The sequence below is a fragment of the Nomascus leucogenys genome, chromosome 5, assembly GCF_006542625.1.
Source record: "Nomascus leucogenys isolate Asia chromosome 5, Asia_NLE_v1, whole genome shotgun sequence".
In the NCBI taxonomy this organism is placed as follows: Eukaryota; Metazoa; Chordata; class Mammalia; order Primates; family Hylobatidae; genus Nomascus; species Nomascus leucogenys.
Genome location: NC_044385.1, coordinates 132,074,341 through 132,146,429, shown reverse-complemented (window position 1 = coordinate 132,146,429; position 72,089 = coordinate 132,074,341).

Here is a 72,089-nt window from a genome sequence, read left to right as displayed (position 1 = left end):
AAGAAGCATCAGCTTTCCTATTTTGTTATTGTTCACATGTGTCTATATTAGTAGTATTACTTTTGAACTGCAGGGTTATTTCGTTTTGATTTTGGAGATTTTTTTGGGGGGGAAATGTGATGGTGAAGGCATCACTTAATTTGTAAAGATTAACTTAGTTAATTCTAGATACGGGATCTCTAAAACTGATCAGCAGATATGGATTGAGCAAGGCTACTTGTGCTGATTACACTTTTGGGAAAGATTATTTTCTGCTTTTATAGATTCAACAGCATAAAGAGTGGGTCTGACATTTGTTTCCTCACTCTGATGGATCCAGATCCTGTGCCCTAAGATGCCTCTACCTCACATTGAGGACTGTAGGAGTAGAAGACCTAGGAGGCAACATTTTCGCAGGAGCCTCGGTGGGAATAGGGAGATGCAGGATTGATCCCAAGTGCTTGAAATTTTGCTTCATTTCAGTGTACACTGTGGCCCCAGTTCTTTCTGGAACCTGAGAAGCTTGAGTCAAAACTTCATAGCACGTTTCAATGTTTTTGAAGTCAGTTCTCAAATTTTCAGATATTCACTTTTAGATGTAAGGAAGGTGGTGGCGAGGCCTGTATTATCGTGGTTGTTGGAAATCAGAATTGCCCTGATGGAAATGAAACCAAATAGGCTTTGTGATTTTTTAAGTTTTTTGCAAGGTTCCTTCAATGCATAGAAATGCCAATTTTCAGCTTTTGTAGTTTTTCAAACAAATTATAAAACAAAACATAAAATTCCTTTTTGGATTATGTATTTGAATAATTCATTTTGTATTGTCTTCAAATGCATTTTCATTCTCTCTATTAATACAAATTATCCATATAAATGTTGATATGTTTGATTAATTTCAGTGTGAGAAACATACAATGTTCTTTCATATATATTAACTTGAATTGTAATTTCATCTGTCTTTCGACTAATAAACACAATTCATGTATTCTGTGTAGGGGAGCAATTGTCTGATTTAAAAGAAAATACTGAGTAATCATTTGATTGTAGTTTAGGTTTTATGCTAAGTCTCAGCTGTGCTAATACAACTAACGCGGACAAGCAGCTGGAATGATAATTGGACTAAAAGTATTTCTCCTAACCCTCTTACTAATGACAGATTGGCAAGAGATGGTGGCATTATCGTAGTTAACTTTTTCACAGATGACAATATCCCAGGGCAAGCAATTGGTATTAGCCATCCAAGCTTCCTGGCTTTACAACAGACACTCCTTTGTCAGTATTAGAATTGCTTCTTACGTAAGAACAAATGAAATTTTAACAAATGGTATTTTATTATGACAATGCTGAGGGCCATGCAAATGTACAGGCTCAGTCAGTGGAGGAAACACTTTTGTTCTTAAATTATGTTGACACGTGCTTAAGTACATTACTTTCCGGTTTAAACTTTCAGAGTTTAATAACCCTAAAACAGACTCATTGATGTTCCTCATTTCAGAGGCATCTCTATTTGACATTCTTTTCACAAAAATACCAAAACATTTTTAATTAGGGTACAAATAAGTGCTAAGCATGGAAAGATGTGAAGATAACATTCTCCTCTGCCACTTCAGTTCTTTCTTCCCTTTTATTTTTCATTCATCTTGTCTGCTTTGCTTCCAGCGCGGCCCCTCTCCCATCCGTCTCTGAGAGCACTCAGACCCTCATAGAACAGTTATTGGTTTCCACGTCCCTTGCTGGGTTATGAGTTCCACTAAAGCAGGGATTGGAGAAACCCACTTGTCCTGGAATGATTTGGGAGCCAGGTGTTGAATTTGCTGGCTGCAGGACGGGGGCAGTGGGGACTCAAAGAGAGAGCAGAGGAGAGGAGGGTGCAGCTGGAATGCCTGTCCCTGTATCAGCCTCACATTCTTTATTTGTAGGCAAGAGATAATAAGACCTACCTCCTAGTTTTGTTGCAAGGATTAAATAAATGACTCTTGGAAGAGTTTTGTTCCTTGGAATTGCTAGGTAAATATAAGTTACTCTGAGAGCCTAGCAGTAGAGTAGATATGGAAATAGAGTATATGGACCTGCTTTTTCTCCTCTCAGGAGCTGATGAATATTAACTAGCATAAAAATAAGGAAAAACCCACAATTTTACAAGTTTAGAACATTTTTCTTTGAGCACTTCTAAGCACAGTTCAGCAAATAGTGCAAATACAATTTTAGACAGTGTGAATCAAACATTCTATCCAGATGCTTGCAGGATAGCAAGTCCTAGAAGACCGCATTAGGAGGATTTTAATCCATTTTCACTGCCACCTTTAAGGGGAGTATCAACCTGTTAGTATGTGTTCATAGATTATTCTTGTATGTTTCTGAAATTAAGGTAGAAAAATGATGAAGATTCTCAAAAATGACTTCACTCAAGTAATAAGTGAAGGGACCTAGGTGTACCTGCTAAAGATGACTGTCCCAGAGGAGGTGCAAGTAGGGATGGGCTCAGTGGGCTAAGAATGCTTCTTATATCTTTAGTCATTGAAAATACTCAAAAGAATAATATTTTGTGATATGTGAAAATTGTATGAAATTCAAATTTTAGTATCCACGAATACAGTGTAGACGAATACATACAGCCAAGCCCTTTTTTTTTCTGTATTTTCTATGGCTACTTTCATTCTCCAACAGGAGAGTTGAATACTTCTGGCAGAGACCTACTGGCATACAAAACTGAAAATATTTACCATCTGGACCTTTGCAGAAATACTTTGTCACTCTCCTTTTAGGGATCCCTGGCTGAGGACTATTGATGAACAAGCATTTGGAAGAAAGAGCCTCCAGCCTCCCAGCCTTCATCACGAGCAAGTGGCCTGCCCATAAACACGTATAACTGGGTTACAGGACTGCCGCCGGGGGCATGGGAGAAATGCAGATGGAGCTAAATGTCATGGCAAGTAGAGTCTTAGCAAGACAGTGGTCTTAACCTTTCGAAAATTGTGGTGTTACAGAGAATGGAACTGATTTTTCATCCTCCCATTTATTTCACCAGGCCTTATGATCAGCAAAGAGAATCACCCTGCTCTCCTGGACACACAGAGCTTTTTGTTGTTGAGTTCCTTAGAATGACATTTCCTCTCTAAGGACTGTCCCTCCGCGTTCCCATCACTGGCCTTCCTTAATGGAGCTTGTGCAATGATAGGATTCATGGTCCTTTTTGTCTGGGTTTGTGTCCTTGCTTCCCCCACCTCTGTTTATGTGCAAAGGATGTTACCTCGCCAAGCCTCAACCTCCTCATCTTCAAAACGAGGGTCCTGTCACATTGTAGGGTTATTGGGAAGACTCCACTTCAAATCCAGCTCCCAGATCACCTCCCATTCCACCGGCTAGTCAGTTGTTTCCATCACGGTGTTTCCACGTATATTTTGATCTTGTTCCTCTTCCTTAATTTTCTTTCCTTTTTTTTTTTTTTGGAGTTTCATCTATATGTGAGATCATCCCTTCCATGTGACAGAGAACTCTTTGAAAGCAGGAAATTTGTCTTATTTTTTTATTGCCCTCCAGAACACAGCACACTACCCAGTGTCAAATAGGCCCAAAGTACATTTTTTTGAATGAATGCATTAATTTTTTTTCTTTACTATTTATCTGTAGAGTGCTATACTTTGTCTTCAGAGAATGTCGATTACATGCAAAAGTTACATAGCTTATCTGATGTGGAATAAAATCTATAAATCCATAATTCAACATCCCAAAAACTTATTCTGAGGTTGTGAAAAATATGAAAATAATTTCCGATCCACTTGGAAAGCTAAATTGTATTCAGCACGACTGCAAAAATGAATAAAGCTGATAATTTTTGGCTTAAAAATTAGCCATACATTCTATAGTTGCATTGCCCAATTAGAAACAATATGAGCCATGAATAAGAGCCACACGTGTAATTTAAATTTTTCTAGTAGTCACATTAAAAAATGCAAATTGGCAAAATTAATTTCAATAATGTATCTTGTATAATCCAAGACATCCAAGCATTTTAACATATATTCAACATAAAATTATTAATGGCACAACTTACATCCTTTTTCACACTAATTCTTTAAAATCCCATATGTATTTTATATGCAGAGTACATCTCAGTTTTGACCAGCCCCATTTACATTGCTCAAAAGCCACCTGTGGCTAGTGGTTACCCCACTGGACTGCACAATTCTGTAGCATTTGTGGTAACTCTGAGAGAACATGGCTATATGTTCATCAAAATGCTTCACTCACCAGCTGGAATTCAGCAGAGAAAATGCCACTGTAGACCATCATTATCTGAATATGATTCTGTTATTCATATATCACTACCTGTGTGTGAAAGCACCTGACAGATAAAATTGGTGGTTGAACCATCATTGTCTTCACTAACTAGGCACTGTTAAAATCATTGTTGATACGTTCGACCTTGCATCCATCCCTGCTGAAACACCTGAGCGTTTTGCTCAGAAGCGACTCCATGCTGGTAAGACGATGCTGGGAGCTTCAGCCCATGCTACCGTTGTTTCCTGGGAGCTGTTGACGCTGCCAAATTAGATGAAGTTGTGCTCAGGCATGCTCCTGTTTGTGATGAATGTGTCTCGGTGCAAGTCCCAATTTGTGCTGTTTGGCATCTGTGCAGACAGGCTGGCAGCTTCTGGCTAGAATGAACTGAATTGTACAGACCCAGCTGACTTTCATTGCCTCAGGTAGACAAGACCGTAAGACATGCTTTTCTACAGACATATTTATGTTCATGCTTTTAAATGGAAGACAAAGTCCAAGGCAATATCAAAATATGGGTCTTGATTTATGTTGAAAAAGACAAATATCAGTGATCCAAGTTACCTGTTTGTTCACAAACACCTTATTAGTTGCCAATGAGTTTTTTTTTTTTCTTTTCTTTTGAAACCTCATCCACAAAATGTATGCAGCTGTTATGTCTACACTTTAAAATAAACAATAAAAGCTTTTATATATTCTATAATGCAGACTTTGGAAACCCATTTTGTTCTTGATAACTGTTTGGAAGGTTTTTATGGGCTGACAGCCAAACCTAAACCTGGCTTTCTGGGAAAGCAAAAGAAGGATGAAAAAGGCCCTTGCAGCTCTGGCCGTCTGATTCCATGACTCTGAGATAAACCTTTCGGAATATGATGACTTCCTAATGCCTGAAGTGTGAGTGGCTTTAGCGCACAATAAAGGGAAAAGATCCAGCTGCAATTTATTACAGTCAGGTCAATTAAATATATTCAGAGCACCATCATCTTGTTTATATCTATCATGGATCATAAGAGAGGAAAAAAATATCTCTGCGGTCGCGGGCTCCTGCCTCCCTCTTTCAGATAAAGAGCCGTGGAGACCCGTAAATAACTGTTGGGATACATTTCAGCAGCAGCGTCTCCACATGGGCAAGCTATTACATTTAAATTGGTTAATATTCCATTGTTAATGGTCTGCCTTTTATATATAAAGACATTCAGGAAAAAGATTGGATCACTACATAAATAACAGCTCTCAGTCTTGGCTTTGTCCTATGGAGTTCCTGCCAAAGACTACTGGAGTCTTCATGTTTGTTCAATAGGTAAAAAAAGCTTTTGCTTGTCACAAACGGTGTCTCATTTATTTACCTAGATCCCTTTCCTTCTGTTTTGCTGCATCCTGTTCTAAAAATAAAAGGCATATGGACTCTGACAGCTCTGGTTTCTGCCCCGACAGTATTCTGTTTATGCCACTTGTTTCCTTTAAAGAACATTAACTGCCTTCAATCCAGCCTCTCTTGAGACCACTTTTACAATCAAAATATAGTATTTAGATGGTCAAGTGATTAAACAGATAGGCCAGAAAAATAGTAGCAGCCTTTAGAATTTCACATTTTTCCTGTGCTGCAGGGGAAGCGTTTTGCAGCAGTAATTGAAAACAAATCCAAACATGGATGAAGAATAAATGGAAAGAAATGTGTAGTTCAGATTCCAAATGCCTGTCAATATTTTAACCTGCTGGTTTTTAATTTTGAATTGCTACCTGCAAAATTTGGGCTTATCTTCACAAGGAAAAGTCCTTGAGATGGTGCCTGACCTTGTAGTTCTGCTTTTTTGTTCTATTAAATTCATTATTGCAGAGTTTTCATGCCTGAAGGTAAACGTTAAAACTGTGAACTCCTATTGAGACAACTGAACCTGTTTTTTAGTTTAAGACAGATGCCAACTCAGAGCGGTTGTCATTAGCATCACTACTGACAGTTCTGATAATTCTTCCACATCCACTTTGGCCCAGGTACCTTTTCCTTCCTTCTGCTCACACTTGTGCAAGACTTTTTCATTTGTCTTGATCACATATCTTCTAATTCGTTTCATTGGCTAAGATATAAACAACTGGGAAAGCAAAATACAAAGCAAAACGAAAAAAAATCAAATTTCAAGATGGCAGGTAAACAACATGGTTTCAAGTAGCCGCAGTTAACCCCACACCAGATTGCTGCGTTGCATTGTGGGGTTGCTCAGATTGCTGGTGTTCCCGTTGGTGACAGCACTCCTGCTGGATGCCAACTTGGAAAGGCAAGTGTGGTGATCAGACCCAAGGGCCACAAGGCGATATTGTGGAGGAGAGGCTATGTTTACACCTGCACACAAGGGTTCTGATTATACCTGTGTAACCTTGAATGAAACAGTTGAATTACGCCTCTGTACAATCAGGAAAATCGTATTTTCTCTATTCCCCTTTCAGAATTACTGAAAGGATGAAATAAGCAAGTGAGTATAAAAACACTGTATGGACAGCAAATATGAGTTGTAAAGAAGTGGCTCACTCTCTTGATGCTAGTTTGTGTGTGTGTGTTGAAATGATGGCTTACTATTCTTGTTAGCTTCACTTTCCACTTTTCCTTCCAGACACTTCTACTGGCCTCCTGGTCCAAGAACATTCCCAACAGCAGGCCACGCGTTCATTCTTTTTATACACCTTGTTGAGGCACGGAGTAAGCTGGGGGAAGTATCGAGCCTCCTCCATGGCACCATGAGTCATTCATTGGCAAAGATTGGCTCTTGCTCCTTTTAGCACAAGGCTGGTGTTTGAAATATGGTAGGCACACAACAAAAAACATGCGCTGAAAATGACTTGTGTACTGCATGTACTTATTAGTAGTTGACAAATAGTTATCCCTTACTTCAAGTTAACTTGTTTTATATAATTTCACTAATTATACGGACTCAAATTAATTTGATTTTAAAAATCTGAAGCTTTGAAATGAAATATTCAAGACTTATTGAAAATGAAGGTTTTGCATTTTCAACTATTCTTTTCTTAAATGCTTCATGTTTAACAGGGACTCAGAGTTCATTTAAAAATTATAGGAGAAATTGTTTGAGCTAAGGACACGGATAAATTGTAGCCAACATTTTAATTTTTATATTTATCTTAGATATGGAAAGCAGTTTTTCCTGTTAAATGAACTAGATCATTTAATTTTTTTAAAGTCTATCATTCAACATTTATGGTGAATTTAGTCACTACCAAGCACAGTGCTGGGTTTTGAGAATGAAATAATAAGAAGGATCCAGTTCCTACCTTTCAACATTTGAGGTCTAGAAAGAAGGCAAAAATGATAAGTAATTATTATAAAGTGTTGCTGGATCCATGAAGGAGATATTAGTGAATGTTACAAAGGCCCTAAGGAGATAATACTCTTTCTGCTATTAAGGGTAGATGAATAGGTTTTAAAGAGGAGGCTTCCTTGTGGGAACCTGAAAGAGAGGTAAGAGTTTTATCACTATGAAAAACAGAGAAGAAAGTTTAGATTGAGTGAATGGTACTGAGGCCATATAATAGTATGATAAAAAGTTGTGCTTTGGAAAGATCTTTGTGTTGTAGTATGTAGAGTATAAACTAGTGAAATAAGACACTGGTCAGATAAAGAGATAATTACAAAGCTTTTCTGAATATTATGAGGACAAATATAAGAGCTTGGAAAGGCAGGCTGGCATAGTAGCTCATGCCTGTAATCCCAGCACTTTGGGAGGGCAAGGCAGGCAGATCACTGGAGGTCAGCAGTTTGAGACCAGCCTGGCCAACATAGTGAACACTCATCTCTACTAAAAAATACAAAAATTACCCAGGTGTGGTGGCATGTTCCTGTAATCCCAGTTACTCAGGAGGCTGAGGCATGAGAATTGCTTGAACCTGGGAAGCAGAGGTTGTGGTAAGATGAGATCATGCCATTGCACTCCAGCTTGGGTGAGTGAGTGAGACTCTGTCTCAAACAAACAAACAAACTAACAAAAATAGAGAATGGAGGGACAAATAAATTATGAAGAGTAGGGCATAAATCTAAGTGTGTCAGCATTTGTGTTTGCAGGGGTGGCCAACGCATAGGACTTGTCTGTAATGTGGAAGGAGTGGAGTGATGCTACGGAGAGATATGTATGTGATTAAGCTTATGGACAAATAATAATGCTGTTGTCTGGAAGATGGGGCACAGGATGGAAAACAAGTTTGGCGAAGAAGACAAAGAGCCCTTGGTGATTTTGCTGCTTATAGAGTGGTCCTCAAACCAGTGGTGTTGGCATCATCTGAGAGCTTGTCAGATTCGGAACCTCAGGCCCACTCCAGATCTACTGTATCAGAATTTGCATCTTACAAGATCTATAAGTGAATTTCAAATTAAGGTGTCTCTGAAAGCATGGTCGGCAAGACAGGATGAGTTGGAGATGCCTGTCTGTATGTTATTAAAGAATGACTACAATATCAACTTGTAAGCAAAGGAATATGAGAATTCCCTGGGTAATTAAATACATAAAAATATTACTTTTAAATTAAATTATCTTCAAAATAGCATCCCAGGCTTAAAAATTCTGAACATTATTTTCTAAAATTTTCTAGTATTCTGTTGAAACACTGAATTTCTGAGCTATGATTTCAGCTTGAAGAAGTTTAATTTGAAAAGCATTATTTAAAATCAAGACTTTCATATTTGGAGTCAAACTTGCTGCAGGCAACTTTTCTGATTGTCAGAATATCTTTGGTATTGTGTCTGTTCAGTCTTTAGTTACAATAATATACAATGCAAAGCAATGACAACATCACAAAAGACGTTTTAAATTAATGATTGCACTTTACCTTTTTGACAAAGTTTGCTTTTATCAAGCCTTTCCGCCCCTCCCCAACCGCCCCGCCTCCTTGTTCTATCCAATTCCCTTAGCATTGCCAACCCTGGAACTGAATCCCTTTATTAAACTAAACCAGGCAAAGCCAATCAAGGCCAGTCATATGCCAACTGGTTACAATAGCTGATTCTAATGATGAAATATAACCCAGTGTTAAAGTCAGCCCCAAAACAAACAAACAAACAAATTCCTCCAAATTGGATGCCACATGTGCTCACTTGAGCCACTGAATATCCAGGATAAATTTTCTAATGAATGGAATCAGATTGAGTGTAAGCATTGCTTTCAGGAACCATGTAATTTCTGTTCTCTGAAAATAATTTTAAAATATGCTTCAATGTCTTTAGACTCCCCCAGATTCCTGAGCTTGGCCTCTCTACAGTAGTTAATTATATTTATTGTAATGATGTGATGTTTGAAACTCTACTTGTTCTTGATGCTTGTGGTTTTGATCCAGGCAAAAGTCTGTGACCACAATAACCACATTAGCCTGGCTCATCACTCCCATGTTTTACAAAGTAACTCAGCACTATCGTCTCTTCCTAAAAAGCCTTCAAGATAATAATCTATTTTTTAAATATATAACATTTGAAAGCCCTTTGGTATCACCCCAGATTAAAAACAATAGAAAACATTCCATTTTGAAAACATATGATGTCAGCTAGAGACTGACTCTAGCAATGATTTTACTGTGAAGATAAACTTATCATCACTTAAATTTAAGAAATAGATATATACATACATATATACATATAATGCATATGCATATTTATGCATCAATAATATATGTATGTATTCAAGATATAGGTAGATAAATATACAAAACATATTTTAAGATATATATTTTTGAAAACTTTGCTGAATGTTAAATGTTTTAACACCATCATGTAAATAAAGACACTTTTTAAATATTCTATTTAAAGATCTCACTGGTTCCAACTGTTTGCCCACTTTGTCATACTGTTAGATTAAAACAGATATGTTCTGAAATACAAATTAAAACAAAATTTGCCTGAACCAAAATTTTGTTCCTCAAATCCCAACTGCCCCTCATGTGGATGTCAGGGGGATGCAGGAAACACAAGAAGATGAGCAGTTTAAAATTAGAGTTTATAGAATTAGCAAGCCATCTTTTTAACAAGTACAATATTTTTCTTTGTAGACTTGAGTCTTAGTAATTTAGTCTCTTTAGTCTGGTCTTGGGAGGATTTGTAGGTGAAACAAAAGCATTTTACAAAAAGGTACAAGTCTTGGCCTGAGCTGCTGAGAGAAATCTTGACTTTGAACATGGCCATATAAGAAGGTGATCTTGTAGAGAGTTTAAAAAATTCATGAAAACCCCTCCTGGTAGAATTTGCCCAGCATACTTTTTACATGATTAGTAAATACTTCTAAATGTAATACCCTCTTTGCTTCCTACACACTTTAAAATGCATCCCAATTAGCATACAGATGTAAAGATTGAGGAACAATAGCAGAATCAATGATTTAGACTTGTCTTAGGCCCGACACTGATTTTTGCGAGTCCCAGAAACAATATCCTGTCATCTTTTTCGTGTCATCAGTTTGTCTTCCTGAGCTATCTTAAAATGAGCTTAAATATTTTGGTTTTGTTGCATGTAGCTAACAAGTGTATCCGTAACTATCATTGTATCTAGAAATAATAGCACATTGAAGCGATCTTTACAAATAAAATAGGGTTTATCTTGCATATATTTTAAGATCTTTCAAAAGCACATTTTTAGCTCAAATCTCTCTTGATTCCAGACTCATTTGTCTGACTGCTATCATCAAATATATTCTTGAATGTCTCCCGAGCATCTCCAGTTTATTATGTCCAAAACTCACTTTTTTCAAAACATAAAAAATTATCATTTATTTAGTGCCTCCTAACTTCCAAGTACTGCATGCCAGGTGCCGGAGATATGCAAAACTCACTCTCGATCATCTCTCCAAACCTGCTCAGGCCCTGTTCTTTTTTTTCTTAGTATATGGCATTACAATCTATCCAGCTGCCCCTGTCAGAAACCAAGGAGCCATCTTTGACAGTTTTCTGTCCCTTATCTCCATGTCTAGCCTATTGCCAAATCCTGTTGTTTCTTTCTTCAAAATACGTGCCGGTCTCCTCCAGTGGATTCTTCACCTTGTGGCCTTTCATCCCCAGCGTGGCAGTAGCTTCTTTTCTCTACCACCATTCTTACTTCCAACCTAATTAGTTCCTTCCCAGCATCTAAAAACCCATTTAAAAATGCAAACTGCGGGGTGTTATTTCTTTATATAAGGGCTCTTTATTCACTTAGAATAAAATGCTAACTGCTCACCACAGGCTACAATGCCGTGGCCAACACCCATTCTCATCACCGCAAACCCAAACCCCTCTCCAAGTTGCTCACCAGCCCCTGCCTTGGGCGCCCCTGGATCATGGGTTGAATTGTTCCCTCCCCTGCTGCAAATATATGTTCAAGTCCTCGCCACTGGTACCTGTGAATGTGATATTATTTGGAAATAAGGTCTTTGTGGATGTAATTAGGATGAGGTCATTAGGGTGGGCCCTAATCCAATATGATCAGTGTCCTTATAGAAGGGGAAGATGGCTATGTGAAGACACAGACACATGGGAAGAATAGCACATGGCCTAGCAGCAGAATCAGCATGGTGCAGCGGCAGGCCAAGGACAACCAGGGATCCAAAGACCACCAGAAGCTAGGCAGTGGCAAGGGTAAACTCTACCCAAAATCAAAATGGCCCTGTTGATACCTTCATTTTGGACTTGGAGCCTCCAAATTGTGAAAGAATAAATTTCTGTCATTTTAAGGTACCAAGTTAGTGGTTCTTTATTATATCAACAGCAGGAAGCTAATGTATCGTCTTTCTGTTTTCCAGACACATGAAATTTTTCTCTACCCTAAGCTTCCACCCACAGGCTTCTCACCGCCTGGGGCACCTTCACGCTCATTTTGCAAACCTGAATCCATTCTTTCTGGTCTTTGCTTAAATGTTACTTCCTAAAAGATGCCTTTGGCCCGGCACGGTGGCGCATGCCTGTAATCCCAGCACTTTGGGAAGCTGAGGCAGGCAGATCACTTGAGCCCAGGAGTTCAAGACCAGCCTGAGCAACATAGGGAGACTCCGTCGCCACAGAATAAGTAAAAATAAATAAATAAATAAGCCAGGCATGGTGGTGAGCATCTGTACTTCCAGCTACTCAGGAGGCCGACATGGGAGGATCACTTGAGCCCAGGATATTGATGTTGCAGTGAGCTGAGGTTGCACCACTGCACTCCAGCCTTAGTGACAGAGTGAGACCCTGTCTCAAAAACAAAAAACAACAACAAAAAAAGATGCCTTCTTTGGCTACTGCCCAGGAAGATGCTGCCACCTATTTATCTTATCTTCTCATGGCAATCTCCCATCATTCTACCCTTAGGAACCATCCAAACTCACCAGCACAAACTGGTGTATGAGGTTCTTTCATGCTGGCTCCCTGGTGTGCACCTCTCAGACCCTCCTCTGGCTGTGTCCTCAGACCACACGCGCTTCCAGACTCCCTCACAGCTCCCTATCGTATTTTCCCAAAGAGCCTGTCAACTGCCAATTTGCTTGTTATCAGTCACCTCAAATGCTCACCCGTATGTGTAAGGGTCTTAAATACACGTATAATTTGCAACAACTGTTCCTTCATTTCTAGAATAGTGATTACAGGTATGTAGTAAGTATTCAATAAATAACTGTTTTCGGGACGAATGAATGAATGAGTGAATGAATGCTAATTAGTTCCTCCAGGATTTCTTTTAAGTCTTGCAAATTGGCCATGGCTTTTTTTTTTTTTTAAATAACTGAAAATGAATAATCATAGCATTTTCCTTCCCTTAAAGTACTTGGAAAGTGAAAAAGCCACCTAAGAAAAATCAGTTGTTTCCACAATGAATTGCAGTAACACGATACCCAGCAGAAAATGAGAAATCAAGAAATTTGCATTCTGATATTATACTTGAATAAGGGAAGCACCTTGTTTTGTCAATCAAAGCCGTTCACATTTTTGATGAATGATAAGTGTCTGGCTTGAATAGAATAATTACCCACGCTTTGAAGGAGTGACTGGCTTTGCTGAGGTAGGTGCTTCCTGGTTTTGTTTTTGTCAGAAACACGGCAGTCAGAAAAGGCTGTTTCTGCTCATTATAAATCTGTCATTTTAGTACAAACTTAAAATCCCCGGATATTTTTACAAGTGGGATTCTTGAATGTTTCCAAGTTTCAAAGAGTTCAGTTTAGCTCAAATTGTGTAAAACAGTATGAGATCATAGATCGCCTTAGCTAAATTGTCACATGCATAAAGCGTTCCTACAGTACAGTGCTAGTGGGGTTTTGTGAATGTTCATATAGTATTAACGCACTAGCACTGAAAGAATGCAAATGATACGTAAAGGGAAACAAGTACTTAGTTTCCAATATATGTCTGAACACACGATTCCATTTTTTGTTCAAATATGTGATGGGATATTTTACAGTGTACTTAAACTATTGGGTGAAAAATACATCAACACTCAGAAATATTAAGACAAAGATTTTATGTGTGTGTGTTTGTGTGTGTGTATAATAACTGTTTCCCAGTCTGCACAATAGTAACTACAGGCACCACTATGTGTGTGTGTGTGTCTGTGTGTATAATGCATTCGTGATCCAGTTAAAAGACTAAACTTTCCCACAGCTTAACTGAAACTTTCTCCTGAGAATCTTCAGTTAGCTGAGACCTAACTTTCCCAATTATGAGGCTGTGTTTTTCTATCAATACGCTACAGTTTGGGGTGGAGCTCAAATAAACCATTCAGATGCAGTTCAGAAAAAGAGAATTGGGTCTGGCCACGACTGAGTGTGTGTTTAACATGTGCAAACTGTCGTGTATTTAATAGGATGTGAAGGGTTGAATGTGTGGCACCTCTCTGTTGTTGGGGACGTTCCTCAGAGAAGCAATGTGTGCTGACTAAAGGGGCAGATTGGATTTCTGTTGGTGAATATCACTGTTGCTGCTCCCACTGCCGGGTGTGGGGAGCCGGAGCCCAGCAAGGGAGCTTTTATAGGGTGGCTGAGATCTAGGGTGATCACACTCGCTGGATGAATCTCCGAGCATTATTAGGGCCACTCCTACTGAGGGATGATGCTACGTCAACAGAGAGGGGGCCTGTGTTTTGTGCCTTTCTTCAGAGGACCAGTCGTTCATTCAAACGCACAGTCTGCCATTGCTGTGGCCACTGAGAAGGCACCATGAGATGCTGGTTTCCCTCTGAAGCTTGCTTCTAGGTGCCTGCCTCCAACTGTGAGTCACTGTGGAACTTCAAAAGGAAGACAAAACACAGCACACCTGCCAATGAAACCCAGAAAGGATACACATCCTTCGTTACTGGGTGCCTCAGTGCCAAATAGGATCCAGGCCTCCGTCACCTGTTCTTAGGCCTCCCCTCTCTGCTTTTAAAATGAAATTGAAACAAGAAAACAACAATAACAACAACAATAAAACTGGAGACTAAGGAGAGAAAGACCTTGAGCTAAGTGGCTTCCAGCTTCAACTCATCCTCTCACCCACTCTCTTTTACATGACTTTTTCACTTTTATTAGTCCCCATTTAGAAGCGCCTTCATAAGTCTTCCTAGGAAGTCAATATGGTAATCTATAACCTTTTATTTTTAGCATGATTGCTCAAAGCAATGATATTTTTCAGACTTATTTAAAGCTATTTTTAAAGCATTTGGTAGGGGGGGGTACTAAAAAGAAAATAAGATTTGAATAATCTGAATATTTCAAATAGCTCCTAATCAAATTCATGGAAATTTTGCCGTTTAAAGATGAAGCAATGTGGACTTGTTGATACAGTCCCAGGTAGAATTTCTCTTAGAAAATCCCAAAATGGAAGTCATGTTTCCAATCTGACCCCAGGCCTTTTGCTTACGATGAGTCTAGGGAACCTCTTCCCTGAAAACAATGATTGTTCTTTCTGAGGAATTGGAGGCACATGTATGCTTATGTCAAGCCATCGTTTTCAGCAGTTAATCTTGCCCCTGGCTTGGCTAGGGAAATTTAACATACAGCATTGGGGAATTAGGGATATCTAGTGGTACTCCAAGGAAGCGCTCACAGAGTTGTTGGAATGATGACAAAGACTTGGCCACAATGACTATACAGAACCCTATGATCATATTTAAAAGTGGGATAGGCCGGGAGCAGCGGCTCACGCCTGTAATCCCAGCACTTTGGGAGGCCAAGGCGGGCAAATCATGACGTCAGGAGTTTGAGACCACCCTGGCCAACATAGCGAAACCCCATCTCTACTAAAAATACGAAAAATTAGCTGGGCGCGGTGGTGGGCACTTGTAATTCCAGTTACTTAGGAGGCTGAGGCAGGAGAATTGCTTGAACCCAGGTGGCAGAGGATGCAATGAGCCGAGATCACACCACTGCACTTTAGCCCCAGCGACAGTGCAAGACTCCATCTCAAAAAAAAAAAAAAAAAAAAAAAAAAAAAAAAAAAAAAAGAAGCGGGATAAGTCAGCCACTTCTGAGTCCATTCTAGGACTCCACGTTCTTCTCCTGGCCTTGTGAAGCAGAAGCTTGAGCTTTGTGGGTGGAAACCGAAGCGGGTTTTGTGCTGCTCTTGAGAAGCTCACCCCATTTGTGTTCTGGGGTTGTTAATTCAGTTCATGCCTTGGCTCTCTGTGGTTGCACCTCCGAAAAAGAAACGGACACATACTTCTATCAAGCAGAAAAGAGAAGCAGGGCTGACTCGCTACATTACAGAAGTATGTAATCTTAGGAGATGGTACAAGTTCTCATTTGCTAGAGCTCTAAGGCTGCTGGAAGGGAGTAACATTTTATTTTAAATGACATGAAAACCGTCTTTTTTTCTTTTTCTGCAGGATTACATTTGTCACACATAAAAATACTATTCTTAGTCCCCAGCATGATCCATTCATTATTTTATAGACCCAAAGTCCTCTAGCAAGGATTACAAAACCACATCACAAAATGTTTGCAAGTGCTGCTTGTGTGTGAATCTGACAGCTGTGGAATCATCCACAACTAGGCCATGCACCAGTGAGTCCGCATGTGTGGATAGAAAGAGTGCACGTGAAAGTGGGATTGTTTATGTGCATTTTTCTCTCCTGATCTGCCTTTATTCTGCTAGAAAAATATAACTAATTGGGTAAGAAACAAGGTCTATTTAACAGATGCTCTTAGGAGAGGGAGACAAGAGGCCTCAGGTCCAGCCCCAGTTCTGCTGTTTCTTGTCGCTGTCATCTTTGGCAAGTCCCTGAACTTGTTCAGGTCTCAGTTGCATCCTTTCTGGAGTCTAGAAGCTTCCAGTGTGAACATTAATAATGTGTACTGTAATGCGTCTGTAAAGTGCTTGCAGGAGAATTATGAAGATTTTCTTCTAGAGAGTCAGATAATCCTTTTTGGTTGCTTTGGAGGGCTCCGGCCATTTCAGATTAAAACACACAGTGGTGAATTAGGTTGCCTCTATTAACCACATTACAGCAAAGCAAATGTACGCAAAGAAAGGCGGAGTTGTTGAGCCCCTACCGAGGGCTGGGCGTTTCTCAGCTCAGTAAAACATCACACGATTTTGAAAGTTAGGTGTTACTTTTTAGAGATAAGGAAAATGAGGCTCAAATAAGTTTGATAAGTTGCCCACACATCTCAGAACTGCTGCTGTTGGTCGATTTGAATCTAGATTTTCCCTCTGTGCCTGCTGCCGCAGTGACCAGCCAAGTTGCCTCTGACTTTCGTGTGTCAAAGGAGGATGCTTTCAGGAAACAAGACAAAACAGGTATGAAAATACCAAGATGTCCCATCACAGGAGGCCTAGTGGCCTTGATATTTTGATCTGAGCAAAGAGATCCTCTGGCTTCTGGAATTCTTCCCTTCAGCTCCCTAAGGACTAGCGTTGTTTGCTGTTTGTGGGGAGCATGTTTGATCATCTGAGAATGTGCTTTGCTGCATGCCTTGAAAGAGGAAGCCACTGTCATAATGTGGAAACAGAAGAGCCGGTTCCAGTGTCCAGCTTCCTCCAGTCTGACCCTGATTGTGTCTCCTTTGAAACAGCCAATCACCAAAATACTCCAGAAGGGAAGCAGCACTGAGAGAGGGGCTTACATTCTTTTAAGTGGATCTAACTGGGTCTTGTTAGGTGCCGACAAATACATACTGAACCCCAACAGCACAAATTCATTGATCCTTTTTTTTTTTTTTTTTTTTTTTTTGAGGAGGAGTCTCGCTCTGTCGCCCAGGCTGGAGTGCAGTGGTGCCATCTCGGCTCACTGCAAGCTCCACCTCCCCGGTTCACGCCATTCTCCCACCTCAGCCTCCCGAGTAGCTGGGACTACAGGCACCTGCCACCATGCCCGGCTAATTTTGTTTTTGTATTTTTAGTAGAGACAGGGTTTCACTGTGTTAGCCAGGATGGTCTCGATCTTCTGACCCCGTGATCTGCCTGCCTCAGCCTCCCAAAGTGCTGGGATTACAGGCGTGAGCCACTGCGCCTGGCCCATTGATTCTTTAACATAACCCAATATTCCCCTTTTTCCGCCCTGCACATGTAAGAGACTATTCTGGAATCAAAAACTTGCCCCAGTAAAAATCCATAACAGAGCAGCAGGTGTGAAAGGTGACTGCGAACTGGAAGGAAGGAATGACTCACACAAAGCATCTTGAGAATTATCAGTACGTGGGTTTCATTAGAGACAGTTACGACTGTTCTTAGAGACCCATTAGTTCCCCACTGAAGGCCTGTGAAGCTCCTTACATTTTGACAATTTCTTCACAGTAGAAAGATGTTGAGGAAAGATGTAGGAGCGGCTGGCTTTCACTGGAGAGCTTGCCTCACGTGTAGCAGAATATGAAGTTACCTAACTCTTTAGGTAAGCCAATAACAGCACCAAGTAAATTTAGTAGCATTTTAGACGTTAACAAATTATTCACTCCTGCATGTTTTAAACTATGAACGATCTCATTGTAATTCAAAGGATCTCAGATAATTAGATGTAATAGAAGCTGGTGAATACTTAGTAGCTTTCTAATTCATTGTATTTGGTTGCAATTTTGTGGGCAATTACATGTATTGAGGTTTTGGATGCCTGAAAGTCCAAGTATGTTTTTGGTATTGAAGCGGAATTAACATAAAGGGATTAAGTGGCATGAATAAATTTGCAAATAGATGATAGGTCATTGAGTAGAAAAGATATCAATGGAAGAAAAGAAAAATAGGAAAATAAGAAGGATGACAAGGGGGTAAAGGACGGTGGAAAGGCAACATCAAGCTATAAGATAACAGTTCCTGTTAATTCCCTGAGGCCTATGATTTTCTTATCAGTGTGACATAAAAGGAGTGACGATATCACGTTTCATTAATAGAAGAGAACGTTAAACATCAGGACAATGTAAGTTATGTTATTAAATTTTAAAATGAGAGTAATAAACAAGGGAACCTAAGGAAGAGCCAGTCTAATTTTCTGTAAGGTTTTCTGGGGAATTGGCTGGGTAGGAAGGAGAGCAGCCGATGTGCTGTGGACAAGTGGGGGCACTAGGGAAAGGAAGGGGCTGGCAGCGAGCAGTTTAGGTGGAAAATGTTGGATCTTCCTGAAACTTTGAGTAGTTTAAGTGACTTTGCCACCAGCTGCTCATATCAAACCCCCTGACCAGAATTTTTTAGTACTCACTTTGCAGCTAATTGTTGAGTAATAAGAAGCTATTTAAAGGGAAGGATGTGAAAAAACTTCATATAGTTAAAAAAAAAAAATCAAAAGTAAGACCAAAAATGACTACCACCAAAACCCATTTTCAGAATAAAGTCCTAAAGTTTTATTCCTGGAGATTTTACCTTCAAAGCTGTCAAAAGTATTTCACTACTTATAACTGAAGTAAACACAGCATTTTCTGCCTGGGTGCTACAGTAATACCTGTGAAATCAAGGTTGAATTGTGCTAGTTATAGATGAATGTGTGAAGAATACATAACTCCTAATGTAATTTTAGAAAGTTTGTGCACTGCCTCTTATAATTTCTTGTACCGTGTTCTGGGAAATGCCATATGTCTAGGGATACATACTTGGACCTCTTGCCTTTGTTAATCACCAGCTTCCTTCTGACCCTGCATGCTGAGCACATTCTATGGCAACTCTTCCTCCATCAATGAGTTCTGGGATCAAAGACTTGCTCCTCTGGCATTTGAGGGCAGAGGATGTTATTTTACCAGACTGTTTGAAACTCAGCACTCTTCAGTGGCAGCATCCCTTGAGAAATATCAGAACACAACAGTGATCCCAAATCACAGGATTAACTACATCCATGAGTTATCTTAGAAAACAGTATGTACACACTTGGAATAAAACTGTCCTTCCATTATTTCACCTTTTACAGTGAACATGTGGCTGTGGAATACAGAGGAAAGGAAGAGAAAAACTAACATACTTCTAACAGGCAAGAGTCTTAGAAAAACCATTTTGGTCTTCTAAAAAAGGGGAAAGATTACTTCATTCTTTCAATCAATACAGTAGGACTTTTATCTAGGAGAACCTCTAATCTTTTATCTAGGAGAGCCTCTTATCACTAATAAGCAACAGGCATTGCACCAGGCAAGCCAAAAGGTAAGGGAGACCACTCTTATCTTTGAGAGTTTTATAAAAAAGACACTCAGAGCAAGCACAGACAACTCCTTTCCAGCTCCATTGAGTAGATATCCCAAGAGCAATGGACTGTCCTCATCCCCACCCATACATACAGGGAGGAAGATGCAGCACGGCCTCTGGTCTTTGCCTCTGCAAGTACATCCCATATCATGTCATGGATCAGCCAAGGTTGTTCTAGCACCTCTCTGAACTCATGATGCAGTCTTATCAACCTGATTCCTATCTTTCCTTCCACTTTATACCTCTTTTCATGTAGAGTTCTGTCTTCCTTCTCTGCGCCTGGACATCACTTGATAGCCACCCTTGTCCTCCATTACATAAGGACGCTGACTTCCTCATGTTCATCTGTTGCTTGTCTCCTCTGGAACTAGAGGCCGAGCTTATACCACATGTTGGAGATGAGCCAGGACCCTCCTGTGATGACCGCTTGTTCCCTGGTAGGCTCTCTCTCTGCTGCTTGCTCCATGTCCATATCAAAGTGTTGAGTCTACCCCCAAAACAGCACCTTCTGTTTCTTCCCTGCCTACGTGTCTCTCAAGTTCTTCCCTGTCTTTTCTCAACACCTATTAGCATCATCTCCATCAAGTCCAGGCATACATTGTCTGGCTGGTGGGGCTGCCCCATCCCAGGTCACAGACCAGTGCTCCATGTTTGACTCAACCATCATTCACAGATTCCCAAGTCTCCCTTTGGCAAAAAACCTGGTAGATCTAATGATATTTGATCAATTTTAATAATCTGCTATGATTTTTTTCACATTTACAGAGAGATAACATTTTATTTATCTGGCAGAATATATAAATGCTTCTGTTTATTTTGCCTTATTGGGAAACTACTTTGAGAAACTATTTTGGTGCAGAAGACAGTGCTTGAGGGAGTTAACTGGAGCCAAGGCTATGGAAGAGGGATAAAGATAAGCTGTAGAGTGGGAAACAGCTCACCGGGACTCCACTCTGTCCGCTGCCCCCTTGCTTGCTGAATGGCCCTGGTAGAGTTATTTTATCCCGCTGTATCTTGATTTCCCAGTCACCAAACTTTTCTCATAGTGCTGTTGTAAATATTAAATTAGTTAATGATTATGAAACATATAGAGTCATGGTTTTATCACTAATTACAAAATAAATATATCCTTGATGCTGAATAGTTTTGAAATATAAAGAAACCCCAAAACATATTACCTAATACCTCTTCTCCAAGAACGTTAATATTTTGCCTACTTTTAATCTTATTAGCTATAGGGATTTATGTTATGTTCAGAGCAAAATGACATCAATATACCATGCATTATTTTGATTTTTAACTTTAAATTTTTTTCTTAGCAATTTACAAATTGTTATAGAATACAAAAAAATTAGCCGGACGTGGTGGCGGGTGCCTATAGTCTCAGCTACTCGAGAGGCTGACGCAGGAGAATCACTTGGACCTGGGAGGTGGAGGTTAAACTGAGCTGAGATCCCACCACTGCACTCCAGCCTGGGCGACAGAGCAAGGCTCCATCAAACAAACAAACAAACAAAAACAACAACAACAACAAAAAACACAAAAAAACTGATCATTTCTGATTAAGATAAAAGTTTGATTATTTTTCATACCTCATTGAAATAAAAATGTTCCATCAGTTAAGTAAAATGGCGACAAGTCTACCAGTCAGACAGGGCACAGAATCAAAGGGATGACACAGTGCCTGGGTTCTTCTGCTATCAATAAAATGCATGATCACTGTTATCTTTCTCTCTTGATTTTTTTATGCTCTTTGATTTATAGTTCTTAGTTTTAATTTTCCAATTTTTAGCATCCAAAAAAATCTAGTCCTTAAAAGAGTACAGTGACTTCTGTTGTGGTGGTTGTTGTCATTGCCAAAGGGAAGAGCACGGTTACAGTGCATTGGTTCCTTCACGTGAAAGGCCGCACGCACAAGCATTCTCAGCCTGCTCAAAACAACGCTGAAGGAAATAGGGGATTCCTGCTCCTAACAGCATACATTCAAGTTCCCTGCCTGAGTGGCATTAAGTGAAGCCACATATAACCTTTCAGATGAGACGGAGCAAAGGCAGCTGAACAAGAACATTTCAACAAACCATAAATCTTATCTTAATTGGAAATTCAAAGTACTCGAAGCAAGGGAAAAGTGACAGAAAAAGAAGTAAAACTAATATGATCAAGCTGAAAGTAACCCTGGTCACCAGCGAAGACACTTAACATTTTCAAGGGAAATGCTTCTGGATAATGTTTCCTGGAAACCAGATGGGAAGTTAGATTAGCTGTTTTCTCTCCAAAATAACTTGTGTTTTTGTCATTATAATGGAACATTTACAGAAAACCAACAATAGGCTGGCTTTCTTGTAGGCCATCCTATGTGAAATAGTTCTTTCTTGTAGGCGTGGGCCTATGTGACAATGACAAAGTGATTACAGGATTAATCCAAGTCTTTGGTCACATTAAAGGTTACGGATGGAAAGAAGGACAGGAAAGGACATGAGACAAACATGACATATTAAAGGCAAGCGAGCAATAAAATTCACCTAAAAGTACAGTCATGAGATAGGAGGAGAAATGATAGCTAAAGCTGAGCATATTACCATCACACTTCATTAATATAACAACTTCTGGGATTCATGTGTTCCACAGAAGTGAATTTCCAGGTCACTGAGACTAACAAAATTGCTAGATTAATTTTCTATTTAACAATTTTTGCTGGATCTGGCAAAAAATGCTCTTCATATTTCTCTAACATTCCCCCAAAAAGATGATTAATTGATTTTCATCCTTAATTAATTATTCAAAAGAAACTTTACCAGCATTTATTACAATTATCGTGAGTTTACATTTCCTAAAGAGGATACTTTTGGGAGTGTAAGGGGCACATTTAGTGACTGTGCAGAAACTCAGGTGTAATACGACTCTGTCCCAGAAGGTCAGGGTGTGGTCAGTCTATAATTCTCTACTGATATAAGTACTGTGTTCAATTTTGTTTTCCAGCATCTTTTACCCTTGAGAACCTGGGTAGTCATGTTGCTGGCATCAAACAGCCTTTATGTCCCAAGTTTCTTCTAGTTTATTGCTTCAAATATTGGGCATGCAAATGGGAAATCAGATGGCCATGCTGGTTTCAACATAATATTTTAAGGGTCAGGTCTCAGAGTCAGAGTAGAAAAATAGGAGAAATTACTCTATTACGTGAATAGCATCGGATTTGAATCCAGGGGAAGGATTATATATCTCTGCTTAAGTAGTAGTGTTAACCAAAGCTTGCATTTCTGAAATCAAATGCAAAAATCAGGTGTCACTGAATCCATAAATTATGTTTTATTTCACTAAAGTCAATTTTGTTCTTATGATTTAGTGTAAGGATAAAGAAAGCTGCTGTGGGTTCCTCTCCTGGGACATTTCAGTGGTCACAGGATGTGCACTAGTTGGCAGTAGCCCTTAGTCAATGTTTGCACACATCACTATAGTCCGCCTCTGAATAAGTGGGCATGACAGCCATAGAGAATTTCCAGGACATGCACCATGATTACAAGGTGTCAGACACCCTTCTAAGCACATTACACACAACAGCACACGTCAATATGGATGCATGTGTGTATTCTTGCACACACATGCATGTGTGTATTTTACTTGAAATGCAGTTTTAAATCCCAGATAATATTCATTAATCTTAATTAATATTATGAATAATTCTATAGTGAACACGCATCCCAGAATGGTGGGATTCGCTCAAGGCAACCGCCAATAACTGTATCCCAGTGAAATCCCCGTCAGTTGGAAAGCCTGGAAGTAAAACACGCTGGAGGTAATGGGGAATCCCCTTTTCAAGGAGTCCCTGACCCTGTTGGGAATGTCAGAACTCAAGCAGCCTGAGTAAATCCTGCTTCTGTCATCAACATTTCAGGACAGAGATACAAAGAATTCAACCCCTTAAGATGTTTATCATCAATTATTCTTACTTTACTACTACTATCAGTGGGTTATTAAGATAGGCACTTAATCACTCGCATGATCATGCGCTAGACAAGTGTTGGCAAGAGCCAGCTGACTTTACACCTGCTTTCTAAAAGCAAGGCAGGGGTGAATGAATTCTGCAGATGCTGTACTCATCTTTCCATTGCTTTGCATCATACAAAGGCATTCACTTTGTGTTTATACAAGATGTGGTTCTGCAACTTACCTCTCTTTCTTTTTTTTTTTTTTTTAATAAAAATCTGACTTCAGTAATCCATGTCTAGGTTAACAAATATATAGAGAGACTAGTGATTTTGCCACTCAGTAAACAATTATATTTTAATAAAATGGATTGTGTCAGGGTAAAATAATTTTCTGAACCCAAAGCTAAAATATTTAGGGAAATAACACATCATACATGGTATTGTACAATGTTCAACTCCTGTTTTCTCCAGTAAATCCATCACAGCACAAGAAGGAATCAAACACAGCATGTTCTTTTTGCACGGTAGAGCCAGGCAATTCTGGCAGCTAATTGGTCATCTAAAGTAAGTGACTACTTAATAAACACAATCTTTGCCCACTAGTACCTTTCAGTCCAAACAGAAATTAAAGACACAGAAGGCTGTGTATGGGAATGTGTAACCTCCAAGATGACTGGATATACTTCCTGCAGGTAAGCCACTGGATGGAGAAACAAGTTATTATTTACACCGAAAAGGGAAGCACTCATTTTGGGTTTTGCAACGAGTGACTTTTCCCATTCCCAAGCATGAGTCATGTCATGTCATGTCGCTATGTGAAGTGGCCAGGGAGTTGCCATCCAAGCTGGCAGTGGGAAGGCATTCCCAGGGTGGAAGACATGGACCTTCCTGAGTCTTTAAAGCAGGAGGGAGTGTGCTTCATAATCATGGAAAGAGGAACATTCCAAGAGGCAGGTGTGGTGTTAGGAGGGGAAGAAATTGCGGGAGGAGTGGTAAGGATGGTAGGTGGATCGTGGTCAAGGAGGAGCAGGGCTCTTGAGGATGCTTTTGTCAGTTCAAAGGTGTTTCTGGGTCATAATATCAACCTGTGATCTCATGTTCCAACATCAGCATTCCTATGTAAACTAAACTTATAATAATAGTTTTTATATTTTTGAGACAGAGTCTCGCTCTGTCACCCAGGCTGGAGTGCAATCTTGGCTCACTGTAACCTCCATCTCCCGGGTTCAAGTGATTCTTGTGCCTCAACTTCCCAAGTAGCTGGGATTACAGGTGCACACGACCATGCCTGGCTAATTTTGTATTTTCAGTAGAGATGGGGTTTCACCATGTTGGCCAGGCTGGTCTCAAACTCCTGACCTCATGTGATCCACCCACCTTGGCCTCCCAGAGTGCTGGGATTATAGGCATGAGCCACCACACCTGGCCCCTAAACTTAATTATTCTACATAGGTATACATCTTTTATTGATGTCAGAGAATAGGGTAAAAAAGCCATCATCTCTGAAAAAGAGCAAATAGAGCTAGAGAATGGTGTGTGGAGAGAATGGGAAAACAAAGGGAAAAACATGAACTGCTGAACAACAGGGTCTACACCCCGGATCCAGGAAAATAAGAATTTAAACCAGCAATACTTCATTCTTTATTTTTCTATTCATGATTTCATTAGCCATTCACTCACCTTAATAAACGTTATTGATTTCTTTTTCTATACAAGGTTACCTGGATAATTTCTGTTAAGACAAGAAGATTAATTAAAATCACTCTACAAGCCCACATTTGATAGGTGTTAAAAACAAAAAAAATTAGGTAGTTATGAAGTAATATGGAGAAGGAACAAAATATTTTGAAAGCATCAGGCAGAATTCTTGATTTTGCCTGTGAACTAGATGAAGGCTTTTCAGACATGGCACCGTCCTGGGCGTGGAAGGGTGAGGAGGAGTAGGCAGCTGTGGAGAAGGAGGCCGTGCAGGGTCGAATGTCCCGGTGCTCCTGACACACTGCAGGGCTTGGAATCTGGCCTCTGGTTCTTCCTGGTCCTGGGACCTGGGGGATTTACTTAATCTTTCTGTCTCAGGCTTTTCATCTGTGAGAACAGGAGGTGGTAATAGAAGGTACTCTGGAGGTTTATTGTCTAAATTAAGAAAGACAGTAAGTCAAGAAAATAGCAGAGTGTCCAATAAACAATCTGCAACATTATCATTAAGAAGACATCCTAGGACACTGATCTTGGTTTGCACAAAGGCAAGCTCCTGAAAGGTCGTGGTGGGTTTGAGAAACACTGGCACTTTGCAGAAGCCAGGGCTGAGCCAGGAGGACTAGGTGGTGACAGACGTGAAAGCGGAGCCGAGACCTTCCAGCATGGATGCTGTGGGAAGCCACTGGCTGAGTGAAAGCAGAAGGGGACGTGGCTGCAGGTACCTGTTGTGAGGACACCCTGGGGCATGGACGATGATGGGACTGGAACGTGAAGAACCCATAGCAGAAGGCCAGATTTCTAGGCCGAGATTCTATTGCAGTCCAGAGCTGGGATTATGAGAGTGGCAGAGGTGAGAAGAGGCAAGGTTATGGAGCCATGCCTGAATTAAAACCCAGAAAACTGGGTGACTTGAATGTGGGGTAATAGAAGAAAACTTTGATGAGGGTTTCTTGCTTCTGTGACAGAGTAGCTCATAGCACCATTAACAGAAAACAGAATTTGGAAGAGAAAATAATGAAGGAGGAAGGAGAAGGTGCTTTTGGGGTTGGGGGTCAAGTTAATAAGCTTGTGTTGCTACCTGGACATCAAAAGAGAGACACCCAGGGGTCAGTTAGAGGTAGCATCTATGAACCGGAGTCATCACCACCCAGATGGTGGTTAAAGTAGGGGGTGTGTGTCAGTGAATTCCCCGAGGACTAAATGCAGAGGAAGGCTCCTGGGGACACCAGGGTTGCACGGTCTTGCTTTAACCTACCAGAGCCAGCAACACTCTATCTGTCTTGTGGTGAGCTTTCTCATCTTCTCCTCGTGTTTGTGTCTTCTGACTTTGTAACGCTTTCCCTATCACCCCCCTCAGAGGGAATATTCTGGCCCTTCTCTTTCCCTTGGAGCACAGCGTGTATTTTCGTCCTCATGTGCTGCTGTTAGATACTTGGGGAAACCGGATCACCTGGTCCAGCAGTGCCAGTAGGATCCTTAGGCCATCGGGTAAGAGGTGGGGTCGGCAAAGAGGAAGCTAAGATGCCTGAGAAGGAGAGATAGAAATATAAAGCAATAGTTGAAGATGAGGTGTCTTGGCAACCAAGGAAGAAGAATGCTTATAAGGACGGGTCAAAAACAGCTTCAGTGAAGACACACTTTTCCTTCATCTAGATTCTCTGAGCTCTGACCTGAAGCTACAAATATTGTAATCTCTGTTTATTACATGGGATGAGAAAAAAGTAAAAGACTTCTCACCTTTTTAGAAAGGTTAGCTTCAGAAACCAGTACTAATTTATCTCAATTTATCCTCTCAGTAGTGGGTTGCCTCATGGTTTAGTTTTAGAGCTTGAGTTTCCTTGTGAGCAAGATCAAAACAAGACATATCCCACTGGATTGAGTATTAAATAATATAATTTATAAATATCAATATAGAATCTTGAACACAATAAGCACATAAAACACAATTTGTTTCATGTTTTCTTCCCACTTTTTTCCTCATCCTCCAACTATTTTTAATATACTTCTGGGTCTGAAGTTTTGACTATTCTTATAACGTGGTCTGAAATACTCACTGCCTCTGAAACATACTGTGAAGGCCCTAGCATTGCCCGCTTGCCAGGTCTTTTCTCTGATGCTAGGAGGTTCACTGGGGTTCTTACAGCAGAGTTCGGATCTCCTGGGTACATAAGTGCCCTTTGACAAGAGGTTCTTGGTGGTACATAGCACACAGAAATACTCTGTTATATTGGTTTGCAAAGTGGTTTGTTGACTGAGAATCTTAGACTTCAAAATTCTCTTACTTTTATAATTGAGCTATAAAATAATAAAGAACTCTGTGAAAACTACCACTAAGTGATGTTTAATACACATGACACTATTACACTCGGCATTACCCTAAGCTCTTTACACAAGTGATTTCACCTAGGTTTTGCAACAAACTTATAAGTAATGTCTCGCACATTTTATAAAGGGGAAACATAAGGATTTTAGAGTTTGTAAAGTAGTGAGTTCAAGGTCACACAGCTAAAAAGTACCAGGGACTAGATGAAAGGCCAGGTCTTTCTCACTCCCACGCTGATGTGGTTGTATCTCCCTGCTTGCCTGTGCTAAGGCAGGATTCTGGAGGCATCTCTTCACTATATAAAGAGCTCAAGAAACTGAATAGGTAGAACTTGATCCCCAGTTTATTTCCATCATTTAGTTCCAGTAGCCTCATTCATGGGTGAACATGATGGTTTTATTACATAGTGGAGGCCATGCAGGCAGTTACTCTGACTTCATTTCTGAATTGCTGCCATTGATTCGCTGTTTTGTGAGAGCTCCTGAATTTCTTAGGATGTTGTTTTCCTTATGCTCTCTGGTTTCAGATCACTGGAAAAAGGACACTTAGTGTCCTCCAAATTCAATTTCATACTGACTTAGCCCACAGAGTTTCTGTGAAACTTAAATGATATGCTGGTGAGGTGTCCTTTCAATTGCAAAACATCAGAGACATGGAAAAAAATTGAGTATTCAATCAATAATTTGATTATTCAATAATTTCAATAGTTTTGATTGCTGACTATGTCATATGTCAGCACTTTTCATGCTACCCAAAGTAAATCAATAAGGTAATAGTCATACTTAGCTAAATAGTGTTGAGCTCTAACCATGTGCTATGCACTATGCTAAGAACTTTACCTGAATGAGTTCAGATACTTTTCACGCCACCCTGTGAGATAGGTAATATACAAATCTCAGTGTCACAGATGGGGAAACTAGGCTCCAAGTGCTTAAGAAACAGGGCGAGATCATCTAGATACGAGTCCTGGATGTCCGCCTAAGATTTTTGTTTGTTTGTTTGTTTTCATCTATCCTTCTATTAGTGCTATGTCTTATTTGTTAGATGATGCTTATTTCACTTAAAAAGCAGAAGCAAAACTTTGCAAATCAGATGTCCAGGATTTCATTTTCTCATATGATATTTCAAACGTTCAGCTACATTCTATCCTGATCCAATTTTAGCGCGTATATATGTTTGTTTGAAGTTCAGCGGTGTTTTCTTCCTTTTTCCTTCTGACCAGGAACCCATGATACAGGTACTGTTTTGTTTGAGGCAGAAGCAGTTTTAGCAACAGTCACTAATGTCTCCTGACAGGCCAGGGAACTCTCAGACAAGTCATTGTCCTGGAGTAGAACATATATCTGAAATACATCACTCTGAATGAGAAAGAAATGGAACAGAAGGCAGAAATCTGAATTTGATTAGTGTAGTGATATCAACTCACTTTCTGGACAGATTGAATGCAATTAATTCCACGCTCCCTAATCAACCAGTATATTTGTATCAGAATTCTCTCTTCTGTGACAGTTTTTGGGTAAGATAATGTTTTTACGTAATTATATCTTTTATTTTTTATATTTGATCATTTAATAATTTATTCTTGCTTTAAAAACTCATGTGTACAGCACATTTACAAAACACAAAATAAGACTTTAAAATAAATCTTTAGTGGTCAAGGGCACTTCTGACCCATTTAAACACTCCAGCTAGGATTTTTAGACCAATGTCTGGAGATACAACCAAGGCTAAATGAAGCATTCCATGCTTTGAAGCAGATATTCTCTGGGCAAACTCAGTAGAAGAATACAGCTTCTGAGCTTTCAATACTTAGGGCTTCACAGATCCATTGTTAGCTACAGGAATATAGCAGGAATATTTTTCTCTGAGTAGGTAAAAGCCCTCTCACTCCCCACTGCAGTGAAAAAGAAGAAAACTCATTGTCTCTACATATACAAGTTTTATAAATAAGTGTATCTCATATTACACGTCGTGTTCAATAGGTGCTACACTAACAAATAAGCTCTAAGTAATCTTTTTAAAGGTCAGTCTAACAATAAACAGCTCAGGCCTGTAATCCCAGCACTTTGGGAGGCAGAGGTGGGCAGATTGCTTGAGCCTAGGAGTTTGACATCAGCCTGGGCGACATGGCGAAACCCTGTCTCTACAAAAATGCAAAAGTTAGCCAGGCATGATAGTGCATGCCTATAGTCCCAGCTACTTGGGAGATTGAGGTAGGAGGATCACTTGAGCCCAGGAGGTCCAGGTTGTAGTAAGCTGTGATTGCATCACTGCACTCCAGCATGAGAGACAGAGCAAGACCCTGTATAAATAATAATAATAATTATTAATATTATTAATAAAAGAAGAAGAAAAAATAACCTTTTGAAAGTTTCTGGAAGTGTGCTCATGTATTTGTGTATGTAGCAGGGAAGCAGGGCTTGGTTGTCTGTAGTTGACACAGACACTAAAACAATATTCAGTATTACAGGTTCAGGACTGTGAACCAGTAACTTCAACATCTGTACTTTTTCCACTAAAACGTGCATGCTATCTTACAACTCAAATTTTCTTGATAGCTTTGTATTGAAAATGATGCAAATTAATATTCTCATCTTATTGGGTCATAGATTTGAATTATATTTTACATGAATCTACATTTTAATTTAAAACCAGAAGTGATTGGACTTTTGGGGGGTGAGGTCTCCATGTTTATTAGTGACTTTAATGAGTTCCATAAATTACTGTGAGATTCCCAGGCGTTGTTCTGGTCTAGACCCCTCAGAGGTCTGGGTCACATTCGCACTCCGAAATCAATCCCAATTATAAGCAGACGTTGTAGCATAAACAACAGGAAATTGACTTAGTAAAAGTAAACTGGTATTTATTAAGAGCCTATAACATCGCAGGCATTATGCTAGTAGGCCCTCTACCTAGATTATTTCCCAGCCAATTAGGTATAATCCACGACATTTTAAAGAGGAAGGATACAGGCCAAAGGTTGGAGTTGATTTACTCAAGGAAACAGACTCAAGCGTGGTAGACCCGGAATGCGAGATCTGCCATCAGCCTGGCCTCGCATGTCATGACTCTGGTCTTGTCACCTCTGTTCTTACCCAGTCCTGCCCCCTCCGTCTTGTTTAAATACTTCTGAAGACTCTCATTGCAGGCTTCCCAGAAATCTTGTTCCTTAGTATCTGACTCTGCTTCTGTCCTTGCATAAGGTGGTTAAGTCTGTGTTGTGGCTCACCCAGCTGGACCTAATCCATACCTGTCCAGTCCAAAGGTGCCTGCCCACTTCTCCCTGGCCTTGCTTTAATTCTTGGGATGTTACATTTGGTCTGCCATATGAAGGCCTTCCCATTTACTTTTTGAATAATTTGTATTCTACTAACTCCATCCCCCAACCTGCGTGTGTGTGTGTGTGTGTGAGAGAGAGAGAGAGAGAGAGAGAGAGAGAGAGAGAGATCAGTGAAAAAATATCACCTAGATGAACTTTCTTATGAACCTGAGAGTGACTTTGGTTGGCCTCCTGGGCATCTATGTAAGCACTGGGCTTTATGACCTTCTCATGTAATGCCCACCCTACATGGCACACGTACCTCCTGGCCTTCTGCCTAGGTCTGGAGGTTGCTCTCATGAGCCAGATGGGGCCAATATTGCCTCTGGGCCTGGGCAAGGCTGAGCTTGCTGTAGAAGGTGATTCTTGCAAGCAATGGGTGTAGCAGAGGAAGGCAGCACCAAACCCAATACTCAGACCTCCAAATAGGATTCAATCCTGGACCCCCTACCCAGCCTTCCTTCTTCAATCGCTTCCCAAACTTCAGCAGGACAAAATAACCAAGAGCTCATCCTTTCTGACATTCTTCATTTCTGTCCCAGCGATCGACGTGTTTATAGAGGAATATGTCTGCATCAAATTAGAGTTTACGAAGGATCCTGCCTGTGCCTTTCACATACCGATGGGTATCGTCCTGAACTGCTGCAGGCGTCCTGCAGCCATTAGTGTTAACAGATGCTGTGATAATAATTCTTGAAACCATTGCTCCAGGAGTGTTCCTTTGAGTGATCTCACTCATCAAGATGAAGGTCATAAATTCTGAGGAATGTTAAACAATCAAATTCCTGACCTGTCTGTGACTATGGGAATTAAGTGCTGTTTACAGGTAGGGCCCTGAAGTTCAAAGAAAATCAGCCCTGCAGCTTTTGTTTTTCATTTGCCTGAGTTAAAGCTGAGCGAACCTACTGTGCTTAGTGAGGTGCAAAATGAGGTCTGAGGAGTCTTTCCAATCTCAGGCTGCCTGCTCGCCCAGTGACACCTATTTATTTCAGCTTGGGTCAGTACCAGAAGCCAAATTGCCATAATCCGTGAGGGAAGCCTTGCAGTTCTTGTGGAACTCAGAAGGACATAGGGAGTGGTGGGGACTCCAAAAGGGATCATGATCCAAGGAAGAAAAGAGTACAAGACAATGGAAAAAATAGTTGAGAGAGAAGGAAAGAGAGACACAGTGAGATGAACACCCTGATTTGAGCTCCTCTCCAGCTATCTCATACTCACACAAATTTACTTAATATCCAAGGAGCTGAGTGTCCTCTAGAATAAACACTAAGGATCAAGTGGCATGTATGTGATTTCACCTGTTTGTCTTGCTCTAATCCCCATATCAGTTCCTAATTGCCTTAAATTCAGGAATCATGAAAAAATATATCCACTATGGTTAAAAAAATCCTTAAGACTTAACACGCCCTTGATGTAGAAGAGTTAATTTTCTAACTAATTACTTGAGAAAGCTATATTTTGTGCCAATGCATAATGAAGAAAAATTAATTTCCTTAAACACTAAGTAAAAATTGCAAGACATCCATCTGTCTCCCATTTTCTTCTCTTGACACGTTGGGTACTGACAGTGCTAGCAAGTTACTTAAGGCCCTAAGGCCCTACATGAAATGAACAGATGTTTAGCCCTAGTTTTACAAAATTTGTTGTATGAGTTTTTAGGTATTATGTTTTCAAACCCTAGAGTCAGAGATCGGTAGGCTTATGATGTAACTATCTAAAGTTTTTATTGTATTTCCAAAAAGTTTCCATTTTCTCCCAAATAAAAAAACATTGTGAAGAAGTGTGAGTTTAAATTTGATGTAATTGAATCATTTTACATAGTTTTATTGTTAAAAATGTACATTACAAATTCTGTGCTTCCATACAACAGTTTATTGAGCACATACTATAAGTCACTGATTGCACCAGTGAATTGCTACAGGAATATAAAAACAAAAACAAAAATGATGGAGATGCGGCGCTGACATGAACAAGTTTACCAGCTTATCAAAAGCCATGATGAGAAAGGAGTTAACTGTAAATCAAGGCCAAGCATGATAATGTACCAGAGAAAGGCTTCAAGATCAGAGGGGGAAATACCTTTGTGTCCCACCAATTGCAAAACCCAGGCTTTCAATGGTCAGTGTGTTGGTAGTGCTTACTGAGCATCTGCTGTGGGCTGGTGCTTTATGTCGTTGTTTCACCTCTACCCTCATTTTACAGGTGAGAAAACTTAGGCCCAGAAAGATTTTATGAAATATCACAAAATCTCTGAAAGCTCACCAGTCTATGCAAGTCTAAAAACTCTCCAGTCCATGTCTCCCCGTAGGCCTACACCCAGCTCGGGCCATCTCCACTCCTCTGACTATACCGTAAAAGTGGCTTTTGTCAAGGTGACTGGGAAAGTAAGTATTGGAGAAGTTACGTATTTATCTCCTGGTGTTAATTATATCTTTAAGTTGATGCTATTTCTTGAAGATCATTTAATTACTTCAAATAACTTACCCCAGGATATATTCAGTCTTGATAATTTGCTATCTCAATTCCACCCCATTTATCTGGCCCAGTGTAGGTTATCTAGAGTGCAATACTAAAATTTATTTATCTATTTTTCTTTGCTCATTTTTTTCATTTTGTTTAATACAGAATTTTGAGAACTAAAGCAATTTTCCAATAACAATACAAATCAATGTTATTAAATATTTATATAATTTAATTTTTGTTCAAACCTCTAGATAATTTAAATGTTACTAAAATATCTAGATAACATGTTTTATTAAAATATCTAGATAATCAAGGTGACGTATCTCCATATGGAACTAAAGTATCTGTATATTACCTTACAGGTGAAGTACATGTTATCTAAGCAAGTTTAGAAAAGTTAAGGTATCTGAATCATGGGATCTAGTATTAGTCTGAGCTCCGACCCTGACTAGCTGAGGTCACTATGAACACTTTGCTAATCTCGATGTAGTACATCTGAGACACCCTGAAGGGCGTGATAGGGCAGGTAAGATAATGTATAAGAAAGGGATTGGGGTACTGCCAAGCACCATCGAGAATCAGTCCCCATTACTGGCCTCAACAACAGTCATCTCTGATGTACTATTTTACTGTCCCCCTCCTAAATCACAGCCCACTGGGTGACACATCCCTGATGGGTGCTGGACACACCTGCTGATGGCTCTGATCACCCTAGACATCTAATGAGCCAGATACTTGTCTGTGCCAACCCTCTTGTACACACTGCATTCAGCATCTGGATTTTTGGTGCCATGCCAATCTTAATGAAGTTGTCTTGCTGTTTTCTAAATTCCTTTGGACACCTAAAGGCATAATGACTGAGCCAGGGTGTGTGACAGTGATAACATGTGGCACAAGCTAGATGAGCTGTAGCATGAGGCAGGTTTGACATGAAATGATGAGATTTGTTGCAGTCTAATCTACTCCTTTTGCTCCTCTAAGAAAAGATGGGGCAATGGGAGACTGCTGGCTGTTTGGCATCGACTCACAAGAATTGCACGTCTGTAAGACAACATTAATTTGTATTGCATGACTCACATTGCATAAAAACAAGTTTGCATTCAAGAATCATGCATTCCCGGTTAATTAATCGCCCTTGTAAATGTTGGGGTGGATTATTGGTTAGTCACACACGTGTTTTGTTCCCAGAAAGAAGGCAGGTGTGCCTCTCTGGCTCACTGTATAATTTTTTATGCCTGAATCATCCTTGTGTGCTTCTGCCATTCTCTGCACCCCTTTCATTGAGCTCTGTCTAAATACTGAGCCGCCCAAGTGTGTTATTGTAAATCAAGACTATCCACAGGTATTTCAAGACTGACATTTCATGGCTTGAAAAGAATCTAATCCAATTCCCTTTATTTCAGAATACATGGAAGGAGAGACAGAGTGACTAAGGAAGTTGCCCCAGGTCACACAATTAATGACAGAGTCTGTGATATCTAATGAGATCAGCCCCTTAATGGAAAGCTTGGGGCATTTTGGGCCAAAAGAAAATAACAGATTTTTGTCCCTTATCTACATAAGATAAACCTATGTTTATGAGAAGAAAAGTTTCAACTCTTGAGAAAAACAGTTTTTGTGATATTTGTTGAATAATTAATAGGTGTGTAAATGAAAATTTTACAAAACAATATTCAAGTTCATGTCCAAAATGATTAAGAGATTTATTTCAAAATTTTAGCATTCATTCAAAGATACCCTTCTATTTATCTTTAAAAATAATTGGTGTGTTAAAATTACTCAAATTTATCTTGATGCTGCTTTGAAAAATAAAATAATTTATCATAATGCCATTTTCAGAGTGGGTAATTTTTCTGCCTCACAGACATTATTAAAAGCATTTTTTAAGATAGACAACTGAAGCAAAAGGAAGAATAGATAATAGAGTTTATCAGAAGAAAAATATCTAAGACTTGGATCACTTAATTTCTAATATATATTCAAATATTTAGTCCTACAGAAAAATATTTTGGTACTAGTGATTCTCAGCTGCAGTGTGGGTCCTTCATGGTGCCTCTCATTATTTCAAAGAAAAGGCATTATTGATATAATTTATTAAATGCAATTCAGCTTTTTTTCTATTTTACTTAAAAAATGAATACATAGGACCTTCTAAGCTGATGTGAGAGAATGACTAGGATTGACATTTCTCCCAATCCAGCAGATCCCAGAGAGAGTCTCTGTTGCAAATAGGTTAGAGGCCTTTTTTTTTAACCAAAAGGAAAAATGTCCTTAAATGCATTTTGAAATTCCTGATTGACTCCAAAGGCATAACTCAAAGCATCAAGGGATCAACTCTGAGGCACTCCATATTATTTTTTTTCAATTTCTTTACAATTTTTAATTTATTTTTATTTTTTATTTTAAGTTCCAGGATACATGTCCAGAACGTGCAGGTTGGTTACATAGGTATACATGTGCCATGGTGGTTTGCTGCACCTATCAACCCGTCTTCTAGGTTTTAAGCCACATTATTTTTATATTATGTTTATAAAGGAAATTACCTACAGAAGCTGCCATTCAGAGGACAGACTGCTAGGAGTTGAATTGTGTCACTCAAAAAGATATATTGAAGTCCTTATACCCAGTACCTGGGAATGTGACTTTATTTGGCAATAGCATCTTTGCAGATGTAATCAAGTTAAGATTAAAGTGGGCCCTAATTCAATATGATTGATGTCTTTACAGGAAGAGAAGAACCATAGACACCCAGGGAGAAGGCCATGCAGTGACGGAAGCAGAGATTAGAGTGATGCCGTTGCAAGCCAAGGAACACTGAAGACTGAAGACCACAACCAGAAGCTAGGACGAGTCAAAGAACCTGCTAAGAGGCTCAGAAGAAGGCTGGCCCAGCTGACAGCCTGATATTAAACTTCTAGACTTCAAAGTTGTGAGAGAACTCATTTATGTTACACTAAAGAACTCAAATTGTGATAGATTATTATAGCCACCCTAGGCAACTAGTACAACTAGTACAGATTTTGATGATTTTTAAATATATCACATACAGTAGCCACCTCAGAATGCACAGAGGAATAAGTATGTATACTTTTAACAATCACAAAGTAATTGACAGTTTACTTAAAACCCTTCTATTTCAGTAGAATTCTGAATAGTATATTCAATATATTAAATATTTCATTTTGAAATTATTAGCTTATTTTTACTTCTGTAAACTTTAGATTAATATTAAATTTTAAAGCTTCAAGTTCTTAGATTTGAAATAAATATCTGCCATTCACCAGAACACTCCTAAATTGGGTCATCTGTCTCTATTCATTTTTTTAATGCATTAAACACCCAATATTGCTTGATTCACAGGACAGCTGTTTCTTCTGTAGCTATTTCCTACTTTGGATATTCTATTTTATTACTCTACCAATTTGAAGAATACTGTGACATAATCATCGCATGTTGTTATGGGTTGAACTGAGTCTTCCAAAGAAGTATGTTGAAGTAGTAATTTCTAGTGTCTCAGCATGTGACTATCAGAAGCTAAAAGAAATACATGGAACAGATTTTGTCTTAGAGCCTTCCAGAAAACCCAACCATGCCAACACCTTGGTTTCAGACTTCTTGTCTGCAGAACTGTTGGAAAATAAACATATTTTTGCCATCTTAAGCCATCAAGTTTATGGCACATTGTATGCCAGCCTTAGTAAATGAATACATATGTGAAGTATGAGTAGTCTTTGAGTGTAAGTGCCTTATTTTTAAAAAATGAGAAGTAAATTATGAAAGTCTTTGACCTTTCTCTTTCCAAAAGCATAATCCTAAATACTAATTTTCTAAAAGGTACAGAAAATGTCATATTCAACTGGTTGGTTCATAGAAGTTTGAACAATAATCATTGACTTATCTGTGCAGTCAAACTGTGAAGAGTGTGAAGTTTTAGCATTTTATGGGTCAGAGATGAGAAACAAGGTTATCTGAGTGCTTGCTCTTGTATGTGCATACAAAAAAGTAACCAAAATATTCACTAGTTTTATGCTCATTGTCTCAATAAGACACTCTGAACAGTTATGAACATGGAAAGCAAAATTATTTTTTCAAACAACATTATTGTTAAAGAAAAACATTACATTGAAATGTCTTGTGCTAGTGATGGTGTTTCCATATTGCTGAACTATTTCCTACAGCCTGTATCTTACCAACAGCATGAACTCTTCCTCCTAGAAAGATCTGTCCTGTGGCATGTAGCCAGCATCTCCTTGACAGGCCTACGTACCCTCTGGAGTTTGCCATCTTGGTTTAAGACATGTGATGACTTGTGATTTGAGTAGTCCATCTAAATACCTCCAAAGGATTTCAAATTTAGATTTTTTTCTGAGTTTACAATTTTCTCACCCAGTAAAGCATTTGTTGACCTTACCTGTTGCTCCTTTTAGGTTGTGAGTTCATTAAGGACAATGAATGGAGCATTTCTTTTTATCTCCAGCACTAAGGACAGTGCTGGGCACATGGTTCATAGTGAGATCAAAGTTAGATGAAAGGAAAGTATCCATTCTAATGGCTGTAGTTACAGGAAGGGAAGCTGGGAGATTTTTTAAAAGGTTACATTTTCTTCCTTTCCTTTCCTTTTTCATTTTCTTCCTTTCTTTTCCTTCCCTTCCTTTCCTTCTGCTTCTTCCTTTTCTCCCCTTCTTTTCCTTCTGCTTCTCTTCCTTGCTTCCCAGTAATTCTTCCCAGTAATTCTTCTCTTCCTTGATTCCCAGTAATTCTTCTCTTCCTTGATTCCCAGTAATTCTTCCCAGTAATTCCTTGTTTCCCAGTAATTCTGTACTTTCTTTTCGATCACAGTTGCTACAATATTTGCTAAACTCTGACAGTTACCATTATTGACTAAATTTTGTTTTATTAATATTAAACCAAAACCAGTATTAATATTAAATATTAATATTACACACAAGAAAAAACAAACAACTTGATTAAAGGTATTACCTCAATTATGTACAGAAAAAAATGATCATGATTGTTGTATTAAAAAGTAGCAGAGGCTTGTGACAGCAAGTTTGGATGGACTTGCAAGCATTCTTTGTCATTTGCACAGATTATAGCAAAGTGAATGCGTAGGTGTCTATTGTCTAAAAGAAATCAAGAAGATGCTGGGTAATACAAAGCACTCAGTAATGAGACTTTATCTTTTTTTCTATACAAAATTACTGATTTAACTGTTAACTCATTTTTGTTGGAGTTTGTTTATTCTTCTCCTATGTGAAATGGTATATTATAAAAAAAAATCAAGTAAGAAAACATTCTTTGCCAAAATTGTAGGCTCAAATTGATCATTCTTTTCAGATGAAGAGGTAATTAGAACTATTTCTAGTTTTTCAAAAGACATTAATTTCTTGGTTTTGCTACATCAAGTGTAAGGAGATTACCTTAAGAAGCTCTCGTAACAAGAACAAAACAACACATCTTTGTAAATAAGAGAACAAAACCAAGATTCTAAAATGTGACGAGAGGAAGATATTCATTGAAGAACAAAAATTACTCCATGGAAAAGACTAAAAATGGGGGTGGAAGAAAATTATTTTTCTGCTTTTCTTTTAAATGAGTTTCTTTTTAAAGGATAAGCATTTTGTATAGTGATCTCTGTTTCTCTTTCTGATTTTTTGTTTTCATTCTGTGACTCTTTCTGGGCATGATTGGTTTTTAGTCCTCTGAAAATCTATAATATTCTATAATTGAGAGATCAGAGGGATTAAAAATAATCATCTATTTTTATAATTGTCTATCGTATATAATAGACAGATAGTTGGGGCAAGTTTGAGAAAAAAGCCAGCAAGAAAGACTTGGATGATGGCATAGAAGCAATTTGGAAAACCAGCCAATCAATAAGTCAAGGGGTTGTCAGGATGGAGCTGAAAAGAGGCTTTCCATGTTGGAAGGTCGGTGATGCCTACTCATCAGGAGACAGGTGGAATTGCAGTGTATGGGCTCTGTGAGGTCACCGATGGATCTGTGAGGTCTGCCATGGATGTGCATGTGCAAGAGTTTTGATAGGATTCTTGTACTTTTATAGCCCCATATTAGTGTAAAAATTGATAAAGAGTGGCTCAGAATATGCTGAGGTATATAAAAGCAAAAAGTGCAAGGAGTTTCAACTCAGCTTGAGTGACTAAGTCTGGGGACATCCTGTTCAAAGGAATCCAACATGAGTTTAGGGAACTGCAATATTAGTTTAGGTAAACTCGAAGCCCAGATGAGAACATAGGAGTCATATTTTAAGAAGACCGGAAATGAGAAAAAAATCACCTTTACAAAATGACTGGTGTGTGTGGCAGACATTAGGTTAGACACCATAGATAGATAACTTATTCACTTTCTAAAACAAGTTTGATACTATTTTCTCTGCAGTGAAGTCATTGCGCCTCGCAAAGGTTAAGCCACCTTTTCAACACTGTAAGACAATCAGCACCTGAATCAGTAAGACTCCCGAGCCGTTCTTTCTCCTGGACCATTCTGTCTCTCTTTGTTTTTCTTTTCATTTGCTCTCACACGATACATGGCAGTTGATACGGTTTGGATTTGTGTCCCCACCCAAATCTCATGTTGAATTGTAATCGCCAGTGTTGGGGGAAGGTCCTGGTGGGAGGCGATTGGATCATGGGGTGGATCTCTCCCTTGCTGTTCTCATGACAGAGAATGACTTCTCACAAGATCTGGTTGTTAAAAAGTGTGCAGTACTTCCTCCTCCACGCCCTTCTGCCCGCTCTGCCACGTGAAGAAGGCACTTGCTTCCCCTTCGCCCTTCCGCCATGATTGTACGTTTCCTGAGGCCTCCCCAACCACGCTGTCTGTACAGCCCGCAGAACTGCATGTCAATTAAACATCTTTTCTTTAAAAATTACCGACAATCTCAGGTGGTTATTTATAGCAGTGTGAAGTGTAAAAATGGGCTAATACAGTAGATAACCCTTTGTGTGTCTGTGTATGACTCCTTCTCATAGGAGAACCTGGAACTTGGGTAAGTTTCTCCCTTTAACTCCACCTGTTTCTTGTCTCCTCCAGGAAGTATTTTTGAACACGGGTGAATAACACTTTTTCAAAAAGGTAATCCTCAATCTGTCCTAATAAAACCAGCAGGTACTATTTGTTGAGTTACTTACTTTGGGCCAGGCAATGTACTAAGTGTCTCACAAGTGTTATCTCTTTCCATCTCTCCACCAGATCAATGAGGTAGTAAAACTAGCCTTAGAAATTAGGAAGAGCCTAATTTCTTTAAATCCACATTTCTAATTTCAAAGTCCTGCTCTTCACAACTGCTGAGCATTGCTCCTCAGAAATGCAGAGTGACAGTGGTGCCAAAGCTTTTCATATATACTTATGAGATGTGCCATATACGTGAATAAGAAATAATTTACAAAAAGGTAAATCATTCTCAACCTCTCATATTGTGACTGAATGCTAATAAAATATTTGCAATAGTTTTGACACCTGACATCAACCCATGGGTGAGTAATAAAACTGTAGGTGAGAAATTTTCCCTTGGTCAGTTTCTCTTTGTGGCAAATGCCTGCAATTTTCTTGCGGAGAGAAAGAGCTAAAACCAGAGAAAGCAAGTGAGATGATGAAGACATTGGGAAGTATAAGATCTCCCCATACCGATGGTGTTTAAGAACTGGTAGTTGTTCTGGCTGTGTTTCAAAAGAATGGCACACATGCAATGTGGTCTTTGCCTGAGAGAACTGATTTTCTAGTGTGAGAGCAAAGGACAGATAAGCAAAGTGTTACAAGGTGCTTTGTTAAGGGTTCCAACAGAAGCAACTGCTGAGTACCATGGCATCGGAGAAGGATCTAGTGCCACCTCAAGAGAATAGAGGCAGTGACAAAATTTAGGTACTCAACAGGAATCAAGTTGATAGCTTGGTTTATGGAGAGGATGGACAGGTTTATCAAATAAAAATAAAAGCATCCCAATTAAATTGGAATGTCACATAAACATTCATTTTTTCTGGTATAAATATGTCCCAAACATTGCATAAGATATACTTAACTAAATAAAACAATTCCATGTTCTTTGTTTTTTAAAAGATGGTGTCTTGCTCTTTCACCCAGGTTGGAGTACAGTGGCACAAGCATAGCGTACTGCAGCCTCTAACACCTGGGCTCAAGCAATCCTCCTGCCTCCGCCTCCTGAGTAGCTGAGACCACAGGCATGCCATCATGCCAGCTTAATTTTTGTATTTTTTGTAATTTTTGTATATTTTGTATTTTTTGTGACCCATGTAGACTGGGTCTCACCATGTTTCCCAGGATAATCTCGAACTGCTGGCTTCAAGTGATCCTCCCACCAGCCTCCCAAGGTGCTGGGATTATAGGGGTGAGCCACTGCACCCAGTTGATCTCCTGTTTATCTGAAACTTAAATTTAACTGGGAAGCCTATATTTTATCTGGCAACCTTGTTTATTGGTAATCTAGAGCCCCCATAAGTTGACAAATAGGATAGATAGAGATTTTCATATCTAATTCAAGCTCTCAGGTCCTCACCTTTAATAATCTTTAAAAAAATTACTACTTGTACTCTTACAGAAATTGTCTAATATAAGTTTGTAGTACTATGGAGGGCTGTGTAAACTATATTCTCAATTGAGAGGGAAGGCTTACTTAAGATATTTTTCTAAATACTAAAACTTTTTCTCAGCCCAAAGTAGGTCTGATTTACCAAGATATTTTGATATATCATCACTTAAATGAAGCACAAGTGGGGGAGTTACAACTGAGCACATTCCAAGTCCTTGCCCAACCCAGAGATTGACTCAGAAACTAAAAAGCAGCAGGAGGTACAATTCCTTACTCACCTTAAAAATATTGCCCAAATGCCTCTTAGAATAGACCTGGGTTCATAATTTTCTTCCTGAAGTTGGATATTACCTCATGTTTCCCTAAGCCTTCTATTACAAATATAATAATTAAGTAATTAATAATGGTTAAGTGACGTGCCTGAGACTACACCCTGGGTCACCGGCTGAACAGGGAGCAGAGTTCTCAGCTTTGAGTTTTCAGTCCTCTGCCTCAGCCATGCGGCTGCTCCCGGCTTCTCCCTACTTTAAAATGCATGTCCCTGGTAACTTCAGACATTAACATCATCAATGATTGAACAGACGCAAGAAAATTGGGCCTTGAATGCTATATGTGAATCAGCCAGGATTTAAACAGTATTCTCTGCCAAAAATATACGCTGGGAGCCTCATTTGAAACTTAGCTGTAGAAAGATACAGATTAATTTCTCCATAAAATAACACACCAATACCTATAGCCAAAAACCCAAAGAAAAAGGAGCTGACATTTCTGTAATTCCACTGAAAAATAAATGTTTACTCGGAAAATGGACCTTTTTAATATCTATTTGCTTATGAACTCTAAAGAGAAACTCCAAGTTGGATGAGCTAATGTGAATGGACTTTAAAAAGTAAACACATGTTTTTATGTAGTTTTCAGTTTTCCTAGTTGTATGTTTCTTTTGCCAAGTCACTTAGTCTCCCTCACTGCAGAGCTTGTGGGGAAAATATATGGGACAGTAATAAGTGAGCACAGATTCTTTTCTTTTAAAAAATGCATATACCCTCATTTTCTTCTCCAGGAAGTAAATTGTACAATACCACCAATAATTATTTTTCAATAATTTTAAAAGAACAGTTTCTGGCATTTTATTCTATGCAAATATACAGTTTGCTTAATTTGCTAGTCTTTTCTTCATGTTTCTATAAATAATTTGGCTCAGGCAATGGAGATAGACCACCCTATCTGTTTTTCAACTGTTTTTAACACTGTCTGTTTACGCAACTCTCAGTAGCATCCCTCATATTGGAGAAATAGATTATTTCACAGGCTGTCCTCTGGCTTTGCCTCCTAAGGTCACTCTCAATCACATTAGGCCACTGACTGTTCAGTAGTCTAGCCCTTCAAAGGAGCATTATGTGTGAGCATTGATTAATAAAAGAAAAATAAATCAGTGCAATAAACTCCTTTCCCAAATGTTGCAGGAATTTTTCTCTGCATTTATTGGCTTTTCTAACACTTGGTGGTAAATGTATAAAATGTTTAATATCAAGAGAGAAAAAAATGTCGAATGGTTCTTTCCAAAATATGAAGGAATGTTTGGGAGATACATTGAGATGCAGAGGGAATCTGGATAGAGCAGAAAGTGGCAGCGACAAGCCTGACAAGGAAAATACGGCTCTAAGATCCTCAGTGACAGCAGGTAATAGAGACCCTTGCCACAGACATGACCTCAGTTATCTATGCAGGACAGGTTCCCTTCATTCTTATTCCCTTAATGGAGCCTGTTAGGTTGGGATTCTAGCCCAGTGCTGTCATCCTTCCGCCATCTAGAGGGACAGCTGGAAAGCCAAAGTCATCAGCCAACCTGAAGTCTACTATGTCTGGAAGCAGCCAGGAGATGCTACGGCAGCAGCATCTGCTCATGGTAAGGGCAAGAGAAAGGAGCCTTAGCAAGGGAAACTCTTCCCCTGTCCAGTTTGTGCCCTGCATTCACAGAGAAACCAGTTGTGCTGGGAAGTGATATAAGCACAAGCCATCTGAGTCTTCCTCATGAAACTTGTCATGTCTATTAATAAATTGTATTGCTGTTCTTCAGAACTGCAGAGGAAAGCAAGGGAGATAAAAGACTTGGGTGTACTTTTATCTTAAAGGTCAGGTGGACAAAGATGTTGGAGACTTTTGCTTCATTTTTCTTGACTACGGAGCTTGGATGTATCCTTCTAGGCTTTGAGAGGACCACTAGCGTGTGGCTCATTCTGCTGAATGTCTGGTACATTTCCAAGCTATGCTCTCTCTTGCCTATTTATGGAACTCATGCATGGAGCCTCAGCACTTTTCATCAGGGAAAAGAAAAGAAGCCTATTGATCCCTTAAAATGTACCTTTTCTCGCATTTATAATCCTTTATTTCTGCTCCTTCATGCATTTTTAACCACCATATTGTGAAGAAAACATTAATAGAGATGTAGAGACATACAGTTGTGCCTTGTTGGTAAACATCTCTCATGGAATGTTCCATTGGTGGTTCAAAGAGCTGTGCCTGAAATATATATACATATATGTGTATATATCATATACACATATATGTATATATGATATATACAAACATGTGTATATATGATATATATGACCTATACATATATACATATACATTTTATATATGTATATATCATATATATCATATATGTATATATGATATATGATATATACATATATAAAATATGTGCTTTATATATGTATATACATATATAAAATACATACTTATATATGATGTATATGCATGTATATCATATATACATATATGTATGTGTGCTTGTATATATACATATATAAAATTTAGAGATAATTGATACGTATTACCAGACTTTTCTATATCATGAACTATCTGACTTTTGTTTTTAAAAGTGGGCCTCAATTCAGACAGAAGTTAATCATAGAAAATATAATTTGTCCACAGTTAGGTAATTCTAACTTTAAAATTTTACTTTCAAGTTAAGTAAATTTGGAGTGGAAAAGAGAAAGATGTAGAGCAAGTACCCAATGCAATCTCAGGATTAGTTTCTTATATTTTAATATTTTCTGATTATAAAAGCAATGTCAACATTATGGACATGTTTTAAAATACAGAAAGGTATAAATAAGAAAACAAATACATTTATATATGTGTGTGCACATACATGAACATACATGGAAAATCAATGCTGCATGATTATCTGTTCTCTACTCTCTTTCCCTCACCTATTGCTGGCTGAGGATTGTCACCCAGATTAACTTGAAAAAGCTCCCTGTTGAAAATGGCAGCATTTCTATCAGAATGAGTCCCTGAATGACAGCCTCCTAACAATGAGATTTTACATGTTAAGAAATAAATTTTTATTTGGGGAAGCCTTCTAGAATATTTATTTATTATAGCAGCAAATGCAACTTTAACTAATACAGGCCATACTTAATAATTTTTTTCCAGATTTCTTTTCCACAGAAATGTGAGTATTTTTCCATGTCACCACTTTTTTCTTCTTTGTTAAAAGTATTTAATGTTTGCGTGATATTCCACTATATGTATGCAGAACATTAAAGTAAACTCCTGCTATTGCACGTTCACATTGTTTCAACTTTTTACTATTGTATCTGTTTGTTGCAACATATTTTTACATATCTCTATTTCTGTAGGAAACATGCTTACATTTATAATTATGGCACCAAAGGGTTGACCCGTTTTTGTAGCATATATATATATGCTACAAAAAATATATATACATGCTACAAAATACATATATATATAGTTTCCTGTGACTTCAGAAGGGTTGCACCAATACTACTGATTATACATATATACATATATAGTACATATATACATTATACATATACATACATATATATACAATATACATATATATGCTACTTTATTTATTTATTTATTTATTTATTTACTTACTTACTTATTCCTGTGACTTCAGAAGGGTTGCACCAATACTGCGGATTGCCCCAATACTACTGATGAAAGTGTAACCTTCCATAATAATACTAACTTTTATTTTGACTTCTAAGGGCTTCATTGGCTGAATTTTAAGGATTGCGATCATGAAACCATTATTGGACTGGTTTTTCATACAATTGACATAAACAGTGTTCTACAACAGTGTTATGAAAAAAGGGCCTCTTGCTCATTCATTAGTAGGATTCATGCATAATTTTCTTAGAGCGCAAAGATCTTCCTCTGAAAGAAAATAGCATCTGTATTCAGCTTCTTTTTAAAATCACCATTCTTAAATTGAGGATGATTTGCTATGACAATATTTAATGCAGCTCTCTCTTCTGCGTCCTTACTCTCTTCCCACTCATGTTACAACCATTCCACTTGTCCTCCAGATACATTACACTTGTAATAGAATCTTATTCTATGGGAAAATATCTTCTCCCTGTATTTTCTAGTTATTTTAATTTTTTAAAATTAAATTACAGAGAAATGGGAAAATAGTTCATGTCCTACAATTGTCATTGCTCACATTAAGTGTTAAAATATGTTGAGAGTAGCAGCAATAGAATGTTTTAAGAGATATCTTCCAACTCATATGATATGTTTTCCCATCTGGGGACTCCACGTCTTTCTCTTTCATCATAATAAAAAGGCTTATATATTAGGATTTTTAAATTTCTATATTTCCAACTGAATTATTAGTAGTTATGAAGAAAAAATAAAGCTGTATTATTTTATTAAATGGATTACATACCTTATTTTTATCAATGATATAAATAAGTAAACAAAAATAATAGATGCTTAGTGAGATGTCTTTTTTTTTTTAAACTGCTCTCAGATTACATAACAGGATTAATTATTTTACAAGTAACTTTTCTTTCTCATATTTTTAAAAATTAAAGGCCCAACAAAACTGGGAGAAATATCTGTAGCATCTTTGAGAACCTAAAACACTTGCTAGTCATTTGTGTGGAGCTCTTTATATGAGTATTTAGACGGGTATGCTAAATGCTCTGTTTGTTATATTATTAGCTAAATGAGTCAAGGGGTTCTGGCTTTTGCAAATTAATAGAGCATCTTTCTATCTTGATGTAGTCTGTCAAATGATTCTCCGTACTTTTTAAAAAACAACTTTTTATTCAAAAAGCCTTTATAGGGTAGTAAGGACTTCGGGTCAATTTTACCCAGAGCTACATGTCAAAGATCAACTATTTTATTAGTCTGATGTGAATAAGGATTATAATTATAGTTCAATGTGATTGATTTATATGTGGGCTTTAAAAATATTTTTATTAATGCATAGTAGACTTTATATCCTTGGGTTGTATGTAATATATTCAGTATAAATTTGAAATGTAAGTTTGTGAAAAATAATAGAGCAAATTATATTGGTTTCTCAACCAAATCTGTACCCACTAGAATTCTAGAAAACAGTAAGTCTGTCTTGTACAGTGAATAATGCAGACCATAAATGACAGCATTCCTTCAACCAGAGGAGTGGATAAAATTATCCACTAAAGTCCAATTTGGTTGCTTGTCTAAAAGACCAGATTTTTTTCAAATATGTTCAAATTAAAATATATAAGTAATAAGATTAAATGTTTACATTAAAGCAATTGCATTTGTTTAGCTTGTATTATATTAAAAAGAAAATAACAGAGTTCAGTAATGAAGAATAGGAGAGGGAAATAATCACAACAAAACTCTAACACTGTAAATCTACCACAATTCACTCTGAGCTTCTTTCTGAGCTTTCTAGTAGCCAAAGTAAATACAGAAAATCAGAAGTTTTATGGCTCTCCTTAAAAGGAAGCAAATTAATCAGAAGAGACCATTTTTGCCTAATCTGATAGAATTTTTTACACGTCTTTTATGAGGAATATTCAATACCATGGTAAAGACCGTCTTCAGAAGGAGTTTTACCGCAGAAAATGCATTGGTGTTTCCTCTATGGCTATGTGATACAGCCATCTTCCATAAAATCTGTTAGCAGACATTATTTGTCTTCATGAAGGCCTGAAGGTGCTTTATCTTGCCAAACTGTGGGCACCTACAGAAGCGATTAGCATCCCTAAGTACCTGTGATGAGCAGATACAGTATGCTGTGGTGAGAAAGGACACAAGTGCTGAGGCCAGACCACCTGCATTTAAACTACAGCTCTACGTTAGGTAGCTGTGCGACCTAGGGCAAGGTACTAACATTTTTGTATAGGAATACATTACTTAGAAAATGTCTGATTTATGTTAATTACTCAAGATAAGTTAGCCATTATTATTTTTATTAGTATTGTTATCAATATGTACTTTGAAAACTAGAAATATTCTACTTGTTCAAATATATTGTAATAAAGATGAATTTGTGGCCAGTTAAACAGCCATTTCTCTTGTTTCCTGTCCACATTTGGCAATCATGAGATGTGTTGAAGAATTACGTTCCATTGCTTCAAAAGCATTGTGCAAAAGGGTTTCATGAGGAAAGCCACATTCCAAATGAGACACTCTGCTTGTCACATCTATGGTACTTTTCCATTGGAACGTAACATATAAAGAGAAAGAAGCTGCATTCAAGTACACAATAGTGTACTTTTATGTGCAAAAATAGAATATTCATGGTGGTGGGCAGTAATAAGGAATAAAGACCTCTTTATAATATGAATCATTATGTGACAAGCTAAATGGCCAAATGGCAGCTATAATGAGGTCTCGGAACACAATGTGTCACTTCTTTAAACTCTGTTTGCCCAGAGGTGTCCACTGGGTCAGACTCATCACCTAGGTTGCAGAAATTATAGGGCCAGAACCAATTTCTTCTGTTCTTCCTCACTCGCATCACTAAAATCAGCTTACAGACCATTTTTCCTAAGACATATATAATAATCTCAAGCAAAATGCTCAACCTCTTTGGACATTAGCTAACTCGTCTGCATTTAGATTTAAATACCTGTTATTTCTGACTAATAGAGGGGTTGTGTTGATCAAATGAAAACCAGATCCATGAAAATAAATTGCCCATTGTGATGGAATAACAGGATACAATGAGAAGATCTCTGCTTGCTCAGCACATTGTTATTAGCCGGGTGAGATTGTTCACTTAACCCATTTGGAAATGAGCTTTATTCTTTGTGACACGATGGCATCAGTGTCTATCCCACATAGTTATGCTGTTATATTCCTTCATTATTTCAACACATATTTACGGAGTGGCTATCATGTGCCAAGAACGGAAATCGTTGAGTGCCTATGACATCATTATCACCACCACCACCATGATCATCATCATTATCATTTAAGCAGCTAATATTTTTGTCATAATATTCTTTTCACTGTGCCACTATTCTCACATGAATTATTTCATTTTGTCCTCACAACATTACTATTTTATAGTACTCATGATACCATTTTACAGATAGTGAACTCCAGGCTCAGAGAGCTTATGTAACTTGCATATTTGCACGCAGAACGAGTATGCCTTGGTTATTATGAAATATTGCCTTGAAAATTATTAAATATTGTCCCGCATATATACAGTTTAATATGAAGGTTTTGGAGGCTGCTACAGCAGTGACTACAGACAGCAATATCCAGGCATGGGACGTAGACTCAGTTCTATTTTATATAATTATGTGAACAGATGGGAGAGGCTAATGACTTAATCCCAGTTGCATTTAACAATATTAAAGATGCTGACAAAGACTAAAGGTCTGTGCTGAAGACTTTCTATTGCATTACCCGTATCCCAACTCATTCTGTCTCTGAGTGTTGGCATCATTCTTTTAGCCTGTACTGAGGACTGTGTGTACTATGTGTGTCGGTACATGCACTGCTATCTGTTTTTTCCCTATGACATCACAGATCCTTAATACCAGCTTCAGACCATTTTGGTTTCCTGTTTATTGGAGGCTAGAAATGACTGCAGCCTTTGGGCACACAGCTTCATAGCTATTTTAGGCTCTGCTACTTAATTAACTGTGGATGGACCATCTGGGCTTTTCCGAGTTTTGCATGGCATTTTCTCCAACTCACCTTGGAATTTTATATTTAGACATATTTGTCAACTTATGAACAAGCTTCTTGGGTAAACGGCAAGATCTGTTCATGAACCATTCATTGTAGAAGTGTAGGGGAAAATGGAGACATTTCACTACTTCTTTGTTGCTTAGAATTGAGAAAGCTAAAAATGTATAGGTTAGCATAACTTGGAATTACTCTGTTTGTCATATAATCTTTCTATACAAATTTTGGAACACAATCCTGCATTCAGTTTCCCCCATCTCATATTGCTTTGTGATTCAGCCTTCTTTCTTTAACTTTGTTCAATTTCAACTTCTGGCAATCGAATAAAATAAGGTATGGGGACATGTTGTAAATACGTTAACTCCATTTCCAATATTACAAAAAAAAGTTTATGAAAAACATATTGTTTCATATATACTTCGCTAAAATTGGTTGAACGATATATTCTGTTTACACACCAAAGGTTCTTTGTAACATAAGCCGTAGCTAAAGACTGCCTGCTGTTGCCATCACTGTGTAGAGGATATACGTAATGCATTTTCTTATGAATAAGTCTTCAGTCTGTTAATGCAGTAAGCCAATAATGGAGAATGAACTGTCTCAAACAGGCACACATATAACAAAGATACTACATATATGTAGTAGATCATGTCTGTTTATATGAATGGTTTTAAGAAATTTTAACAAGAAGCAATATAAATCTTTATTTCTTCATGCAAAGGATCTCATATGTACTACTATGTAAGTGATTTGTTTCACAATTGTTTAGAGCCAATAGGCTTAGGAAATTCTTTATAATAAAAACAGACCATGCCATTTGCTTTCTCCTTGTTGGAGAATGAACATATAAACTCAATATGTAAAATGCAAATAGTTTAATTTAAAATTACTTACACACATTTAAAGAGTTTTTGAAAAAAATATTTTAAAGACTGAGGAAATGACACAAGAACATGATCATAAATATTTATAAATTAATATTCAAAGTTGTGTATTACATTCATCACTTTCTTTCAGAAAACAATAACCCTTTATTGTTTTTCTTATTTTCTCTAGTATTGTACTGTATAAATCTGATAATCATTGAGAATATAAATACTACTATTGCAACAACCCAAATTGTAACATACAGAGCTACTTAACCATAATGCATTACTCTGAACACGTTCCATGTGAACTCAATAAAAGACTAATTGAAATAAATAGTACAGGATGGCGAGGATGATGATAACAATGTCAGCAGTGGTACTAATAAAACCAACATCATCAGTAACAAGATATTGTCATAAAACAACTTGGTGCTTAAAGAAATTGCTATGTTACCCTAAAGAAAGCTATTATCCAAAAAGTTTAAAAAAATAAAAACAGCATTTTTTTCTAAATCTATATAGCATGCTTCAACTTTGGCCTGACAGAAATTCTATGTTTTTCAAAGTATTAGCCTTTCATCCACAAGTCTGACTAATTAGAGCAGAAATTTTGGATCAGCATTATTTAAAGGCAAGTTGGTGCCTTTACTTCTTTCCAGAGCTTTTTGGCTCAGTGAAACTCTTTCTAATCATACATACCTGCCTGTATCCTGGTCCTTGTATTTACTATTGCTTTTACTTTTGCCAAAAATATTCACTGATTTCCCCCAAACTGTCTCTAAAATTTTTGTAACTTTAAAAGTAAAATTAAAAATAATCTTGAAGTTCTGAACTTTACGTTTCAGAAAACACTAATACTGTAATACTAAGACAGGAATAGACTTAAGCATCAGTGCAATATCTTTTTACAGTGAACATGAAAAGAAATTGATTTACATTATTGCCCAAAGCTCGAAATTTTTAATGCTTTTTATTTCTTACCAAAGAGTTTCTAGAAAATAAATTTAAAATGCAAAATATTCAAATAGTATGGAGGTTTACTTTTTTTGATTTGCTTCTTACTTAACAGACCATTTCTTTTCCTTTATTGGTTCATTTGTTTGTTAGTTAGACATATTGTCTGGGAAAGAGTGATTAGAGAATGCTGGATACATTGGAGAGGGAATTCCAAGATTGAAATTCTCTGAGATGGGCAGCAAGGGGATGGAAGGGTACAGGACAGTAAACATCATTGGAAACATCCCTTTCTCCCTCAGTTAGACCTGGGCTTGGATCCTGGCTCTTCCATTTCCTAGCTGGATGCCCCTGGGCATTTTAATGAACTTTTGAATTTGTTGATCTTTAAATGACAGTAAACATGGTTACTTAGTGTGCAAACATCCTGTGACATTCTGTTTTACTGGGAAATGATATCTTTGAATATCTGCTATATATTTCATAAACGGATGTACTTTTGCATAATGTCTAATTTACTTGGTGGTACAACATAATGACTTCAGAAGACAAATACACAGAGGAAGATTTCTTGGGAGAGTTTACAACAGGCCCTTGTGACAAACATTGTCAAAGCAATGACCTGATACAATTCAGCAACTTCAGATGTACCACAAAGGAGACAGAAGACATAGTAGAGTGGAGTATTCCATTGACCCCATGTTGATTGATGGGAAAAGTGGCAAGGAGGAAGAATCAATTTTCTAAAATTGCAGGCAGGACTGCTTCCAAATTGTGCTGATTTTCCCATAGCAGAAAAGAATATATTTCATAATTGTGATGCTCCATATGTTAACACAAAAACAGTCAAAATGTAAGGAATGACAGTGGTCATAATCTAACCTCTAGAAAAAACAAGGGCTCAACCCAATCTTCCACGAGAAATATTTTAATGAGTCAAGACTCAAAACCCGAGTGTCTTTAAACTCAAGAAATGAGGATTGAAAACTATGAATGGAGAGAAATCAAAATTCTGTATTTGCATACTAGGCCAGCTCTTTGGTATCCTTGGTGGGTCTTTTCTTATCCTCTTGGTCCTTCCTTTTCTCCCGTGAAAGTCCCTATGTATGGTAAGGTGACAGGGTGAGGGTCTCTCCCCACTGATCGTTGCTTCCAATATTTTTTCCATCCACTATCAGAAGGATACATGGACGCCTATGCAACAGACAGAGAAGTGGAAGTTTGAGACTGGCTACGCTTTTTGCACCTAGTTCATATTAGCTTTTGGTGTTTGGTCTTTAGATATTATAGAAGTGATTCTGCAGCTTGGCTGGCAAGACGTGATATAGCATGCTAGGTTTCCTCAAAAGCACGGGATCAATGTGCATCTTCCTGGAGGGTTCAGAGGTGCATCTTCCACGCTGCATCTTCCTGGAAGATTCAGAGGTGGAGAAAATAATTTATATTAAAAAATATGGTCAGATATGGCAGAAAATTTGAAATTCACATAAATGTTGTAAAAGCAAAGCTGAAAAAGATTTATGTGTTTGGCGTGCTGCATTAGGCCCTGACTCTGGGTGATGGTGCTATGGGCTTGGGCATGGAGGAGAGGTGAGAGAAATGCTTAGAGGCCATTGCCCTATATTAATAAATAGTGCATGTTTTCTAGAGTTGCCTTTGAAATTCTATTAGGAACTGGAGTCATTCTCATTGGTAACATGGAAATATCCATGCTGGCTGTCATCATTATGACCAAAAATTATGTATGTTGTTATATTTTGTAAAATGTAAAGCACAGAACACAAAGGCTATATGATGTTAAATTTGAAGATGTTTTCATTCTGAACTTGTTAATTTTTCTCTAGTAGAGAGAATACTCTTTAATCAAGTATATCTTTACAAAAATTATGAAAGTGTATAGGCAAGTATGTGTGTTTGTATATGAGTTTTGGTGAACTAAACTCTTTTTTCTACCAGAAATTAGTTCTTTTTTCTTTATGGTACATTCTCAAATTGAGTTATGACACATTAATTGACTCTACTATAAATAAACATAGAATTTTAGTGTCTATAACAATTTATAGTTCACATGGTAGATGATACACCATTGTTTTATTTTAATTGACTGATACTTCTCCAGGAAAAATTTCACAAAACTTGTGGAAATGGAAAATTAGGAAAACTTGATTTGACAAACAGCTGCCTAATTGCATTTCTCCACTCCTACAGTTTTTATAATGCCATTAATGTTTATACATGCGCAAGACACAGGAAATACTCAAAAAGTTAAGAATTTGTTTAGGTTGATCTAATTGGTTTATTGGCTTACCTACAAGAGCTTTTGAAAAACACATGTGGAACATCTTAATGGTAGCTATTTGTTTTAAGTTTCTTAAATAAAATGCAGGCAGTAGTAAGTCAATTTTAAGTTTTTATAAATTTTCTTAAAGAAACCTAAGGACATTTCCATGTTTTAATTTTATATTTCTTTAATTTATATTGCAAATACTGTATTGACAACTTGAAAAACATCATACATCCTCTCAGAGGTCACATATTTTCACAAGTGCTTCCAATAAGGCAGTCTACATACATATCAATGAAATGAAGCATTACATGAACGCATAGAAAGCTGAAGACCACTCCTGTTATCAGGTTAGCATTTTTACCAAATCCACAAGTGTACAAATGTTATTATTTAAGAATATTGTGCATGTAAAGAATTGATATGCATCTTTGAGGACTAAACACCTTAATACAGGCTCTTCTCACCTCTTTTATTACATTAATTGCCACCTGATATGGTTTGCCCCCACTCAAATCTCATGTTGAATCATAATCCCTAATGTTGGAGACGGATCCTGGTGGGAGGTGATTGCATCATGAGGGTGGATCTGTGGTGAATGGTTTAGCACCATCACCTTGGTGCTGTTATTGTGATAGTGAGTTCTGGTGCCGTGGCTCACACCTGCAATTCTAGCACTTTGGGAGGCCAAGGCGGGCGGGTCACGAGGTCAGGAGATGGAGACTATCCTGGCTAACACGGTGAAACCCCGTCTCTACCAAAAATACAAAAAATACACACACACACAAAAAAACATTAGCCGTGCATGGTGGCCGGTGCCTGTAGTTCCAGCTACTCGGGAGACAGAGGCAGGAGAATGGCGTGAACCCGGGAGGCGGAGCTTGCAGTGAGCCGAGATTGCGCCGCTGCACTCCAGCCTGGGCGACACAGCGAGACTACGTCTCAAAAAAACAAAAACAAAAACAAAATAACAAAAACAAATGCAAAAGATAGTGAGTTCTGATGAGGCCCCGTTGTTTAAAACTGCGTAGCACCTCCCCGCCCTTCCTCCTCCAGCCACATGAAGTGCCTCACTCCCCTTTGCCTTCCGCCATGACTATGTTTCCTGAGGCCTCCCTAGAAGCTGATGCTGCCATGGTTCCTGTACAGCCTGCGGAGCCATGAGCCAATTAAACCTCTTTTCTTTATCAATAATTACCCAGTCTCAGGTATTTCTCTTTTTTTCTTTTTCTTTTTTTTTTTTTTTTAGACGGAGTCTCGCTCTGTCGCTCAGGCTGGAGCTCAGTGGCACAATCTCGGCTCACTGCAGGCTCCGCCTCCCGGGTTCGCGCCATTCTCCTGCCTCTGTCTCCCGAGTAGCTCGGACTACAGGCAGCTGCCACCATGCCGGGCTAATTTTTTGTGTTTTTAGTAGAGATGGGATTCCACCATTACAGCCAGGATGGTCTTGATCTCCTGAGCTCGTGATCCACCCGCCTTGGCCTCCTAAAGTGCTGGGATTACACGCGTGAGCCACCGCGCCGGGCCTCAGGTATTTCTTTATAGCAAAGTTAGAACGACTTAATACACTACCTAATTCCTTTCTCCTCCAATTGTTTTGCTAGTTAACCTTTCTTAATTAGTCAGACAAATATTTTCTTTCTTTCTTTCTTTTTTTTTGACACGGAGTCTCGCTCTGTCGCTCAGGCTGGAGTGCAGTAGCGCAATCTCGGCTCACTGCAAGCTCCGCCTCCCGGGTTCACGCCATTCTCCTGCCTCAGCCTCTCCGAGTAGCTGGGACTACAGGCGCCCGCCAGCACGCCCGGCTAATTTTTTGTGGTGTTAGTAGAGACGGGGTTTCACCGTGGTCTCAATCTCCTGACCTCGTGATCCGCCCGCCTCGGCCTCCCAAAGTGCTGGGATTACAAGCGTGAGCCACCGCGCCCGGCCGTCAGACAAATATTTTCTAAAACATCTTTTTTACCATGGCATGCCTTAGCCTTAGAGTCTCCATGAACCTCCATCCCTACCACTTCAAACAACTCTGCTTGTATTTTCAATTTATAAAGTGTTTCTTGTCTTTATATTTTTATCAGTTGTGTTCATATTTGTACTTCTCTGGCTAAAGACAATGCTTTTTTCCTTTTACTTCAGGTGAGACCCTAAGTCTCATTTAAAATTCTTACTAATGCATGTAAAAATGACAGATTTGGGGCCTTTCCCCATTAATGCAAGGTCTGTTATTTATTTATTTATTTATTTATTTATTTATTTATTTATTTATGTTTTGAGATGGAGTTTCACTCTTGTTGCCCAGGCTGGAATGCAATGCATCTCGGCTCACCGCAACCTCTGTTTCCCAGATTCAAGCGATTCTCCTGCCTCAGCCTCGGTAGTAGCTGGAATTACAGGCATGTGCCACCGTGCTCGGCTAATTTTGTATTTTTAGTAGAGACGGGGTTTCTCCATGTTGGTCAGGCTGGTCTCAAACTCCTGTCCTCAGGTGATCCGCCCACTTCGGCCTCCAAAAATGCTGGGGTTGCAAGTTTGTTTTTTTTCTGAATTAGAGTCTCGCTCTGTCTCCCAGACTGGAGTGCAGTAGTGCAATCTTGACTCATTGCAACCTCTGCCTACCGGGTTCAAGCGATTCTCCTGCCTCAGCCTCCCAAGTAGCTGAGATTACAAGCACCCACCACCACGCCTGGCCAATTTTTATATTTTTAGCAGAGACAGGGTTTCACCATTTTGGCCAGGCTGATCTCGAACTCCTGACCTCAAGTGATCCACTTGCCTCAGCCTACCAAAGTTCTAGGATTGCAGGCATAAGCCACCGCGCCCAGCAGATCTGTGAATTTACATAGAATTGTACATTACAATCACGGATTTCTTGTAACTGAAAAACTGTGATAAACTGAATACGACTTCAAAAAAGCCAAAGATGATGCTCGCTAATAGAAGCGTAATGCTGAGCCTAACAAGTGGATTTGGGAAAAATGCTTACTTGATAACAGACGTGGTCTTTTACTTTCCATGCATTCACTGTAGTGCCTGTTTATTAATATGTATGTTCAGCGCATTATTGACAACAGTTGTTAAAGTCCGTGACCTCTGAGAGAGTATATGATGTTTTTCAAGTCAAGACAGTATTTGCAATATAAAGTAAAGAAGCATAAAATTAAAACATGAAAATGCTCTTGGTTTTTAAAAATAAAAACTTACAAGATATTGGATTTTGGTCTCCTAGAACATACTATGTTCTAATCCTTTATTCCAGCAAAGTGTGAATGAAATACACATGAGAGTTATTCAGATAAGTACTCCTAGAACTTATGCTATGTTCTAATCCTTTATTCCAGTGAAGTGTTAGTGAAACAAATATGAGAGTTATTCAGATAAGTAAAAATGTTAACTTAAACCCATTTATTTTTTATTCATATGGTATAGTAGCTTAACATGGATTTTATGTATTATATGCTTTCAAAAAACCTAAATACACCAAAAATTAGGAAACAAATTAGAGATGGAACTTTCATCTTTATAGCTTCTGTTGCTCAGGAACAATTACACCTAAGTTGGAAACTATAATATTTTGATGTATAAAATTATCAACATCATCACAGAGGTAGACATATATTCATTCATATGCAACTATGAGATGAAATGTTTATTCAGTAACTTCAGCAAGACCTTAGAGGTCCATTGGTAACTTAGCTATTTACAAATGCACATAATTAAACAGTTTTTCAGTGTGTAGAAGGCCAAGGTACTTAGTTGGGCATTGCATTATTTGACATGTTTGAAAATTGACAGCTCATGCTAAGTGCTGTAGGTATTAATAGTTGAGTTGACAGTTTTAGTTCATTTGGCCAATATAAAACTTCTTCGTGGATGTGGAAACAAGGGGGAAAAGTCTTGAAACACAACTATATTTTAGTTGCTTACTATTTGTGGTTTATATAGTTTTTCAAATATGTACACTAGAGAGTATACGATACAGTATATTTTTGTCAATATTGGAAATATGTGCAGACAGAGCAGAAGTCACAGGTAATAAAGTTGTCTCCACTCTTGCTATTGTAGAAACTTGATAAGAGCAACGACTTTTCAATTTGTTCACAACTGTATCCTAGCAAGTAGAAATGGGTCGTATGTACAGTATGGTAGGTCCTTCATAGATATTTGATATCCCTTCATAGAAAAAAAAAGGATATAACATCCTACTCTTTATAAAATAGGAAGGACCTGATACACCTCTTCAAACAAACCAATGGTCTTGATTGATAATGATCACCTGATTATCCCTTATGAAGCTTAACAAAAGAGCATACTTCAGGCTCAAATATATCCCATTTGAATTCTGATGCTAATGCTTATGCTAACTCTATAACTGTGGGCAAGATATTTAAGCCTTTTCAGCTCCAATGTGTTCACTTATAAAATTGGGATAATGCACTAACCTCTGAGAATACTGGAATATTATTGAATGAGTAACATATATGAGTTGCCTAATATAGTACCTGGAATGAAATAGGCACTCAATAAATCTTGTTATCATTCCTTCAATTGCAGAAGTACCATGGAAGTCACTATAACATCATGCCCAGGTCTGTTACCTTTGCCCCTACCTGGATCTCTCCAAACCATCTCCTATTGGGACATTTTCTCTGCTTTGATCTGGTGACAACTCTGGGAAATGATCTGATGAACTGACATCCAATTAAAGTATTATTAACAGACAATAGATTAAGACTTCAAGGGTTATTTGTTATTTATAAAGGGAATTGTTGAAGACTTTAAAGTCTCACTACAATAGAACAAAGATGCAATGATACACTTTTAGATACAGGGTCAAGAAAATGAGCAAGAAAACTCACTAGGAGCACAACCTTCCAAATGACAATATCACTTTATATGGCTACTGGTGCCGAGTATTAACCTGTAATTAGAATGAATGTTCTCAAACTTTCTGTGATTTTTTTTTCACTTAAGCCTTAATAATGAACTTGAGGCACTTAAGTATCTGAGCGGGTAAAAAGATGGATTCATGGATGAGTATTGGCAAGCTTCTCTTTCTCCGGAATCTCAGTACATCCTGAAGAAAAAATAAAAGCAAGCAACAAGTATGTGGCTATGATCCCAGTTTTGGAATGTTCTAATTATGGCTTTGAGTGTTCCTGGTATATCATGACCACTGTTTAGGAAAACCTGGTCATACCAGGATGTGACTTTTTACTGGATCCACTCTCTTGTGTTGTCTGCTGTTTATTATAGTAATAGCAGATGTTCTGTGAAGTAGGTCAAGGATTTTTAAGGTTCTCTAGGAAAGATATGTGAGAATCCCACTGAAGAGACTAAAAATTGCCTTTCACATAGAACAACTACATCAGTTCATGGATTGTTCCCATGCAGAGAATTTTGGAAACTGCATGCTGTAGATCTTTGCTAATGATGACCATGGCTACATAAATATACTTTAATAATAATACAATTAGAATCATAAGATCATCTACTTCACAGAGTGCTTCTGAGTATCAAGCTAATGAAATTAAATAGTATTGATCACAGAGTCTCTCTCCCAGTCTGTCTCAATCTGAGAAGCATATGACTCAGTTCCAGGTTAACACTATAAGTGAGGATTTTTGTCAAGGATCTGAACGTGCTGCGTGCAGTTAGAGGAGGCCCTTGCTGGTATTTTGATGCCTCAGGGAATCTCCTATTCCTGGGGTATGTGAGATCTCTAGAATAAAGATAAAAAGAAATTATGTCAGCATTGTGAAAATGATCAATGGCTCACCAAAATCACCAACTGTCTGTTGCCAGGCAGTGATCAAATATATATTGACTGCCTACTTTGATTGAGATACTCCAGGAAGCCCTGAGTATAGAAAGATGAACAAGAAAAACAGCACTTTCCTCAAGAAGAATAGTTTTTGGAAATAATCAGCCATAAAAATGTTATAAGAGCTATAAAATGAGAATGTATATAATACTCTTTAAGAACATAGCAGAGAATATTGGCTTCTGCCCAGAAAAGAAGGGTAGAGTCAAGAGAGGTTTCAGAGTTTCATAAATGATGAGTAAGTGTTTTTACAAAGATGAAGAAATAACAATTGTACAAGGGTTTGGTCTGTTCAGGAAGATTCATAAAATACAATGAGAATACGTGGACACAGGGAGGGGAACAACACGCACTGAGGCTTGTTGGGGGCAGGGGAAGGGAGAGCATCAGGATAAATAGCTAATACATACAGGGCTTAATACCTCATTGATGGGTTGATAGGTGCAGCAAACCACCATGGCACACGTTTCCCTGTGTAATAAACCTGCACGTCCTGCACATGCATCCCAGAACTTAAATTAAATTAAATTAAATTTGAAAAAAATATAATATTTTTGTAATATAGGACATACTGGAAGACAGTGGCAAAAGGATGGGGTTGGAAAGATGGCCAGGGCTCAAATATTTGAGGATTTTGTGTGCCAACCTAAGGAGTTAAGCCTTCCTAGTCTAAATTGTAGAGTTCATTAAAGAATTTTCAGCAGAGGAAAAAAAAAAAACATGATTGGCTTTGAATTTCTTAAAGATTACCTTCAGCAGTGGGAAAAACAATACATATGTAGGCAAGCCAGGAGGCAGGAAAAAACACTGGAAGTTTGTTGCATCAACTTGGTCCAGAAGTGATGGGGTTTGAATCAAAGCTGTGGGAGTTAAGGTGGAAGAGGACCACTAGGAAATAGAGACTGTTGCATGAAGAACAATGTGTCTGCCTAAAATTCAGGGCTTTGTTAAAGGAGAAAGGGGAGAAGGAATATTGGAGTAGGCAGATGGTGTTCTCTGCCATTGTCAACAGGACCAGTCAATGACACCAAACGATTTTCCATCTACTCCTCCCACAATTCTGGCCTCTTCTAAGCAGATAGTCTGGCCCGATGTGACAACATTTACATTGGAGTGCTACACGACAGTAATTCCAATGTTTTTAAACTTTGGGTTTGAAAGTTTGTCTTGGCAGATTTCCCTCGTTTTGGGTTTGGTTTGTTTGGCTAGAAAGTGGCATATTCAGACAGGCTTAAATACCAACCCTAGCAAACACAATCTCAGGCTTTTCAGATTCTGTAGTTCAACACACCGGTGATCCTAGGTAGACAGCCCTGGATTATACATGTGACGTGCTGGCGAGATGTGGAAGTTGAGTAATGGATACAGCTGCCTCGCTGGCATAGAGGGAGGAAGAAATCTGCATCTGCAGTCTGGAAACTTGATTCAGGCCTGACTTTGCCACTTGCTCGTTTTATTCCCTTGGGGAAAATATGTCAAATTAAACTTTTGGATAAACAACAAAATAGCTAAATTTTAGACAAACTTCCTATGAATAATCACCTATCCATTTCTTTCTCATTTCAATTTTGTTATCTAGAAAACTTTCATAGGCGAAACATATTTCTGCTTTGTGCTTACATCAGCTTATCTTCCTATTTTGAGTAAAACAGCCACGTTGATAACTTAAAATATACTTTTGGATATTTATATGACACTACTGCCTTAAACAAAACGATTACTGGCATTTGATAATTTAATGAATCTTTATTTTTCCTGGAACCAAGCACATCGATGTAATAAAGGAAATGATTATAAATGTTTTATTAAAAGAAAATCCGGTAATCAAATACAATCTAGAATTGAGACAGGTGCATATGGCTTAGTGGACTGGAGGGACATAATGTCTTTTAGCAGAAAGCAATCTATTATAAAAGAAATAACCAGCACTTATTACCTTGACAACTCTTTGGTCCAGGGATGCTTACATCTAACATTTGGACACTAATAGCTAGACTACTGTTGTCTCTGAGCTTGTATAGCTCTTTCGTGAGTTGGGAAGGTTGTGCATTTCACTGGCTTGTGAGGAGTTAATGAAACAACATACTATATGTAAAATCATATTGAATATTTAAAGCAAAGTATAAATGTTTATTATTATTGTTATTCTCACAGGAGGCTAAGATTTTCCATTAGTCACAACGGCTCTAAGGAGGATTCACAAAATTTTTCCGAGAGACATAGTTTTCCATGGAAACATAGAATTCAGGGTTTGACTCTTAGATGATACAAATGGGTAACCTTGCTTCAATTGCCCAAGGAAAAACATCTATCTCACTAAGGGAACTGGATAATGGCACTATAAAGCACATTTGCAGATGAGTCTAGTGAGAAATACTAAACTTAAAATGGACATGGAAAATAACCTATTGCAGCCTGAGATAGTTGCTTTAAAAATTGGTACAGAGGATATTGATTCAGCCAAGAATGGCAAGAAAAATAAATGAGAGATTCGTGTATATATATATAAACATATACATATATAAACATATATGTGTGGGTGTTTTTTTTTCCTCTAGTGACAGAGAAAAGAGAAAAAAATAGAATATGACGTACAAAATAACCCTGGATTACATATGTGAGTTTACCCATAGCAGTGTTTTTATTAGGATGATTTAATTATGTCTATAATTCTAGAAGATATAACATTCACTTGATAGATGATCTGATGTCCATATAAAAACTAAATTGTTTGATTATTATAATCAATCTTACGAAAAGATACAAGGTTTGCTTTGTCTGTTGTTTTCCAAAGGTTGTTATGTATGTGATAGGTGCAATTCAGGTACTGTTGACCCTTGAACAACATGGGTTTGAACTGTGCACATCCACTTATGCACAGATTTTATAGACAGTTTTTTAAAAATAAATATATTGGAAAATTTTTGGAGATTTGTGACAATTTGAAAAGCTTGCAGATGAACTGCCATCCCTGAGACAGCAAGGCCCGCCCCTCTTTTTCCTCCTCTTAACCAACTCAATGTAGAGACCATAAGAATGACCTTCATGATGATCCGTTTCCACTTAATAAATAGGAAATATATTTTCTCTTCCTTATGATTTTCTTAATATCATACTAAGTATTCAAATACGTATTTCAAATTTTCTTTTCTCTACCTTAGTTTTATTGTAACAATGTAGTATGTAATACCTAACATACAAAATATGTATTAACCAACTCTTTGTATTATCAGTAAGACTTCTGGTCAACAGTAGACTATCTGTAGTTAAATTTTTGGTGATTCAAAAGTTGTATGAAAATTTTCGACTGTGCAGGGAGGAAGGTCAGCACCTCTAACCCTTGCATTGTTCAAAGGGCAATTGCATAAATGTTTTATCTTTCTCTAGCAGAAACAAGGTTTTAAAAAATAATCCCAGGCAATATGTTGATTTATTTATAAACATTATCTCATTTTATTCCCCAAAAGGAACCCTTAAAGTAGGTACTATTTTCATCTTCAGTTACAAGGTCAACTGAGTCTCAGTTAAACAATTATCCTTAGATCACACAGATGGCACATGGCCAACCCAAAACTGAATCCAGATCTGTCTGATACAAAACCCCTTGTTTTTAGTAAACTTACATACTGATGCTTAGCAAACTTACAATGGTTTGTTATAATCTCAGAGGGACTCTCAAATTATCTGTGGTGAAGGGCCAATTTTTGTTTTTGTTTTTTAAATTTCCAGTTCATGGAGGACTCACGTTTTTATAAAATATGCTAAAAAGATACAGTGATGTCCAATTTCTGTAAAAGCTTTTAAATGCTTACTCTCACTTTCTACATTTACTATAATTCATTTTGTTCCAGCTTTATTGAGGTATAATTGGCAAATAGAAATTGTATATATTTAAGGTATACAGTTTGATATTTTGATACACATATAAATTGATGTCTTAGTCCATTTTGCTTTGCTATAAAGGAATGCCTGAGACTGAGTAATTTATAAAGAAAAGAAGTTTATTTAGCTCATGTTTCTGCAGGCTGTACCAGAAGCATAGCACTAGCATCTGGGTGCCATGGGAGAGCTTCAGGCAGCTTCCACTCATGGAGAAAGGTGAAGTGGAGCAGATGTATAGAGATCACATGATGACAGAGAAGCAAGGGAAGGAAAAGTGGGAGAGAAAGAGTGGAGGTTCCAGGATCTTTTTAACGATCGATTCTCATGGTAACTAATATGACAAGAATTCCCTTATTATCTTGAGGGTAGCACCGAGACATTCATGATGAGCCCTCCTATTGATCCAAAAACCTCCCACTGGGTCCTATGTCCAACACTGGGGATCAAATTTCAACATGAAATTTGGAGGGGACAAATCTCCAAACCCTCTCAGTTGTCAAATGATTACTACAATCAAGTTAATTAACTTAGCTATTATCTCACAGTTACCTTTTTGTGTGTATGTTAAGAATACTTAAATTCTATTATCTTAGTAAGTTTTAAGTATGCAACACATAATTGTTAACCATAGTCATCATGCTGTATGTTAAGTCTCCAGAACTTACTCATCTTAGAACTGCAAAGTTGTACCTTTTAACCAACATCTTCCCATTTCCCCCCACATCCTGATCCCAGATAACCATCATTCTACTCTTTGTTTTTATAAATTTAAATTTTTTTTGCTTTCACGTATAAGTGAGATCATTCAGTATTTGTCTCTGTGTTTGGCATATTTCAGATAGCGTTATATTCTCCAGATTCATCCATGTTGTCATAATGACAGAATTTCTTTTTTTATTTAAAGGCTGAGTAATATTCCATTCTACAATTGACTCTTGAGCAACACAGTGGTTAGGGGGATTGATACCTCGCAGTTGAAAACCTGTATTTAACTTTTAATTTTCCAAAAACTTAACTACTAATAGCTATTGTTGACTGCAAGATTTACCAATGACAGAAACAGTTAATTAACCCATAAATAGACTAATAACTATATATACTCTATGCATTCATGATACATCTTTTTTCTCAATTTAAAAAATATTTCTAGGCTATATGGTTTATCTGTAAATTTTTTCAAATCATCACAAATCTCCAAAATTTTTTCCAGTATATTTATTGAAAAATATCTGTCTATAACTGGAGCCACACATTTCATATTTGTGTTGTTCACTGGTCAACTGTGCTCATATATACATACATAAATATATACCACATTTTCTTTACCCATTCAACAGTCAATGAACACCCACATTGTTTGTCTTGGCTATGTGACTAATGCTACAATGAACATGGGAATACAGATATCTCTTCAAGATAGTGATTTTCTTTCCTTTAAATGTATACCCAAAAATATAATTGCATAATTATATAGTTTTATTTTTAATTTTTTGTGGAAACTTCATACATTTTTCCATAATGGCTGTACCAGTTTACATTTTCACTCACGTTTTATGTGTCTCCTTTTCTACACATCCTTGACAACACTTATCTTTTCACTTTCTGATAGTAGCCATCCAAACAGTTCGAGGTATTACCTCATTGTGGTTTTGATTTGCATTTCCCTGACTATTAGCACTGTTGAGCATTTTTTTATATACCTGGTGGCCAGTTGTTTATATTATTTAGATAAATGTCTACTTAAGTCCTTTACTCACTTTTAAATTTAAAAATTTTAATTTTAATTTTCAATTTTACATGTATTTATTTGGCTATTTTTTTAGGTCCCACATATAAGTGAGATCATTCAGTATTTGTCTTTCTGTGTCTGGCTTATTTCAAATAGCATTACATTCTTCAGACTCATTCATGTAAAATGGCAGAATTTCTTTTTTTTTAAGGCTTGAATAACATTCCATTCAATAATTGACCCTTGAATGACACAGGGATAAGAGGAATAGACCTCTCACAGTTGAAGATTTACATTTAACTTTTGACTTTCCAAAAACATAACTACTAATAGCCTACTGTTGACCTCAAGCTTTACCAATAACATAAACCATTGATTAACCCATAAAATAGACTAGTGTCTACATATATTCTATGCGTTCATGACATATGTGATATACCACATTAACACAATGAAAGACAAAAATCATGTGATCATCTCAATAGATGCAGAGAAAAGCATTTGACAAAATTCAACTTTTTTATGATAAAAACTCTCAACAAAGTAGGAATAGCAGGAATGTCCCTTATTTCTCTGGCTAGGACTTCCAATATACCATGTTGAATAGAAGTGGTGAGAGTGGGCATCCTTGTCTTGTTCCTGATCTCAGAAGAAAAGCTTTCAACTTTTCACCTTTGAGGATGATCATAGCCGTGACTTTGTCATATATGGCCTATACTGTGTCTTGTTCAATTTATCTCATCAATGTTTTATAGTTTTAGTGTATAGATCTTTTAGTGCATGGTTATTTTGCATATTAGCCCCTTATCAGATATATAGTTTACAAATATTTTCTTGCATCCTGTAAGTTGCTTTTTCATTTTGTTGATTGTTCTCTTTGCCATCAAGAAACTTTTTAGTTTGATGTAGTCTTACTTGTTTATTTTTGCTTTTGTTATGTTTGTTTGGTGTCATATCCAAAAATTGATTGGCAAGGCCAATATCATGGAGTCTTTCCTATATGTTTTATTCTAGAAATTTTATGGTCTCAGGTCCTACATTACTAGTCTTTAATCCAGTTTGAGTTGATTTGTATGTATGGTGTAAGATAAGGGTCCAATTTCTTTCTTTTTTTTTGGCATGTAAATATCCAGTTTTCCCAACACCAATTATGGAAGATACTATCCTTTTTTCATTGTGTTTACTTGGCACTTTTATTTCTGGGCTCTCAATTCTGTATCCCTAATCTGTGTGTTTTCTTTAAGCTAGAGCTAGTACTGTGCTGTTTTGATTACTACAGCTTCATAATATAATTTGAAAACAGAAATAAATCACAGCTTTGTCCTTCTTGTACAAGATTGTTTTAGCTATCTCTTCTATTAAGATCATCACATGATTTTCATGAACTTCATTCTGTTAATGTGGTGTATCACATTCATGTATTTGTATATTTTGAACCATCCTTGTATTCCTGAAATAAATCTCACTTGATCTTGGTGTGATCCTTTTAATGTGCTGTCAAATGTGGTTTGCTAATGTTTTGTTGAGGATTTTTGCATTTCTGTTCATGGGAATACTGGTTCATAATTTTTTTTTTTAGTAATATCTTTGTTTGGCTTTGTTATCAGGGTAATGCTGGCCTTGTAAAATCAGTTTAGAAGTATTCCCTACTCTTTAATTTTTAAAGAAGGATTTGAGAAGGATTAGTATTTAATTTTTCTTTAAATGTTTAGTAGGACTTATCAATGAAAGCATCACTTTCTAGGTTTTCCTTTGATAGGATATTTTTGATTCCTGATATAATTTCCTTACTTGTTATTGGTCTGTTCAGATTTTCTATTTTTTCATAATTTAGTCTTGCTAGGTTGTATGCTTCTATGGGATGGGATATTCTGGATACGTTTGTTAGGCCTATTTGGTCTAAAATGTCCTTATTTAAACACTTATTCAAAGGATCTTTATAAAGTCCAATGTTTCTGATTTTCTGTCTGGATAATCTATCCATTGTTGAAAGTGAGTGTATAGAAGTTCCCTACTAGTGTTGGATTGCTGTCTATGTCTCCCATTAGATCTGTTAACACTTTCTTTATATACTTAAATGCTCTGAAATTGGGTGAATACATATTTAAAATTTTTATATCCTCTGGATAAATAGTGAAGATTGTATTTATTATTATATTGGGACCTTGTTTGTTTCCTGTTACAGTTTTTGACTTAAACTCTATTTTGTCTGAAATATGTATTGCCACTCCTTAAAGCTAAAGTGAGTCTCTTTTAGGAAGTATATAATTGGGTCTTTTTTTTAAATCCATTTAATTACTCTATGTCCTTTGATTGAAGAATTTAATCCATTTGGGTTTAAGATAATTATTTATAGGTAAGGACTTAATAGCAACATTTTGTTAACTGCCTTCTTATTGTTTTGTAGTTTCTTTGATCCCCTTTTGCTGTCTTTCTTTGTGATTTGATTATTTTCTGTAGTGATATGTTTTGATTCCTTTCTCTTTATTTATTTATTTTTGTATCTACTGTTAGTTTTGCTTTGCGGTTATCATGAGGATTACATTAAACACTTACCCTCTACAGTATTCTCATTGTAATTCTGTAATAAACTGTTCACAAACAGGTCCCAATCTCCTTCCAGCAGCATGAACATAAATTTCAATTGAGGGGTTCCTAGACTTTATTTGCTAGAAGTTTATGATGTCATTGAATTCAAGTTGTAGAAAGATTTTCCTCCAGGAACATAATTATATTCACTATTTGCAATAAACAATATAAATGTCTAATATAATTTGAGAGCACCAGGAAGTTTTATTATCTTGTCTCTAACAACAGCCATGCCCCAGAAATTCTCTTGGTTAGCTTTATAGATTGTATACTGTAAACATAATAGTGTATTTTAAAAATACCATTTTTATTTAATTGTGTTTTTCATCATTATCCAAGATAGTATGGGGTGGTTTTAGGGTTTTATTATTATTGGTGATGGGAATAAGAACCAGTGTATTTTGCTGCAGTCTTTTTTGTTTGTATGTTTTTTTCTTTGCTTCTTAGTGTTTACTTGTCCTTCAGTTAGCTTGATCAGAGTCCAAACTTTAATACAGATTCCCCTTCACATGGCATGAATATTAAGAGTACTAGGCATTTTAGCCTAGTATTTTTTTTTTTAATTGATGGGGGTCTTACTATGTTTCCCAGGCTGGACTCTAACTTCTGTGCTCAAGAGATTTTCCCACCTCAGCCTCTTGAGTAGCTGGCACTACAGATAAATTGTTCTGTTTTCAATCGAATATGTTGCCTAGGAGAAGGTTATCATTTATTTAACTATCAGAGATGGCAACCTTATGTGGCCACAGGGAGCATGTCCATAATTTAAATGAGTACAGACATCAGGTAAAGAAAGCATAGCTTGTTAGGGCTTTGGCAAAATGGAGAGTCCTTCCCCATATAAAGATATTCACATTCAGTATTGTAAATCACTTCATAAAGAAAACAAAAAGTGTCTGGGCAGATTTGGCTAATGACATTTCTATTTTCATCCTATGTACATGTTAGCAGGATGAATTTTCAAAGCCTGAATATACAACAAAATCAAATTCTAAACCATTAAGTTTTATCTAATATAAAAGTGTGTTTAATTTTCTGACTTATAAGCTGCTTATACGAGTTTTCCCCTCACAAAATCCTCCCAGTTCTAAGCATTATAATGATGAGAGGGGACAAAACGTAAAATAAGAAGCAGAATTTGAGATGTATTTTAGACTAATTTGCTGATTCAGGGCCAGAGAACTCTTGGTCCCAAAAAGCTGGCATATTGCTTTTACACAGGGGTAAGGTGGGGTGGAATAGCTGGGGTGGGGGCTGACAAAGGAGGCTGGAATTCAACTAAGGAAGTGCTCCTAATGGCTGTTAACTTTTAATGGATTCTTACTGTGCGCCAAGAACTGAGCTGGACAATCTCGGTGACATGCTTTCAGTGGCTTTATAAACTACTCCCAATTTCTCATGATGTTTGCTGTGTTTTCACAAGGAATGTTCAAGCAAATGTAGATTATTTTGTTCATCTTTATTTACATGCATAATTCACAACTCTTTATAGCAAACATTGACGATGAAAGAGATTATATCTATTTCAAATGCTTGTATTTGCCTAGATAATGACTTATTTTTTTGTTTGTCCCTCTAGCAGTTTTGAGATCCTCCAGGTCAGAGGACATGTAGTCCTTCTCCTTGGATCTCGTCTATGGCCCGCTAGAATGTAAGCTGCATGAGGGTGGGGAGCTTTCCTGTCTAGTTCATTGATGTATCTCTCAGATCTAGAGCAGCATCAGCCTCATAGCAGGATCTCAATAAATGTTTCCTAATGAGTAAAGTGAGTGAAATATTTTTTTTTCCATTTTACAGGTAAGGAACTAAAATATTTAGTAATCTGATTAGGGTTACAAGATTCTGACAGTCTGAATAAAAGCTATTCCTCTTAATAATTGCCTTAACTTCTGTTCAATGAAGAGCCACTAATTAGAATAATTACTTGTACAAATATAGGACTCAGGCAGATCATCCTGGTATCATTAAGAAGAGATGGTGATACCAGTGTGCAGGGCATGGTAGGCACTTAGCCCATGATGGATTTTTTGTAATTGAAGAATTGGGGACAAGGATTAAAGAGACACTCTTCAGGACAAATTAATAGTGATAAATAAGAGAAGGATAGTCACAGATGGCTTTGAATTTCCTAAGATTGGAGATTGAATCTTCATGGGAGTGTCCAGCATTTTCTTCCCCATACCTGACCAATAGAACAGTTTCCCTTATTTGACTGTATTACCCCCTGTAGCAGGAATCTATCAAGCTGAATCAAGCCTGGAAATTACAGAACTTTCCAGAGCTAGATTCTCCTCATATCCAGTGTGAAATACTGCCAAGAAAAGAGAACACAAGTGACTAATTCCTCTTAGGGTTGTGTAGAGCAGAGGCCTGACACACATTCCTCATTCTGCTTATGATAGCAAGTACAACTCTGGCTGTTAGAAGTTTATTCCATTTACTCACAGCCAATCCACTTCCGAGGCTGTCTGTGTTCTTGAACTCGTCATTTCGGTTGGTGCTATTCTAAAACATATTATCGTATACTCTTTAGCAGTTGTTTCAGATATATTCTCCTGTAATTCATGTTGAATGCATGCTTTAACTTTCATTAGATCATAAGCAATTAAAGAGAAAAGACAATCCCTTTTATCTATTTAGATCACCTACAATTAAAACTATCATCATCATATGCCATATATGCTCAAATAATGTTGATACATTAACAGTTTCTCAATTGAATAAATTCCTCCATTGAAGTCAGTGATGATAGCTAGCTAGCTAGCTAGATGATCGATAGATTTGTGATAGATAGATGGATAGATAGGTAATAAATAGATAGATACGGTCTGACCTGACCCTTCCCAGTGAATAACTCATACCTGGTGGAAAATTACCTACCTTTGAGAAGACAAGTTTCCTGTTTTTAGGGTATCATTGCCAAAAAAGGTTATTGTATTCTCATTTCTTGAAAAACAATTCATCTTCTAATTATAGGCAATTTATTTCAGGAATTGGTTTACTCAACTGGAATATTAGACATACAGTAAGCATCTATCGATTTAAGACTCTAACAAAAGGTGTAGTTTCAAGATTTTAAAGCCTACATTTTTTATTTTATTTTATTTTTTTAGACAGAGTCTGACTTTGTTGCCAGGCTGGAGTGCAGTGGCACAATCTCTGCTCACTGCAACCTCTGCCTCCCAGGTTCACATAACTCTCCTGCCTCAGCCTCCCTAGTAGCTGGGACTATAGATGCATGCCACCATGCCCAGCTAATTTTTGTATTTTTAGTAGAGACGGGGTTTTACCATTTTTGCCAGGATGGTCTCCATCTCTTGACGTTGTGATCTGCCCGCCGCGGCCTCCCAAAGTGCTGGGATTACAGGCGTGAGCCACTGTACCCCGCCGATCCTATATTTTAAAAAGAACGTTAGCCTACCTGAAATTCACTGGAGAATGTAATAAGGAAAATAATAAATAACCAAAAGTCAACTTAATAGTGTAAGAGGACTCTCACAGGTCTCTTGAAAATCTTCCTGTTTCTCTCAAACAATTTTCTTCTGCTGAAATACTGATTTAATGTCGCAGGTTTGGGGCTCTATATTACATTGGGATACAATACATAATGAACCTTAATGCCAGATGTAGCTTTTATCACTAAAGCCTTATGGAGATTAAATTTAGGACAATTTATTGAAGAGATAATATAAGCTCAAAAGCATGACTATTTGCTGAAAACAGTATAATTCTAAGCTCAGTGACTCTTTATGCCAATTAACGATTTCAGGATTATTTACTAGGGCATTGCAAGTTCACAGAAAGTTTTAAAAGCACTGAAACTGTTTACCACAGTATCATTTCAAAAGCAATAGAAATGAAAGCAAAAGGAAATGCTTCGACC